Source organism: Trachurus trachurus, assembly GCF_905171665.1.
Source record: "Trachurus trachurus genome assembly, chromosome: 13".
In the NCBI taxonomy this organism is placed as follows: Eukaryota; Metazoa; Chordata; class Actinopteri; order Carangiformes; family Carangidae; genus Trachurus; species Trachurus trachurus.
Genome location: NC_139892.1, coordinates 14,755,200 through 14,827,288, shown reverse-complemented (window position 1 = coordinate 14,827,288; position 72,089 = coordinate 14,755,200). Strand labels below are relative to the sequence as shown.

Below are 72,089 nucleotides of genomic sequence, written 5' to 3'. Positions count from 1 at the left end.
GTGTCCACAATGCGGTGTAATCAATAAATTAGCCATCTGAATCAGTTCAACGAGCAGGTGTGTTTTCCAATGTGGTCTGAAGTTAGTTTGTTTATACAGTAGGTGGTTAAAAAGTCAGATTGACTCGTAGTGCTAATAGCTACTGTAACATATAGCCAATACATAATCCCACCTTTCAATGTTGTCTCATAGCACCAATGAAGTAAATAACAGCACAGATCAGAGTTTTGCAGTATTTTAGTCTGAAGTACAGGCAGATGTACAAGTACAGATGACCCACACAGAGGGAGCCTGTGAGTGCATTAGTTCTTGTAAGTGTGAGCAAGAAGCTGCTTCCCCCACTGGTAGCATTTGAAACTTCTAGGACAGAAAGTAACCCAGCAATCCTTAGTTATAGTAGTTTTTTTTATTTCTCATGAGAACTGAAATTCAGTATACATGGGAAGCTTTAAGGACTGAAAGTATACAGGAGCTACACAACCACTCAAGGCGAGTATATGTACAGCTTTTTACAAATTTGTAAGGGTTTGTATTACTAAACAGTCTCAGCAGCATGCTTTCCCCTAAGGTAAGCCCCTAGGGCTATAGAGAAAAAGATGCTGGTACTCCAAGCAGGCTAAAATTTATCACACAGAATTCAGGTGAGTTTGTTACTTTTTTAACACTATTTAAGGATGTAGCCTAATGCTTTCATTTATGTCGCTGCAAATTAGATTAGTAGTAGATAAAAGTTGTGTAGGCGGGAAAAGATGAAAGCTTTTTTTCAGTGTCAAACTTAGAGTGCAGGCATACATCTATTTCCTGGGGGCAGTACGTACCAACGTAAACTCATTTCTATTGAACTCAGTGAAATGCAAGTAGAAAAGCTTGGTTTGTTCATTTTTGGGCCTGCACTAGCTACAGCTGTGGTTTGGCTCATGTTCAGCAGTGTATTGATGTGCCTGTATCCTCCCATGAAGTCTCACAATCTGTTTTCTTACTTGTTCAGGCAATTCCTTACCATGTGGAGCCATGCTGTATGAGACACAAACATGGTTGTCCTGTTTTAATGAATTCTGAATAAAACACATTTGTCTTTCATTTACGTCCTCCCTGTGGAGCAAATTTTCCGAGTCATCTCTATTAATCTATTGACACGCATATGGAGTTAAACTCATCTGATGACATCTCATCACGATTAAAAACAAACTGCTGTAAGTATTTACAATCGCTCACACAGGTTCAGACCCAGCTGTACAATCTCCACACTCTCTTAAACACCAAGGTCCCTCTTTAACAACTGCTATCAACACATTGATTATTATTCCTCACTCTTTTGTAAACACGGACTAGTGGCTGTGATGAATGCATTTCGTGCATATTTCTTCCTGTAAATGTTTTTCTAATTATATTTAACAAGGTATGAAATATGCAACAGCGCGAGAACAGTGTTATGTCAGTTAATCGAAACGCCCAAGAGGCTTTTGAATTTTCCTTTCGAGCAATGCTTTTTATTCTCACCACCTGCTCCTCTCTCTCTCTCTCGCTCTCTCTCTCTCTGCATGTACATTATGCACTCATATGCATGCAGTGCAGGTGAAATTCAAGCTAACTAGAGGTAATTGTGCACCAAGCAGGTCTGGTCTTGACATTTTGTCAAATTTGGCTTACCCTGTTTGTCGGTTAGGAGGTTTATATGAATTTAGTTTCTGCTGTATCTGAGGAGAGACTGGTCCAAGCCTATTGCTTCGGTCAATGGACAGGAGGAGAGGGGGGTCAGGTAACCCTAAGATAGCTTTGCTGCTGATAAGGCTGCATTCAGGAATCAGAAACATTGGAAATGTTTAATAAACTCTGCAGTTTCACTGTAAGGACAGGACTTCTGGTGTCCTGCCTGCAGGTGGGGCTGAGCTAGCTGATATGTTATTGTCAATAAATACCTCCAAATCATTTAGATCAGTTTCTTTTTTAAATCTGGCCTGAATTTTTTCATGTTAACTACTACCGCAGCACATATAGTACTACTGCACTTAACTTCTATGGGGCTGTACAGCAACAACACACATGTAATGCCTTGGTTGCTAATACACATAATTCATTGTAGAGTGAATTGCACTCTTTGATGTGTACCCCTTAAAAAACACAAACAAAAAAACACCCATTCCCTAAACCCTGAGAACAGATTGCAAACCCTGTCTCCTTAAAATCAGGTTTGTATACTATTAATTGACTTCACCCATTTACTTGAACTCAATCATACAGGCTCCCTCTAGCCATAGTGTTCTTTCAAGGAATGCTGTCTGGCATTGGCCTACAAACAAGAAAGTCTGAGCTTAGCCTGTTCTGGTTTGTGTGGAACAAGCTAATCAAATTCTGTCTGAGCATCTACGACTCATTTGAAGACAATTGTGACATCCCCTCCTGACCTAACACCTCTGACACCCTAACATACCAAATTCACACTTCTTCCTGTATGCACTTCTTTACCTGACCTCCTTTGTCTTATTGAACAGACTTCAGTACTTTAAGTTCCATTCGTGTACATTACTCATACTGTATGTACTTTGCTTTGAATGCTAAAATAATCTACTGTAACTTTAATTGTGTGTTTAGCACTTTATCCATGACAACAAGGGACCTTTAAACTTAAGATCTTAAATACTAAGTATAACCCAAACCACAAGTAAGTAAGCAAGTATTTTGTGCCTAAAACTAAACCGCTAAAAGCTTATGCACACCTCCAAAGGCAGATAGGTGTGTGTCGAAAATAATATGCAAGTTAAGACAGTGTGCAGGAGCCTCCTTTGATTCAGTGCCTAAACCTAAACAAACTATATCCAGTCTATAACCTTCCCTGTGAGCTATGTACAGTAGATGTGTAAAGCTGAATTTTATGGTTATATGATTGTATTGGCTGGGGGGAGAGAAATAAACCAAGGAACCAAAATGTTCACCTTACCATAGTGAAAGTGCTTCAGTAACCTAAAACCTCATCATGTGTGGGGTGGAGGACCCAAAACCAACTCCAGCCCTCTACTTTGTCCACCCACCACTCTGACCACCTTCTCACGACCTCTGCGCCTTCTGTAAAGGAACATAATAACTTGTGGAAATAGAGGACAAGTTTCCAGTGTAGATAATCCAATTTAATAATCAAATTTGGAAATCCAAGTTATTACTATATGAACATAATTTCTTGGAAACCAAGTTTCTAGAGAAAATGTGACATGAGGGTGTAGAGAGCTGGAGTACATGGTGCGCTTATATAAGTGTAAAGAGTTATAAATAATTGGATTTTAAAGTAACTTACCCACCATGCTTGTCTACCATGATAATCAAAGTCATCATACAAGTACTCATAAATATCAGTGGGATTCCTTAAACTCAATAGCTCAGAGTAGCTGCCATTATTGTTGTTGAGGCGCCTGTCGGTATGAGCCAGTCTGTTTTTGGCAGGGAGGAGATGATTGTGTTGGAACATTATGTTTATACAAGCAGTGTACCATGCTCTTGAACTTACAGTTAATGAATATGCAGCTCTTTGAACTTTCATACTGCCAAATAACAAGAATTTTGATAAACGTCTGACCAAATTAGTACAAAAAGAAAAAGAAAAGAGGGAGAGAGAGACAGAGAGAGAGAGAGTTAACTGAAGTGGGCCAAAAGGCAGCGGTTGTGTTTTGAGATGATACTACTCCTTGGTAAATGACAGTGCGTAACAGGCAGTGGTGGTAAGTCTTTATCAGTCAGATACGTTCAATCAAAACAAAGGATGTCTTAGTTTGTGTGTGTGCTTGTGTGTGTGTGCGTAAGTGTGTGTGCGTGTCTCTTCTCTTTTTTTCTTTTGTTTTTTTTTCAGAGCAGTTGTTTTGAGGAACATTGTGGTGCAGGGCCCAATACAGAGCTGATATTTTAGTACAAGTTGGTTGAAGGCACTCAGCTCTGCGGGCGCAGCAAAAAATTACTTCTGGGGTGGAGTTTCTGATAAAGGTGGTTTCCTGTATTTGCTTCTTTTAGCGAGGCACTGTGTGTGTGAGTGTGAGTGTATCTGTGTGTGTGTGTGTGTGTGTGTGTGTGTGTGTGTGTGTGTGTGTGTGTGTGTGTGTGTGTGTGTGTGTGTGTGTGTGTGTGTGTGTATTCGAAAGAGAGAGAGAGCTGTTGAGACAAGCAGTTCCAGCTAAACAGTAAGCGTAAGGGATTGTCAAATCAGCAGAGTGTATCCTCTTGGCCATTCCAGCGTCTCAGTATGTGTGTGTGTGTGTGTGTGTGTGTGTGTGTGTGTGTGTATGTGTGATTGCATGCGTGTATGTGTGTGTATATCTGTGAATGGGGGTATGTGTGCGTGTCAATATACACATGTGACCACTTCACTTCTAATGCAGTTGTGTTTACAACTGGATAGTAAGTTGCTAATGGTTGCCTGGTCAGTGACCCTCAAAGCAGAACCGCCTCCACCCTGTCTATCTGTGCCACCGCTGCCGCCCACACTCTCATCTGCTGAGAGGGAGGGGAGACTGAGTATGCAGAAACTGAAAGTGCTGTAACAGCTTTAGTTACCTTAGACACACATTGATTTCTGCTGCATGTGTAAGACTGTGTTCTTTTTTCTCCAATAATTATTACTTTAACTTGAGTTTCAGAGGATACGACTGAGTAACTTTGAGTTATTTATATACACCACCAGGATTCACTTTGCACATTCTCTTTGGCTTTTAATGAAAACAGGAAACCACTAGCAGTAATTTATCATTCAAATTTAGAGATGTAATATAGCTACACTAAGCTTGCAAATAAACTGAGCTGACCTTTCAATTTAGACGTGATGCATGTACCTGCAGTCAGGCAGACTACACCAGTCATAATGAGGACAACTTGTAAACAGAAACGGTTTACTAAATCCCACCAGCACCAACTCTAACCACAGTTTGTTATTCGACTTTATAAACTGCTGAAAGTGTGCCGATGTGACTGTGAGTGAAAGGAAGGCCCTGCACAAATTACAAATTGTCAAACAAAGGTTCTGCTTTGTTGCCCTGTTTGTTTTCAGTCATTCAACAAATTAGCAGAAAAATATGTTGGGCTAATAAGGCTAATAAATCTTTGCTTACTTTATGAATGCATTGCTTTAAAGTGGAATTAGATCTAATTCATCAATTTATGTTAGTTTGATTCTGAAGCTTCCCACCAGTCACATCTGTGACCAAGAATAAAGACCATATTTAACCACTTGAATTAGATCAAATGCACAAGTAATTTACTGAATAACATCATATGCTCTATTGGCAAATAGGACTCATAGGTGAAATAAAACACTATAATTCATTTTTTAAACTTCCACCCACAGGACCCATAATGTATGCAGAAATGTTAGTAAGAGGTCCACATGTTGCGTGGGCACACAGAGTTGTTAATATTATGCAGTTGTCTGATGAGTCATTTCAAAAGGACAAGTACAGTTTATCTCTGTATATGGGAAGAGACAAACATCACTTTTACAACTGGAAAACACTGATGTTAATCAAATTTAGTTGCTAGCTCAACAAGATCACAATAAACATTTTATTTCAGGTTCAAGAGAAGTGTCACTCTGGTCCGCCTTGTGTCACCTGACAGTGAGTCCCCATTCACCACACATCAGCTGTCCTCTGACTCACTGGGCTGGCTCCCTGACCACACATTTGCTTTTAGTGTTTTCTCTCCTCTCCATCCATCCATCTCTCTCTCTCTCTCTCTCTCTCTCTCACACACACACACACACACACACACACACACACACACAGTCTCGCTCTCTCTGCCGGGGTAGTGACTACAGGGGGAGATGGTGAGAACAGCGGGCCATAGCCTTTCCCAGCCACAGCCCAGAAGATTGCTGTGGAGCAAGGAGCCCACCTCTTGCCTCAGCCCCCTACCGCCCTCCCCCTCGAGCCCCCAGTGATGTGGGAAAAGCCTGGGAGGGTGTCCCACTGAGCGCGCTCAGGCAGTTGTCCCAGGCTCCAAACCTATCACTGCAGGCCTCTCAGTGGCAGCACCAGTCATCCCAGGCCGAGCTTGTTAAAGGCAGCTTGCTTCATGAGTGTTTTCTTTGCCATGTTGTTTCACCTTGCCTCAGACCAAACAGAAAGTGCCACACAAGTTGCAGTGGGAGTCAGTGAGGTTTAGTTGCGCCAGTGAGTCGTGACTTCTTGTTACCACTTTAAAAGATTTGTATAAACATCTGTTTGGCTTGCCTGAAAGAGTCACGAGAAGTCTATTGATTGACATAGTTTTAACAGTTGTTTTTCCAGCCGTAACTCTCTGCTTTCTTCTGTTATTTCTTTCAGCTTTTTTCAATTTTTTATTTTATTTTATTATTTTTCTTTTATGTTGTTGTTGCATCAAGTAACTGTTAAAATCATTACTGCAATGAAGTTAACGTGTAATGACTCTCATCCAGTCGCATGGCCAAAATCTGAGAATTACACAACATCCATGTGGAACGAGAGTGATTGCCGGGTGGCTCGGTGAGTAATCTCTGGCTAGTTTCAGTGCGTTAAACTGATAAAGAGCAGGAGGATCTGTGTTGTGTCAAATCCTATAACAAGCCAAACACACACACACACACACACACATGCGCACACATGCATGCACCGATAAAGCAACTTTACACCAATGCAGGGGATGAGAGTGCGAAAATATGGGAAAAAGAGAGGAATAAAGAGAGATCATTGACCTTCATCTGGGTTTAGAAAGCAATATCATTTTAAGATCCTTGCATGTCTCCAGCAGAAGTCTTTGCCATGGGAATGAAGAGATTGTTCCACAGCTTACACCTCCTCCGTCATAATGTTTTCATGTGAGAGGAGGAGATCGAGCAGGACAAAACTGCTCTGAAGTCCAATGATTTTTTTTTTTTTTTTCACAAAATTTACTAAGATGCATAAATCATGACTACTATAGATTCACATGCACACTCTTTCTCTCAGCTGACAGCTACAGCCAACCTACTGCACTGATTCAGTGTCCATATGTGAGGGAGCAGATCTTTGTATGGGAAAATGTGTGACCTGAGGAGCGCCTGTTGCTCTGCAGCATGTGAACAGAACAGCCACCATCCTCCCTCTGTTTCCCCATGCTCCCCCTCCACCCCCTTCTGGATTATGTTTTTCTTTTGTCTTCTTAAGGTTTTATTGTCTCAGTGAAGCAGTGACCAGTGGGCATCCTGTGTCTGCTTTACATTAGCTCTGAGTCACTAGGAGACCCCTGTTTACACTGACTGAGACACAGACACTTGCCAGGGGGAACTTGCTCTCTCGCTCGTTTTTTTTTTTTTTCTTCTTTTTTCTTTTTTTCTCATCCTGGATCTTGAGAGATACATGCACTGTCAGAGAGACTAGCTGAGAGACTGTGTGTGTGATGGTGGGGTGGGGCAAAGGGGGAATGGTTTGGTTGTGTGCGCAATCTTGAGCTTCTTGGCCCATCATCACATGACTTTATTCTCTCTCACACAGTGAGAAAAAAAAATGGATGTGATGTGAGCACACAGGTTGTTTTATTGTGGAAAGGGATCAGAGTTGCAGAGTCACAGTAAACACAGGATTACATAGCAACCACAGAGCGTTTTTAAGCCAGTTTGTGTAAATATAGGTGAGGTGCTATTGACTCTGTGGGATTTCCAGGATATTTGCTGCTCATTTAAAAATACAGTGATGTCGTTGTACGGTGGTTGTGGGAGAAATATTCTGCTGATGCCACTTACAGCATACATGAATGGCACTTAGAACACGGACAAGTTACTTATTCTTTTCCCGAACCAATTGTAGACTCACGATAGCAATTCTATCTGAATTATGTGAGAATTGCTTCATGTGTCACTACTGTACAGTATCTACTGCAAAATGTATTTTCTGAGATGGAAAAATTCTTTGGTTTGACAGACCATCCATGCAAATAAATTTAGAGTGTTACTATTGTTGGCACACCTAAAAGTGAAAGTCAAACACAGTCACAGATTATTACTGCACTCTGGCGTTTCCAAGATAAGTTCTCCTCAAACCCTTTATAAATGTCTTTTACCCAGGATTCCCAGGAGCTCAGACTGGCTACTTTTGGCCTCCAGACCTCTCTGGGACACGTTCAGCTGCCAAGCACAAACACTTTTCTGAACAGAAAAGGCATTAACACAGGATATCCATGTGATAGCACTGAACCACATCGCTCCACTGCCTGATATAATCCAAGCCTGTAACTGTAAGGAGTTGGGGATCATGGTGGAGGGTGGAGCTGAGGGTGGAGCTGACCATGGTCCTGCACAGGTGAGTTTAGGTGACACACCTCCCAGGCTCTTAGGCTACACACCTACACTGCCCCGATTACACAACCCTCAGCTTAACAAGATTGAGGTTTCGTCAGTGTGCTTTATTGAGTTTAAGTTAAAAAAAATAATGGAGTTTCTGGAATTGTTACAAAGCAATAAATGGAAACTTGATCAGACTGCCTGCTTTGGCATCATACAAATAATTTATCACAGACATTATCAGCTTGGGAAAGTTTCTTTTCTTTTCACGGTTCAGTAAAGATTCGAATGACTAAATGTTTCTGTGACGGTTAATACAACTGCACTGGTGTCCAGAAAAAGCTTAACCAACAAACAGAGGAAAATAAGACTGAGAGTGGAGCTAGCCCCTCTGAGGCTGTTTGGCAAAGCAGTTCCTTGAGCTAAGAGCTAACATAAGAATGCTAACATGCTTGTAGTGTCATCGTCTTATATCAACACGCTGATGAGCTTACTCGCTATTTGTTAATTCATACACTAAGAATAAAGTGCAGCTGAAATTTCCTGAGCTACTTCATTATATATTCAAGTGTTGGAAAAAGCAATTTCTTCTTGGAAACTGCAAGGCATCAGCACTCACTCACATCATGAGGGGTATGTGTGCACCGAACATCATGGTAATCCACGCAATAGTCGCTGAGACATGGTGGCTCTAGAGGATGAGTCGGAGGATCGGCCTCTAGGGACCATGAATGACTGAACCTAATTTTATGATGATCCATCCAGCTGTTAAGATATTTCAGGCTGGACCAGTGCACCAAGATTGCTGTCCAAGGAGCCATTTGACTAATAGGATTATAAAACAAACTTGAAATACATGTTGCGTTTTCAAAAGTGTTTTGTGTGTACATTAACTTTTACATTATATTCCTCTGTCATCACACTGTAAAGAAACCCTGGCCTGATCTCCTCTGTGCTGAGTGCCAGGGGAGCTGCTCTCAATTCTCACTATCTTCCTGTCCATGCTATCATAACTCACAGCTCAGGACTCAGCAAATGTACTTACTGTTATTGGAACAAAAATAGTTAATTCATTTTGTATACATGTGCCTTCACACAAACCCCGGGTGTTTCTGTCCTTTCCCACAAAACTTTAACCTCTGAAGTGCCAAAGGTTGAAAACAGCTTACTTCACTCACTGTGGTCTTAGCAGAAAGGGGCTGTGCTTAAATTCCTCTTGGGGACAAAATATTTAGTCGCTCTCCAGTCTCTCTAATCATTTGTGCTGGAGTTTTACCAAACCTCTCGACTATAACTCGAAATGTTATTCTCCCGTTTCCAAGCGCTCGCTGAAACGTTCCAATTTATCTTGTAAAAATCAGTCTGAGCTCATCTGTATGGAGCAATTACTCAGCCACCTCCTCCACAAGGTAAGCCAAAACAGAGCATGTAACATGTCATGAAGCACATCATCAGCCAGTTCTCATGACTCACTGCAAACAGTGGGACAGCAGGTGCTGAGATTTGGCCCTTTCACCACCATCTCCTCCTCCGCTGTATATTTTGCTGACCATATTTTATGGTTTCTTTTTTTATTATTATTATTATTAGGGCCTGAGCTATGACAAGCATCAGCGAAGGACCTATTGTAATTGCTATGTTTTTTATTCTTCTTTTTAGCAACAACAGAACAACAAAACTTGGTTTGACTTTTCAATTTTGCCTTCCCTAGTGCCTCATGTTTTTTTTTTTTTTTTTTTCTCTTTTTTGTGTTACTAGAACTTAATTTACCTGTATTAGGCTTTTTTGTTGTTTTGCTTTATTTTCTCACCTTTTTCCATTTATTTATTTAGTGTTGTTATCATTACTACTACTATTATTTTCACTATCACCATCTTCCATTATCTTCATTTGTTTTCTTCTTATTTTATTTTGTTATTTCTCTACCTTGCACAAGGTATGTGAATATTATTTCTTTACATTGTTTAAATTATTTGTTAGGTCAAGGTGAGGTAAGCCTTTCGGGTTTCAGATCTCACCTGCACATTTCATTTCTTATCTTTCTCCCTATTAAGACAGATAAGTAGATGTTGTTCTATTTCATATGTGCAAATAAATAAAGTCTAAAAAAAAAATTAAAAAAAAATCACATATTTGGCGGCTTGAACATGGTAAAAAACGTATGATTTATGGTACGCACGTATAGGACTGGTGAAGCTACATTATGAATGCTGTGAAGCTACGAATAATGGTGTCTGTGAAGCAATGCGACAACTATCGATCCCTCGCCATGAAAATATGTTTGGCTTTTTCATGTTTTTTGTCCGATTTGCCTGAAACTTCACGTGTGATGAAGGTCCACCCCTGAACGCATCTGGCCACATCTGGTTTCGTTTGTAGCGCCACCTGGTGGATGAATTAAACATTGTGTTTCTTTTGCTCCTGCTAGGTTTTTTCTCCCTTCTCGCTTCGTGCCACAGCCCCCGCGTGCCTCAGGCCCCATCATTCTGTATTTTGTGTTTGTTATTCAGACCCCAGTGAGCAGAGTCAGAAGAAGAAGTAAGTGAATCAGCGAATTAAGCCAGACAAGTGGCAGTGAGCAGCCAACCTGCAGTGAAGAGTGTTCACAGACTGCAGGGATAAGAGCGCAAGGCCGATGAAGTGAAGCTTAGACTGCACCAGAGGAAAAAGGACTTACCTCAATCAAGGGAAACTTACTATATGATCGGTGCAAAACTAACAAATCCAAAACCAAAGTAGCATTACAATTACTACATGTCTTTGCTTGAACAACTCCTAAGAGCCTGGAGTCAATCACTCCCAGACTCATAAATTCCTTTTAATCTATTTTTCCTCCATCATCAATGGCTTCAATCTTTCTGCATTCACTTTTTTCATGTGAGATACAGTCCCATAGACTGAGAAAGATATAAAGGCTGAGTAGTGAAAGTATGTGTGATTGGTATGATTATCTGCTATTCTATAGAGCAAGCAGTCAACTGACATATAATAAATCTCCTCTTTTACAGTGTCATTAGCTTTGATTGCCATGATTCTTTTTTTTTCTTCTTTTTTTATTGATCATGATCAAAAAAAAAGGAGATACAGGAAAGTTTCAAAATCAGGCCAGTACATGTTATAACTTTATCTTCTTGAGAAGCCACAGTTGTTTCATTAGCACTGGTTGTGCAGTGTGGTTTCTGACTGATGAGTAATTATAGTAGAAGGTATAACAGCAGTTATGGGTATTGTGCAATTGAACATTTCCTGGAAGCTCACTGACGCTAAATTATACAGCCGAGATTGCTCGTTATTTTTCCCTTATTGCTTTCTGTGTAAAATGTTTACATTTTCAGAGGGCTACCCTGTACAGCGCGGTGCAGCTGGTGTACAGACCTCTTTGTAATAACTTCCAAATTTCACTTGACCAACCTCATAACCTCGAAGTTATTTCTCCCATGATTATTTAGCCGTGGGGGTCAAAGCCTATTAAGCAGTGTACTGGCAAAAACAACACAATCAGCCTCACTGGTGATAGCAAGCTGCTGCTAAGAACTGGAATAAGCGCTGCTTACACTCTTTGTTTCTCTTCGCTACAGTGAATCACCGTGCTTATTGCTGAATATCTGTGGAAAGTACTGTACCTGCTATAATAAGCAAGGTTTTCTGCAGTTTGTTGACTTGTTGTAGTTGAAAGTCATGCAATAAGAACAACAATGGCCACACAGGAGAGCTGAGCTGTGAATGAAAGACAGAGCATAGGGAAGTAAGAAAGAAAAAAAGAATAGCAAAAACTGACACTTGTGGTGAGGGAAGTTGACCTGTAGCACTACTTTCTCATGGAGAGGGTGGGATGAAGTGCTGAGGGCAGCAGTTACTGGAATATTTACTGTGCGTTTGAATGTGTGCTTGTGAAAATATTTTTCTCTTTACCAATTTCTGCCCTTTTTGCTCCCATTCTGTAAAGTCGGATCTGATTCATGAGCAGATTTGTGAATAATGATGTATCACTCTGTGCAGTCAAATGACTGTCACTTTATACATGTTGAGTCACTCACTTATAAAATGCAACATCTGTTGGATAAACTTGATGCTGCAATATACGTAATACACTTTCAATGTTGCTCAAAACGTAAAACAATACGACAGAACAAGAAGGCTGTTGGAAAGAAGTTGCCTGGTGTAAGTGTGTGTGTGTGTGTGTGCGATTGTGTGTGTGTGTAAAACCCAGACAGCGGGGAGAAAGAGAAGCGGTCTTTTCACTAACATTGATTGGAAGCAGATGTTGGCAAAAGCCAAGACAGAGAAGAAAATGTTTCGGAAAATTCTCAGGGCTCAGCCTTCCCTTTCTGGGCCCTGGCCCGGGCAGCCAATCACTGCACAGAACCCACTGGGCTTAGGGGTGAAAGAAGTGGTCCTATTGGATGGAGATTCGAACGTGGGCGTCGGGAGCAGATGTCCTGGGAAAGTTGCTGAATCCCAGTTGACTCACAGTAAAAGAAGAGTGAAAACATTTGCTTGTTCAACTGGACAGTGACCAAAACCTGTTTTAATCCAGCTAAACTCTCCCCCTCTCTTTCTTTCTCTCTCGTAGTGCTTGTACAAACATTATAACAATGTCTCTGAATACCCCCAGCTCTGTGACTTATAAATTTCAAATAGCATGGCTTTCAAATAGGTATTCAATTGGCTCACAAAATGAAACCTAAGAATAATCTTTTGTGAGAAAAGAAAGCTGACTAAACGGCTGTCTTCTCTCATCTGGTTTCGGAGACAACGTTTGAAATGAACGTGATTGAGAGCTTCCACACCTTTGCCATCATCCCACCACTCATCTCTCCATGTTTAAACCCTCTGCTCCTCTGTTTTTTTCACCCCCTAACCTTCACTTTCCCATATTCAACCTTCCATTCCATCTCTCATCTCCCTCTGTCTCCATCCCCAAACCCCTTCTCCTCTCCTTTCACCTCTCCTCTCCCCCCATCATCAGCACCCTGATTCAGTCACACTCTAGTTCACACACAGCCTCACCTGCACACAAAGCCCCCATCTCCCTCTTTTATTGTGCCAGTCTATTGCCTATTCACAGCAACAGCACAGCACAAATCAATCATCTTTCCTAATGGAAAGTCCACATTAACATGAGAGGACGCTCCATTTCCGTCCCAGAATGCCAGGTCGACTGGTACCTGAGCCTCAGCCAGTGCAGATCCGGGGGCCAGCAGGCACTCTCATTTCAGGTGGGATAGCAAGGTGATGGCGTTAGGTGCAGGGGTGGCTCTGGGAGTCAATGGTGTATTAACTGAGGATGCGACAGTGGCAATAAAAATGCAAATTACCAGCCAAAGCAGGGGATGGCCTGGATCTGCCCTCCACATGCCTGGATAATACAGTCGCCACACCTGCCAGGCTCTGTGGTTCAACAAATCTCAGACACAACAATACAATGAATGTGGGGGGGGGGGGACCAGCAGAGGTTCAGAGTGTGTAACAAACCTCGAGCCCATTGGTGCTTTAGCTAAGGAATGAACCTTTTTATCCATGTCAGTTATTGTTGCTTTGTCAAACAGCCTCTATTATTTCATGTTAATGTATGCTATTGAAGAGAGTGGATCGTACACATCATTTGCCACTTTTTAAAGTTCATACAAAAGTGGCTTTGAGGTCTAGGAAGGGGGGATTGCTGGTGAATGGGAGCAAGGATCAGATTCTCAATCCTGTGCAACACCAGTGTTTCTCAGTCACTTGTGGATTTTAGGCTGCCAGACTATTGGCTGGTTGGATAACTGCATGAATAAGCACATGCACAGATTGTTAATAACGTGTATAGTGCAATTAATTTATGATTGACTGTTTTTCATTCCACATCTTTACAATTTATTGCTTTTTTGAAAACATCTGGTGGCTAAGTTTATCTTATGTGACATTGACATATGTTGGACATGAACAGGGCATGAACAGGGTCCAAATTTCAAGAGCCCACTGCATTGGTTTCCAAAAACCTTTATTTATGGCAGTAAACCAGATCAGCAGAGGATAATTCCATGAGAAGGGTCATATCTGAGGAGACATGGTACTTCTGTCTCTGCTTATGGTAGTCCCTGGACACCACTGAAGTCCATACTGGCCCAAGTCAGGCCAACCATGAAGTACAATAGGACATGACTATATCCACATGCAACTGTGTCTTTACTCAGGCCATCGGGGGCCTCCAGGGACACATTGGTTATATTTCACAACTTCCCTGCGTAATGGAACCACTGAGTTGGCCTCTTGTGCGTCACAGGGATTCTCCTTCTATGAAGAGGACATGAGGATGGATATAGTTCATCCTTATCATAGCAGAGAGTCCATTATGTCCTAAATCTGAAAATTGTAGACTTATACAGCTGAAGTTTGACGCTGATAGAGCTTTATAACATGTGGAATGAATGATATTCTCTGCAATTCTAAAACACACACATTTCTGTGCGAGCCAAATGGTGGTCAGACTTTAATTCAACCACCAGCTTCTGCATTGATTTTTACAATTCATTTAGATGACATACATACAGTATGCACTGTAACATTCTCATAGGAGATTTATGTAACGAGCGCTGATGATTTATAACATGCATACACTCTCGCTTCACCACATACACTGTTTCCTCTGTTAGTATTCACCACCCCTGTGATTGGTTTAAGAGGTACAAGGACAGATTCTCTAAATCTATTGCAAACTACTGTCAGGACCACAAAACTGTGAGCTACAACGTGTTTTCAATTCAGTATCTAGTATTTGCTCAGATGGATTCTGTAATTTGGCCCAGCCACAGGCTGTCTTTTATTCCATTTGGATGCTATGCTGCTAATTAAGACTCGATCCAAGGGACACGGACGTGTTGGAAAGCAACAGAGTGCAACAGAAAGCTCTGCTACTGAGCTAGTGTTTAATAGTGTTGAATACTGCTGTCAGCTTGATAAAAGGGTTAGTAATTGAATTAAAAAATTCTAATAACTGGTGCCTCTGCGAGACCTTCAATCATAGACGCCATTTGCTCGACTATGGCGGTCAATCATCATTTATGAGCCAGTTTCCATTCTTCCTGTACTTCCACATAGAAATGCCCTAACGTGCATTGCTGGATCACAAAATTCTGTTCAAAAATCTTTTGCTTTACAATACAGACAAGAGCTATTTAGCGATGTAGCATTTCAGTAAAGCACCTCTGTGATTTTTTATTTTTTGCCTTCCAAGCATTGGACTCAATAAGGAATGGGGTTTTCAAATTAGCTTAAGCCAGAGGGAGAATTAAAAAAAGACTAAACACTCAGTCGTATCATCTGTTTTTATTGCAACAACATGGCCAATATTTCCCAGCTTTCATGGTTACACTAGCTCATCATTTAATCTCCCTGTCTGTCTTTCTTGGTCATGTTAAGACTACACGCAGGAGACAGATGTAGCTTGGTAAGACCCTTTAGATAAATATTTATGTTTGAAATGTGACAAACGAGCCGCACTCCAGTGTCAAGAGAGCTGTAAGCTGCTGACGACAGGAGGTGATACTTTTTTGTCAGGAGAGGCAGAAATCATCAAACATCTTTCAGCGTTCAGCGACTGCAGGTGTGACAGTTCTCACTTTCTGCACAGGCTTCCTCTTCTCTTCATGTCTCTCTCAGCTGTCTTTCACTCTTAAACACAGCTTTAAATCAATGGAGAGTTTGTTTTATATATTTTTTATTTTATTTTCTCTTGAATAAGGCACAAAGAGGGGGAAATTTGGCAAAGCGTATCTGCATGAGCCAGCTTTGTGTCTGGTTTTGGATGTGGAATAAGCAGATATGAGTGGTATCATAATGGTTTGGATTTTGTTCCAGGTCTGTTGGGAACATGCACTGCATGGGCAAGTGTTTAAAAAACGTGCAGAGCCATCATGTCTGGTCTGGATCATCAGTTCAGTCAGAGCTAAGAGGGAGGTGGAACAGGAGAAGAACCACCTGGGTAACCTCAGCCTGCCCTCTGCCAAGAACACCACCGACAGGCCCATAGCAGAGGAACATGGGTTTGATTTTGACAGAAGACAGCTCTATCATGTTTGCTTTGGGGTTACATGTGAAATATGCGATATCAGTCATGTGTGTATATTCTGTGATTTTTGCAGTATGTGTGTCTGGTGTGATCAGCATCACTGTCATTTTTACAGAGCTCTTTCTAGCCTACATTGTTCATGTAAATCTGCCTAAAACTAAATACACACTTGAAGAATTGTGTACAGACGGTGGTTCTCAAACTGAGAGCCATGAAGCCACTGCAGGGGGGCCTGCATGACTAATGGAAAAATATGGAGTCAAAGTAAATTGTATTAATATGATTTATGTTGGGAAAATAAACAAACAGGAGTTTGCCAATGCTGTCACACAGACCTTTATTACATCAAATGTTCAACTCAGATCCTTTTTTTATCAGCTGTTTCACCAATTGTTGTAAATAGTTGATAAAAGCCGTGAGGTGGGGAAGGAGGGTGTGAACTGTTTTTTGGCTTCTGAACGGACACATGGCAGCGAAAGCTTGAGAACCACTGATTTCCAGTGTTTTCATGTTGTTTCATTTTTTGTTTCTACATTCAAACTGACATTTTCTTAAACTGAAAAACAGCTTGATCTGCTGGACCTGTGTGTTTGGCCGCCTTGCTAGACTTGCTGCTGCAGGACCAAACAGCTGTGCAGTTTAGGGCAGCAGGCCATCGCCCTGTATGTTTTCTATCTGCAGTGGAATTTATATGAGCCCGGGGTTACAAGCACATGAATGGGCCCCAGTGTGCTGGTTCTGTTTTGACGTCACCTCATCAGTGCACATGGACTACACTCATCAAAACTGGGACACATCATAACCCGTGTGTATTTCAAAGGCAACCCAGGGCCCATTTAAAGCACTAGTGCGTTGATTGGAACAGTTGACTATCCATCTACCTCACAAAGAAAACAAACTCAATCAATAATTTTCTGCATTTGTTACTGGCACCTGCTCTGCTAATGTCTCTGATGACTCTTAATACTGAGCTATGTCATGCAATGTGTTTAAGGAACTTCGAGCCTGATGACTCAAAGTCACATCTCAAACCACAGGGATTCCGGTATAAAATAACACCATGTTTTCACATAGCCAATCTAGTCTAGTTTATTAGTATATGGGATGATCAAGCTATTCTAATAATGATATAGTAATAGATGTTGTTTTGTTATGTTGTATGCTCAAGAATCAGAACAATAACACCACACACAATTTTGAAATCTATGTTCACATATATTTTATAACATTTTGAAGTACATTAAGTACATTTTAGAAATAGAAGCTACAGTTTATAAAACCTTTCCAGCAGAAATCATTGATGGGCCAGCATCAGCCTTTTTTTCTCTAGCAGACAGGTCTATTTTTCTATATAAAAAAAGGATTAAAAAAACAAAACAAACGGACAAAAAACAACAAAAAATAAAATAAAATCGCTACATTATTTTGTCCTGCGCTACCTTTAAATTCCCATGAAAGCACCAGCTGTCTGCATCTCTTGTCTTTTATAAAATATAAATTATTGAAAAATATTCAAATGTTTGTGAACTAAATACAATAAAAATGATCTCATAAAAAAAATACGGCGACACTATAAAATATACAAAAAAACAAAAAAAACAACATCAAAAAACAAAAGAAAAAAATGTTTTTTTTCCTTCTGAATCCACTCTGAGATATGCATATGCCACAATCTATTGGTGTGTATACACTTGCCTGACTAAGGATCATTAATACATAAGACCTGCAGTAATGTCTGACAGTTAAAAACGGATGTTTTCCTGACAAAATCATTTTCAAAATAAGAACATTTTAAGTAACAGAGGGTTTTCTTTGAGCACACTGATCTCATGAAGTCAAACATACAAACATTATGACCTTGTGTTGGGGCATCAGCAACCGTTAGAAATATATTCAAAAATCTGTAAAGCTCTCTTTAACATAAAACACTGACAACTGAAAAAAACAAACAAACAAAAAAGACTGAACAAAACAGAAAACAGTGTTTTGAAACCTTGACACCAACATGCAGAACAGAACGGAATGATGGTACAGTGAAGCTTATTACTAATTAATTTGTTGAATTTCTCGGTGTGGGTTGGGTGAAGGTTTGTGAGTCAGTGCTTGACGATAGCGGATGAGCTTGTTACCAATGAAACATGATGAACAAAATACAGCATGTCTTTTCTGCATTCAGTGGGAAACCCAGGTCAGCGAAGGCGTTTCTCTTTGTCCTGAAGCTGTGTGCTTTCCAACATGTTAACAAAAGATAAAAGAAAAGTCAACACTTTCCACACACACACACAAAAAAAAAAAAAATGCGAGAGATTTCTGGTCCCTGTCTTCCAACACTGTGGACGATACACGAAGCACCGTGGCCAAAGACCTCACATGGGTTTTGGTTATTATTCCTGCTTTGTCTCTTGCTTATTTGTGTAATCTGGGTCTCAATAAAGCATTATGAAATACAATCTGTACAAATAGACATCTCAAAAGCTATTTTCATCCATATGGGTAACATTCAGCCACTGTAAACAATAACATTATATTCTAAGATGATTTTTGACTTTGGCATTTCCCATAAGGCCAGTGTACAGCCACTGTTCCCACTGTTGGAAGGAAACTGCTGCCAATTTGCTCAAATGTAACCAGTGAATGTCTATGCCTGTATTTTGAGCAAACTACACAAATATGGGTGGAATCACACACGAGTTACTCACTATGAACAGATCGTTATTTTGTCCATAGAGTAAAGTAAAACGCAAAGCTATAAATCAAATACAAAAGTCTGTCACTCATCTTACACGTCTCTTCTTTGCATTCAGGCATGATGGCAGCAAATACTCAGCCCACGTAATGCAAACCCACAAAGCAGTGCCAACTTGCATCGTCTCTATCAGTCCTCGTCCTCCTAACAAATGATTACTATCAGTGGGATCCCCACTTTTCTTTCAGTCACCTTCATCTTCATCTGTCCCATACAACCTCTAATTCTTTCTAGTCCGCATCTTTTTTTTCTATTGCCTTTCCCTTTTTCCTACACTGTACCTTCACACTATACAGCAGCCACTTCCCTATGGCCAAAATGTACTGCATAACAACAGAAATGATAATCTGACATTCTTAGGATTTTGTGAAATCACTCCCTCAACTACTTCACCTGTGATTTTATTATACAGACAGCAACAAAGACTACTCAAACACTTCTAAAGCAACGCTAACATGGACAGTGAACTGACAAACTATGCATCTAATCTGCACATTATCAACGCTTCTTACCAAAGACTCCTGATTTTCCCCACACAGATTGTCTACAGTTTGCTAATACTGGTGGTATATGCAAAAAATGCATAAGTTTCAGTCACAATATGCGTCTCAAACAAGATGGCAAATATGTACGTAAAGGTGAAAGCGTCAGTTTCAAACGCAACGGCTACTTTCAGTTGTCTTGTCTATCAGACGATCTTGCTATGAATCATCACCACGGGTCCTCACACCCTATAAGAGCACAGGGCCAGTGTCTATAGTGTTGTCTGATAACGAATCAGCACATTTTCAGTTAAAGGCTCCTAGAGAAGAGAACAGTTAAACTGATGGCATCTAATATTTGGTTCCACTGTGATACCTTCATTGACAACGTAAAAAAAAATAAAAAATCTTCCAATATATGCCTGCTAGGTAGGTTTACATTGGGTGTTCTCAACATCAATAATACAATACTGGCACAAGCATCTGCTCCTTAAACAACAAATTATAAACAACACTTTTTGGTCCAAGCTGAAAACTCTCTCCTTGCCAAAGAGAAACAGTGAACATAATATCTCAAAGAAAATGACATTAAACTTTCCTCAGTTCGTTTTTTTTTTTTATATTTTGGCAACCGTTTTTCTTAGCGGGAACTTTCCGCCCCGCTGTGCTCGTCTCCCCGCTGTGCTACTTAGGCAAAATGGAACCTGAACTCTACCCAATAGCTCTCCATCTGCCTTGAGCTGCTAAATAATACCGGTATATATCACACATACGCCGCTCACACACACATGCGCGCACACACATCTCAAATGCAACAGAGTATGAATACAGGCTTTTGGGTTGTGCCTTCTTTTGAAAACATGGTCTGAGAGACAGGAGCTGGAAGTTGACAAAGACCACAGTTAGCTGTTAAAAACATTTTGGTCCCCAAGAAAAAATGGTTTACCGATGCTATCAAACAGTTAAGACCACTTAATGAGCCCCAGTCCATGTGGCTCCTTAACGTTTGTCCTCACTTCCCGTTTCAGCTACGCTTTCACTCGTCCGTATCAGGCTTTACGTCCAACATTGCGTGCAGCTCTTCGGGAGTGTACCCCAGCAGGCTTTTTAAGTCACAGACAAAGCGGTAGACGTAGCGTTTCCCCGATGTCTTGTGGATGATATTCTTATCATAATAGTAGCGCAGGCCACGGCTCAGCTTCTCATAGTTCATTTTGGGCTTGTTTTTCCTCTTGCCCCACCTCCGGGCAACCTGAAGCAACACAGGGAACAAGCGGGTTAAGATGGGGAAAATCATACAGTTTCATATCAATTAAGAAAACAATTATGATAATAAAATCTTGTACATGTCAGTAAATGTAATCATCTACATTTACATACAAAGGCAGTACTTTGGTTTACGTCAATGTGGTCTGAATCACTTATGATGTGAAACCTGTACAGTTCACTATGAATGGGGCCGAATTAGGCATGCAAAATGTTCTGCAAACGTAAGAAGATATCTTGTTCATCTGCTTAACTACTGAGGACCTCCCAGCGCGTGTGCCGGTGACCAGTGGTGTCGCGACCTCTCACCTCATCTGGGTCAGAGAGCTTGAACTCCCAGCCGTCGCCTGTCCAGCTGATGAAGGACTGGCAAGACTTGTCGGTCAGCAGCTCCAGAAGAAACTGCCACAGCTGGATGGGTCCGCTGCCTGCAGAACAGATGTGGGGGGACGGGGAGGGAGAGGGGAGGTGTGCATTTAGAGAAGAGCTGTTTACACTGAGAGGACACATTGTTGTTGGTTGCTGTGGGGGTTTAAGTAGCAGAGTGTGAGCTCAGGGCAAAGATATCAAGATCCAAATGCAGAGTGTATTAACAATCTGTAGTCCAGTATTATAAACTACTGGATTACATTAAAGCAGTATGCAGTAAATAGCATTTACTATACAGCACGTTAATGCTAAATGAAGCAAAAGACATAAAACAGACTGAAAGGTATAAGAGAAAAGTGAAAGAGAAGTAAGTGCAATGAAGGTAAAAAAAAAAAAAAGAAGTGTTGAATATTCATGCCAATTATTCACTTGTGTCTGAAGAGGGGCAAAGTAAACCTTCTAATGTGGGTCAGGCTGAAGTACAGCAATGGAACCAAATGTCCTCCTAAATACAACAGTCCCATTCATCATGTATTCCCTTGTCTGCCAGTTGCCCTGTGCACTATGTGAATCTAGAGTCTGAGTTCCACACTGATGAAATCACTAGTTTAAAATAAGAGAGGCTGCCTTCGGCAACACATCTCTGAGACTTGAATACAGACTGTGTGTGTCTGTGTGTGTGTGTGTGAGAGAGAGAGACAGACACACAGAGAGAGAGAGAGAGAGAGAGAGAGAGAGAGAGAGAGAGAGAGAGAGAGAGAGAGACAGACAGAGAGAAAGAGTGCAGCGCTTAAGTCATAATGTTACAGTGGAATGCATTTTTCATGAATGAAGAGTAATATAATAACCTGCTAAAACAGTGTTATATCTCATGGAAAAAAGGAGGGAAAGCAGAACACAGATAAACCAAAAAAAAAAAAAGGTTGGGTTTGTATCTGAACTAGATTCTGAAGTACACTTTGATCTTGTGGTTTTTCATATACACTAACCCACCCACTTTTGAGACTCGCATGTTGAAATCACACCTGCCGATGCAGCACACCGCCTCAGCAAAAGTGAGGCTAGGCAAAAGTTAGCTCTCTCGGGCGCCTCAGAAAACCAAATATACCCTCATACAACACAAACAAAAGCTTTCAGGGAAACAGACGTGTGGGTTGAACGCTCGAAATGGCGCCTCAGAGCCCTCTTTAGTCCTGATAGGATTGGAGAAGGTGCATGACAACAGCCACCCCAACTCTGGAAAATAAGTGGCTCCGCAACAGTGAGTCTCTTTCAGACTGGAGCGCTGACTCGCATTCCAAAAGTCTGCTACTGTAACAGCGAGCCCTCATAAGGGTAATACAGTGCCCGTTTACCAGCCCCCTGTGCTCTCACGCCAGAATGTTGGCGACCCTTTGACAAAAAAAAAGTTTCCAAAAATATGTTTCAAGTCTCCATGCACAATGGGCCTCATTGAAATAGCATACAGTGTGGCAAAAAGGGTGGTTAGGGTGGGGGCAGTGTTAAGTATTCGACCCACGGCACGCTAAGTTTTGAACATATGCAGCTATAAGCAGAAGACAGGATTCATTTATGCATTATTTGTACTCACAAGTCTCAAAATCATGATACGCATATTAGAAAATAAGGAACCATGGTGTATTAACTTGCAGAAAGACGTGGAGCCCGCACACCAAAACTCAGTTCCAGACTTTTTATTAATTTAAACAAAACAACGTTTCGACCACCAGCGTGATCTTCTTCAGGTTTAATAAAAAGTCCGAAACAGAGTTTTGGTGTGTGGGCTCTACGTCTTTCTGCACTACTAAAGGTTAAACCCAGCACCCACGGCCGATGTGCGTATAACCAAACTCAACTTTTGATGTATTAACTTGCTACATAAAAAAAAAATAATAATATTAATCATTTATCGATATTACCTTTTTTCACTTCTACACTAGATATCGTGGAAAGTTCCTCTTTGTATGCGTTTTGACTTGTGAGACAGAGAGAAAGAGGAGAGAGACACCAAAGTATCATGATACAGACAGTTTACCATGTTCTGAGGCAGCGTGACATTAGCGTAGACAGAGGTGTAAATGGTGAATTGTCACAGGAAACCACCGAGATGACAAGTGCAGCTTCACTTATCTCTCTGTAGCCTTATCAGGCTCCCTGTCCTCGCTACAAGTGTCACCTGTCACCCCGTGACTGAGACAGGAAGTCGAGCAGAGCAAGCTGTCATAAACATCAATTTGAGATTTTTACAAAGGCCTGTTACTTTATTTTGAGATTGATTTTCCTTTTTTTTTCAGGGCGGTGGGGGGGGGGTTCGAGGTTTCTCTCTCCCGCTTGCTCACCTCACCATTTCTTCATCCACCCACACATATGCAAACGGTCACGCACACATATATGTACTCTCAAAAAAATGCTTCCATCTGTCAAGGTACTACACTCTTCGTACTTACGCTGCTCCAAATGGCAGCTATGACCAGAGCAGGCTGCATGATGTTTTTTACTTTTCCAGGGATATTAGGGGGTTTCAGCATGATTTATTTTCATCTTTCCCTCTCCGCAATGTGTAAAAGCTCTGATTTTCACATCCTCAATGAGAATACATTGATGTGCATTAGGCCGGAGACGCTCTTTGCTCTTTGGTGTCATGGTCTGTGCCCCCTCACTCTCAACAACTGATGCATGTCAGATGTCACAACGTTAGCGGCAAATGGAGTCAAAGTGTTGAGAGATGTACATTTGCGAAGGTGGTGGAGGAAGATTTCTCCTCATTTTGACAGATCACAGATTTCTAGCTGATCAAATAAAAGCTTTTGGTCAAAGCTTGTTTAAAAAATTTGGTGTTAGAACCTCTGCACTAAACACTGAATAATATGTCCGGCCATGAGTCTTATTGCATCGAACTATATCAGCCTATGCATTTATTCTTATAGGTTTTTATTCTCTTGGTTATGTGAAGTGCATTCCCAGCGTGTCTTACTCATTATTCGATTATATGTGCATTACCACATCTTTCCCACATCATGAATGACTCATTGTTCTATAAGCGGCGTTTGAAATGATAACCATGGAGATGACCAATTAACTTGTACATACCAATTTTGGGACAGTCTATTGCGATGTGATATATGCATTGTTGGTGACGTTTGAGATTTGCTCGGAGTTCCCCTTTTTGCAACACTGGCAACCTCGTAGCCTTGTGACTATAATTTAAACACGGCTGAGAAAGTCCCCAGACGCTTCAGCGTTAAGAGTCGATTCAGTGTCTTCAGTGGAACCGTTCAACTCTCCTTACAATTCAATTTTTTAACAGTAATTTGTGTCATAATTTGACTCAACCTGAACTAAAACCCTCCACAGAGAATTTATATTTAATTTCTGATGCAACACATGATTTGAAAGGCTTGCTCGTTGTGTGTTAATGCAATATTTAACACGTCACATTAAAGCCTTGATGTTATTTATAACAGTTCAGATAATTATAGGAGCAGCCCAGTGTGAACATGCACATCCTGCTAAACTGGTAAAAAGAGTGACAGGAGGAGGTTTTTTTTTTCTTTTTGTGTTTGTTTTTTGGTTGTTTTTTTCATGCACATTTTCAAACCAAAAACCATGACAGATGTTAATATAGTGCATTTGCTTTAGAGGTGTTTGCAAATATCTCCACATCTTACAGAAGCTGGAGAACATGCTTTACATAAACCGGTTCCTTGAGCGTGTACGAGTAAGAAGATGCGCCATGAGATGAAGAGATAATTTTTTTTCTCTTTTAGCGTTATGTGCAAGGGCAGGCATGATTTCTATGTTTCACCAGCGTTGCTAGGACGACCCAGAAAAGGTTGCGATGCGGGCTGCAGATAACAAGGAGGTAGATGATAAGTGACGACAGAACAAAAGAGAGAGTGAGTGAGAGAGAGAGAGAGAAGAAGAAGAAGAAGAAGAAGAAGGAGAAGAAGGTGTGAGCGGAATATGTTTTGTTTCCTGTAATGTGCATGACTCTGGCTGCCTTGGTAAAAGGTGTTTTTTTTTTTTTTTTTTTCTAAAAGCAGTGCATTAAGGCACCCCCACAACAGGAGCTTTTGCAGAGCATCAACGAGTGTGTTACAGCTGCATAGAATGTTGCCTCATAAAATTGGTAGAGAACAAAAGTCCTGCATAATAGTTTGGGCCTAAGTGTCTCTGATTTTGAAATATTCACTGCTGAGATTTATGCAATACATTCTACAACCTGACCTTTTAATTGAGCTTTTGTACCTTTGTGCTCTCAGATGAATGATCTAGCCTAGGCAAAGTTCAAGCGTATGACATTCTTCTGTTTTTTTCATTGCGCACAAGAGTGAATGTCAATGAATGGAATCTTTTCAAGTGAATTCAGATGGCATGTTATAATCATGTAAAAGTAAACGTTAGCAGCTACTGTTGTACACTACCGTTTCCCAGTACCAATCTCAGAGTACCACTGTGCATGCTGGCTGATTTACGTAAATGCACACATATATGGAACAGAGTTTTGAGTTACTGCCTGCTATGATAGTTTAAAAAGAAATGTCTGCTGTAAAAGGTGCCATAAAATGCTGCAGCACTTTTCGAGGCTCTGATGTAAAAACTCTCGACCTCTACATGTCTTACCTGTGTATCCTGCCAGTGCTGCTGCTGGGATGACGGGTTTATCCTTGCTGAGGTCTGAACGCTCCCTCACATAGTCTTTGAAGGTGCCCTTGGGCTTGTGGCCGTGCAGGGCGGTGGGGTAGTCTTCTGAGTCGAAGCTGTCATATGAAGGTACCCGCTGCAGGCTGCTGAATGAAGACTGGCTGCTCCATGACTGGGTCAATCGGTCACAGCTCTCAAAGCTCTCAATGCTCTCAAAGGAGTCCTGGCCACCAAGCTTACCTGAGAGCACACAGAAAAAAAGGGTTCAAGTTTTTGAATAAATCAATTATAAAACTGTAAAATATTTTGTTGTAACATATTCTTAAAAAGCAGCAATATTTCTTCAAAAGATGCCTGTATATCCATGCGAGTATAAACAGTTTTCTCGCCTTTGATAAAGGAGCAATGTGTGTGAAAGTGACACATACAACACCTGTGGCAGTAAATTACATTCCTGCTCACTAAGCTATAGTTTTCTGTACAGTGCCACATCTCTCCCCATTTCACACCTCATTTCACTTGCACAACCACCATTCAAGTTTGATTTTAAATGGGAGACAATCACACAAATTGCCATGCTATTTTTGGCCTTGGGAAAGATAAGAGGAGCCTTTCAATGGTGAGTCATTAACAAATGACAGATAATGCAGCGCCTCGATTGATGCCGAAATCTTCCAACTGCTGAAATTGAAGCCACATGTGGATATCAGTTGTGCTGCAAAAAAAAAAAAAAAAAAAACTTTCCCACGTTGGGGGAGCACAATGTAACACTCAAGAGCTTGGTATGTGTGATGCATGAGGACTCGACCTCATACGTTGCAGGCAAATGCTTAAAGCGCCATAAGGGGCCTTGTATAGTGCACTTGGCACATGCTATTCATTTATACAGCTGGGGATTTGTGAGAAGAAAATCCTAGCTTTGTGACTATAAATGTAAACCATGCCGCTAATTCCTCTGTAAACTATCACTGGGAGAGAAAACAAGCCCATGCATTCACAAAAGCAAACAGTTTCATGAGAAAACCCCACGCTCGCTAACTGAGGATGACACCTCTATCTCCTTACCCAGAACCTTGAAGTTGAGTCAAGGAAAAGAGGCCAACAGAAACAAGAAAAGAAAAAAAATCTTGAAGGTTACACCACTTGAACTGCTTTACATAAAGGACGGGCGGCAAGAAGAGAACACGTTGTGGCTTTGGTTCGTGTATCACTCTGACAAAAACAATAGTTTTCTTTTTTTTTTCCCCAACCCAGTCTAAAGTGTATGAGGCGCGTTTGCTTGAACCACAAACCAACCAGAGGGCCTGCTTTTCTTCTCCTCTAATACACACACATTGATGTGGCACGACAAGATTCTGGTGGCTTCAGCACAATAACATGCACGCATGCACCCCACAGAAACACTTAACATTTACATGTACTCACATAAACACATGCACGCACATGTGGACACGTTTATCAAGCAATCAATCCATGCAAAGTGTTGAGAGCAACAGTCATGCAACGCAGCACATTCTTCGATGCAATGCTTCTGCAGGCTAGCCCCTATATTCTTTTCTTTATGAGCCCTCACCTCTGCTGAGGCGTCCCACACACATGTTGTCAGGGGACACCACCTCCTGCTTGACAGAGAAGTAGTCCCCCTGCAGCGGGTTGAGGGGCGTGTCCCGTAGGATGACAGAGGGATATTCACTCTCATACTTCAGCGTCAGCAATTCTTCTGAGCTGATGGGATGAAGCGTCTGGTAGGACTCTGTGATGAAGCCGGGCTCTGAGTATTCAGAAGGAGGGACACACTGAGCATGCTCAACACCATAGCCTGGAGACGTGAAGGAAAACAAGTGTAGATAGAAAGCAAAGGAGCAAAACAGAGGAGGAAAAGATCAATCTTAGGAGAGTGGAGTCATTATCCCTCCTGTGCTGTGCTGCTGCTGTCCAAAAGCTCAGTGTGTGAACCGTCTATAGCAAATCACAGCCTTGAGTGTTTGAGAAGAATGTTGTACATTTTTAGGCAAAATTATGGATCAGACCAAACCTCAGCAGAGACAGCAGAACACTACACTACACTACACTAAATACTGATCCTCCTTTATTCTGAACAATGGGCCTTCTTCTTCTTATTCCATTCACATTCTTATTCTAGGCGTACATCTCATGCTATTACACGAACTGATTAACAATATAATGAGTGTAATGAGTACTTACTGACAAAGTAGTCTGAGGTATAACGGGATTCCTGGAAGTTGGAGGTCAGTCCATTGATGGGATAATGCTTTGTATCCTCTTCATGAAAAATAGATAGAGAGCGTCAGTGACCTCCTCATTGATTTCATGTATCGTGTAACTGCATCCAGCATTATCAAAAATTAATGACCTGAGCAAAACTGTGTCTTCCATTTGACTCATGTTTAGCAAATGCCTACAGCGTATCACCCTCTTATGTGCAAGTGACTTTTTTTCTCCACTTAGAGTGGGTGAGATAACAACGTGCTCAGCTATCTTGAAACAGCCTTACTGTATAAAGCCACAAAATAAAAGCCAAAAACAATCAGAAAAATCAGTCTGAAGATGCATATGACCTCACCTTTTTGAAGCATTTCTAAATGTTCCCAAAGGATGTCACCCACAAAGTCGGGTGCTAAGTCCAGGAATCGCTCTTTCCCCATCGCACACAGGCTGGCTCCGTTGATGCAGAATTTTTCAAATTTAACGTCCTTCAGACTGAACTCGTTCACTGTCCACGTTAGCCACTCAGCCACGTGGTTTTCTGTCCACTGTCTGGGATCTGAGGGATCAAAATGTACAATTGTGTCACGGTTATTTCTGCTGTTATGCCATTTTAGTAACATCCAGTATCATTGGAACATTAATGTTGTGCTGACTAAGGTGCACATACATATTTACACATTTGTCACACACATATGACCTATGACGAAATGTAGGCTTTTCCTGTTCGTGCATGATGTGCTGCAACACTTCACAAACCATATTAAATTCAGTTTTTAGCACGTGAAAACTCAAGACCTCTGGTTGAGCTGCAAACTTTCACACTGCTTCTCTGATAAATATATCTACCAATAGCAAATCAATCAGCAGTAAGCAGGGAGGCAGCAGTGGATGTAAATAGCAGTGGTAATGACAAGCCAAAAGCATAGTTTGCGGATATAGCATCATTACACAGATAAGCTACTGAAAGCCCTGCTGTTTCCCAACAGCATGAAGAGGCTCTGTGCTCACCCTGAATTTAGGAAGCTAACTCATTATTTTACTGTCTCTCCCTGAGTCTAGTTTATCTGAATGTTGAAATGTCAGTCGGTCTGCCTGGACTGAAACATTTTTTCATGTAATGCCGGTTCTGGAATAACTGGGTTTATCCTGCCTTTCTAAGAGACGCCCTCACTGTATGATCTGTGGCAGGCGGCTACGTGAAAGGACCTAATGAATGGGTGTCTTTGACATGTGACGCTTTGAGGTGGTTTAGGAGGGGCTCATGCTTTACTGATAAGATTTTATTTCCTACTGCAAATGTTAATATGGACTAATGAGAGTACAGGCAGCTCACAGTCTTACCTTTGGGAATACCCAGCCGCTGCTGTTCCTTTGTGAAGCCACTGAAGGTGGCCTTCAGAGCCTGGGACATCATCTCTTTACTTCCTGGAGTTAGCAGGGGGACATCACCGCACTCCGGATCTGCCAATCATAAATTACAAACGACATTGATTAAGATATTATTTTGAGTAATATCCATGTCTAATTCATTTGGCTATGGATGATAATGTTGTATACAGCTTTAATTTATTATTGACAACCCAATCTAATATAATGTATCCTGTATTTTACTTCATGCCAGTGAAGATTACTGAATGGAAATTTGTCTCGAGCCAGAAACAGAGAAACAGAGAGAGAGAGAGAGGGTGGGAAAGGGAGACTCGTGAATGTGGTTGAATTAGCTGTTTACACAGACACACACGCACAAACACACACACCAACACACACACAAACAAAGTCTACACAATTGCCTCTCTCCGTGATCAACAACATTGTACGACAATTACCTCCCGTCTAGACAGACACTGTCGCCATATCAGTTCCAATTTATTTAAACAAGCTGTCACACCATCAGGTCTGATCGCTTTAAAAAATTGAGGAAACACAGCGTGTGTGCTCTGTTTCTGTGGGCGATACACATGTGCATGAGTCAGGAGGCTGAGCAGCAGATCGTGGAAATCAGTGCGGTTTATAAACAGAATTTAGTGTGTGCAAGTTGGAGCAGTTGACATGCAAGTGTCTTTCCAACTGTTTACACTTTCTGGGAAATTTGGGGCAAGTTGCTTTACAAATACTACAAGCATCGATTTCTCTCCTCCCAGCACATCCTGGGTGGGACTGCAGCGCCTGGTGCCCATCAGTGACACCATGACCCCTGCTAGCCCTCCTACCGTGTTGCCCCCACACAGTAGGCCTACTGTCACTAGGCTGAGCATGGGGTCAGACATTCTGGGAGGTCAAGGGTCAAGGGACGAGGTGATGATGTCACTGTGGCTGCTGGCGGGTGGCTTGGAGATGATGGGGGGGTGGGCTGTCTCAAGGGTCTCAATCACACACTGGGCTTTCTGTTCCCTGCTCACAGCCAGTGGGCACCCAGTGGGGAACAGAGCTCCCTTTGATGGCTTTAAACAGTGCCTGATGACTCACACTCATCTAATTAGATTTACCAGGCTGCAGAAGTGTGGGATAAGGGGGCAGAACTGAAGATGATGAGGGGAGAAGGGGGAAAGACCCTCAGGACACTATCACTGGAAAAAGACAGTTAAAACTAATCGCGCCTTCAACTTGTGCGTTTTTCTCGTTAACTCTTCTTTCTTATTTGTTTCGACTGCACATTGATTAAAATTGTTAAAAACCACATCGCAAACCGCTCGGATCGAAGCCAAACTAGTACCATGAGGAAAAGTTGTGTCACTCCTCTGACTGCAACGCCATTCGCTGAACCCAGATGTTCTGGCATCTCCACTGGCTGGTGGTTTTTATCTGCCAGCAGTACACTGGGGCAACATACAGTTCATTCTTGTTTTCACCACTCGCTGACGTCTCGACCTCGTCTGGAATGCACAGCAGCTGTCCCTCCTTTGCCCATGTAACCAATGTCTGTCTGGCTGTTTGTAAAATTAGGTCTCCCACTTTCTTTTTTCTGCCTTTTGCTCTTTTTCCCCCCCTTCATTTTCTCTCTAAAGAAAGAATCCTTGCAACTGACCAGAGACGGACAAGAGCTCTTTGCTACTTCATGTGATTCAATTAGGCCTGTAATAATATATTGCTGTCTGTTAGACTGGTGAACAAGCAGAAAGTTATTCGTTGGAGTAAGGAGTGTAAGCAAAGACGAAGAGCTGAAGATAAACACTGTTTTACAGTCTCACATAAGAGCTGAACTACTCTGTTGTCAGACGCAGCTCACACATCAAAATAAATGATTGTTTCACATTTAAAATAAGACCGGCCTGAGTTGTCTTTATGCAAAAGGTGTAACACCAAAGTTTTCTGAGCCTCTACTGAGCTCATTTTGCTTTTGAGTAGTGTTGGTGGTAGAGCAAAAAACGTACATGTTGCAAACGGCTGCAAACTGCGATGCGACTAGGGGCTCAGACAGTCTTCGCTTTGATCTGAAGGCAAAGGCAAAATGTGGCAGTTTATTTAAGCTGGATCGAGTGGAGTTTGTCTGCATTTTCCAACCATTTACGCCCCTCCCTTCTTCCCTCCCTCCCCATCGCTTTTATCAACCAAGCCCCAGTCTGTACTTGCCCACACAGACTTGATTCCACTTTAGCACTAAATCCTCCATCAAAGACACTCAACACCATCTTGCATGAGAACTACCATTAGGCACTCTAAAAGAGAGAAATATGTGAGCCATGATTATAGAGCAAATTAGAATGTGAACTGCAATTTGTGTTGTTTGTTTTTTGTTTGTTTTTTTGCTTTTGTTTTGAATTTCTTGTTCCCCTGATTAAGATGATTTTAAAGTGGGGTTTTTGTTTATTCTCTTCAAAGCACAATACATGTCACAGCCTTTATGTATGTATGTTACTTTTACTTTATTGTTTTATTGTACGTGGACAGTCCCAATTAATCAACTGCATTAAATACAGTAAAAAGGGCAGCTTTAGCCAGCATGGCTAATATCCTGCTGTAGTCCCCGGCCAGATGACAATGGGCATCCTAAAAAAACAACAACAACAATAATACAACACAATGATTAAAAAGAATCAATAGGGAAAGGATAGAACAGGTAGGCATCAGTACAATCATGCAAGGACAGCACATAGAAACATACAAGAGCAGCACATGCAATATACCAGTAATCAAACACAATAGGCTACATCAGCACATACTGTACTACACATTCTGGGATGCAGACAGACAGGGGTGTATGCAGACATCACATAGACAGATAAAACACAGACAGGCAGCATGATCATGACGCAAATAGCACAATATCTTAGTGGGTACAGGTGTAATTATGAGCGAGCCATGTTTTTAGTTTGGATGTAAAAGTACAGTATGTATGTATTTCTTTAATATGGGTGGGAAGTGAGTTCCAGTTTTGTAATGCTTTAACAGAAAATGATAGCTGGCCAAATGTACTTTTCCTGAATGGGACTGTTAAGTCACCACGAGTGGCGCTTCTAGTGATCTGACTAGTGTTACTGCGTTGGTTTATGAATGAGTTCAATGGTGGAGGAGCTAAACCATGCAGGATTTTAAAGACCAGACAGATGTTCCTATATGTTACGTATGTTATGTATTGCTTTGTTTTACTTTTATGATTTGATATTCAATCTTAAAAAGATGACGAAGAGGTCAGAGTGACTCTGAAAGGCAAACATAAGTCTTAGAAGTGCAATGATAATAGAGCAGTCTCCATGGTGAATGATCCATATGAAAGTTATCTGCGGCAGCACTAATGTACAGTGTGCATCCATTAGTGAGAGAGGCGAGCTTGGATCTAGACGATCTCTAGTAAATGGTGAAGTCCTGATAGGATTTCAATGCCTGTGAGTCCCATTAGATACAGAATGGTCAGTACGCACTGAGAGTTAGAGCATCCACAAGTCATCACTTTCCACATTAGTCCCATCCACTTAGCTCACGAAATGCGGGAGAGGGTGTAAATCACAGGCAGCGTTACGACATTCACTATTTCACTAACAAGACTCAGAGTAAAACCAGTGAAAAGCCTGAAATGGTACCAATTTGTTGTAATGATGTAGTGAGAAAAAAAAAAATCCATCTATTCTAAGAAACACTGATCAAGTGAGGCTGATGTTGTGTCTGGATGTAAATGTACAGTAAAAGGTATTGATTAGCCACTCCCATCTTGCCATGATACAGTATGATTAATGGATAGTCAGCTGAGTGCAAGGGCGATATGGCTCCCAGGGATTCTCAATGACAGACTGTACACTTTCACTGTCGAGCCGTAGCTGGTCACCAAGCCCCAACCCAACCTTAGGTGGAGGTTTCTGTTTGGCACCCTAGGCTGTTAAGCTGACACACACATATAAACACACATACACACATGAGCTAAATTAGCAGCCGTCTTCGCCTGTGCGCCAGAGCGTGGGCGTGAAATTGGGAATTTTTGCGGCTGGGGCCAAAGTCTATGGGGCTGGAACACGCAGGGCTGGGCAGGGCAGGACAGGGACGGGGGAAGATAACAAGGGAGTGTCTTGGGTGGGTGAGGGGTGAATGGTGAATGAGCAGGCTGGGTTGGGGTAGGGCTGGGGGGGGGGGGCGACCAACCTGTAATATGAGCCCATCACAGGACAAGAGAAGAAGGGTGGGCACAGAGAGAATGGGAGAGAGAGATACAGATGAATGGGAGGTCTCACAAAGCTCCCTCTCTTCTCCTTGTCTCTGGAGTGACATCACAGTGGGATCGGTGCCATCTCCCAGCCTCTGGCGGAGACTCAGTTCATTCATAAAGCCTGGACTGCTGCCTCCACTCAGAATGATGCAATGATACAAGCAGAGCAGGCAACCAGACCCAACAAATAAGGGACAATATGCTTTCTATCATGTGATTGAGCTATAAATAACCCTATAGAGCTTATCTAATGAGTGGGTGTCTGTTGGTGAAAAAAAAAGAAAGAAAGAGGATGACATCTGAAAGCCTATCCGAAGCTGAGTGAAACACATTAGGGTCAAATTGTCATTTATTTATATCATTATTGGAGCATGTGGTAGCTTACGTTTCGCTCTACCCCCCGTAGTATAGTGTATGGTGAGCTTTTTTTAAAGATGTGAATGAGTCCATTTCCTGTGGCTAAGTTGCCACTTCCTGTGGGAAGTGGGGTGAGTTGTGGGTTCAGGTGAGGGTCAAACATTTCAGATCTGCCACTGAGGTCTCATACTCTTCCAGAGTATCCTTAACATACACACAGGTACATGTGAGCAAGGTCACGACCAGGCGCAGGAAAAAATGAGGGGAGGTCTTGGCGACTCGCTGAGGACATATAATCAGCTCTTTAAGTGAGACCAGTCAACCCGGAGCAGACCAGGGGTGACAGTGGTATCTGAGAGAGCCTTTGATGGAGATCTGTATCTGGACCCTTGGTCTGAGAACGCGGGGTCATAAACCCAACCAACATGAAGGGGGCCCATTGAACGCCACGGGGTGATAAAGTGGTGGCTGAGGGCTGCAGCGGAGTGAGAGGAGGAGGATGGGGTGGCAGTCTGGATTTGAGAGGGCTGCTTGTTCAGCCAGCTGCTCCGCTGTTTAGATTTCCATCTCAATGCCAAGGACCAGGAATAGATGTGTAGGCTTGGCTCAAGCCAATGTGAACGGGCCAGACCAGAGCTAAACCCAAGCCTGCTCCAATACGGACAGTGTTAACCTAAAGAGATCCAGCTCGCTAACCAGGAGCATCCCACCATCACTGACAGCAGTGCTGAAACGCTACTTTTATTCTTAGGCCTTCACCACTGGCTTCTGGCTGCACTCGTGAAGCGCAAACCTGTGGTGGTGTAAAGCAGCTGTACAGGACAAGGCCACAACTGCTGACATCTGTCTTTGGCCATGAAACTGGAGTTGTCTGGGATGATCACCGCCACAGACACGCCGGCTACTGGAGCAGACTAATACCCCATAGCTGCCTTGCTTGTCTTTTTTTTTTCTTCCTTCCACTCCCTCTATTCCTGAAATCATATTAGCTTATGATGTGAAAGTGCATTAAGTCTACTGTTTATGCCAAAGTCTCAGCCCTTGATAGGACATTACCTCTGAGTTTGAAGTGATCCGCACCGTCGCCAACAGACGCTAAACATATTTCTGCTAGAAGCTTGATGGAAATTATTTTCTTTTCCAGAAGAACGAGGGGAAAGAAAGGGGCAAGGCGGAGTTTGGCTCCTTGTTGCTTATTTAACTGCCTAAGTTTTGTTGCTCTGTTATCTTGAACAGTGTGAAACAGCCCGGGTTCTAGGTATGCCTGTATTTAGTATTAAAGGTTGAGCAACACTAATGTACTTCTCACAACGGTCCATTGCACAACCTTCAAGTTCTCTGTTACTTTGAGAAGGCAGATGAATAATATTGAAGAAAATGCTAAACCCTAGTATGCACTAGAGTGCTACACAAACAGTAGATATCTGACAAATCTCACTCAACTTGAGGGTTTTTCCATGACCTCCATATATGTTAAATATTTATAATGAAAGCACTTCTTAGTCCAAAAGGATCTGACTGTCTTTTTTTATCCATCAATGCTCGGCATAGTGGCGAGGAGAAGTGAACTGACAGGCAAGCACTGTAATTGTGTGTGTGTGTGTGCATGAGTGCAGGTGGTGCTAGCCTAGCTGCGTCCAAGCTAGCTGCCCTCCCAGGCTCCGTCCTCTGTTGTAAACAGACGGGGGATGCTCTGGGGGAACTGTTTAGCCGTTAAACCAAACACACGACACATCTGACAAACAGTTTACTCTCCGTGTTGCATTTTTTCCACAAAACATGGTGACTGCCCCTTTTTCAGTCCAAACTGATGCATTCCACAACCAGTGCTCCTGATATGAAGTGTGAATTACGTGGGACAGTGCACAGCCACACATCCATCAACCAGCTTTTCATATGCATGGACTACCTATTGACTGGGTCTAATTATATAGCATACATACATAAGAGTGTGTTGCTTGTTTGAAGGCAAGCTATGGTCGGCAGATGGATACTTGATAAATAACCCCCCCCGCCCCCGACCACAGTGTTTTCATGTTGCATGCCTAGCATTCCACCTCTGTTTTACAATCGCTAATGTGCTTCTCACAGCTTTCTTGTTTTCCTCTAATGTGACCAAAAATGACTTGTGGTCTTAAGTGGCAAAATGTTTTCAGCCCTTGATGACGAATAACCCATCTATTTTAAGCTTAGTGTCTTAAGCTAATCACTAATCGCTTCATCTTATTTAAGATAGCCTATGTTATTTTTCATGACGGCACGAAAACACCTTAGGTCGAGTGTGAAAACCACAGTTTGATAACTGGAAAATTACAACATGGTGTTTTGCAATAAAAGATGGAGGTAATTTCTAAAACCCCTGCATATCATCACAGTTGTGCAAACTCCTGTTCTCCTTGTCTTCACTATCTATCTACCGTACCTCGCTCTCTTTCTCTCTTAGTCTCACTTCGACACACACACACACACACGCGCGCGAGCACAGACAGGCTGTGACTCATTTCATCAAAGAATGACTGGACTTCAGAGGGTATCGTGCTGCTTCATTCGACAGTGTGACTGGTCATGATAAAAGCGATGACCATATCTTGTAAAATTCCTCCTCAATGACTCAGTCACCTTGTAACTATGTGACATACGCAATGTTTCAGGCAGAGGGCAGACAATCTCTGTGAGATAATGTTCCAGGAACACAATGGCTCTTCTATCAAAGTCAAGTTCTCATGTTTTGGATAGTTTGGCCTTACGACTGATGTAGTCAATAAAATGCAACTTTTTCTAACATGTAGAAAACAATGGCACAAGGGAGGTTAGGCTAGGCAGACAAAGCTGAGGAATCCAGCTGCTTTTACTTTCAAAGCCACAACCCCAACAGCAGATTTCCTCAACCCCCTCAATGGCTGCCAGAGAACATATGCCTCCTGTCTGACTGCCACAGTCACACCTACGCCGAGAGAGAACACCACCCACACACACACACCCAATTCTGTACCAGGTCTTTGCTTCGGCACGCCACGCAATCAATACAGCTGATGCTGTACTGTAGGTCTGACTGACATAAAGTCTGTATAACTGTTGCCCCACTTGTTCACCTGATTATAAAAGCAGCACACACACTGCACACTGACTCCAAAAACAGGTGGTGTGCAGCAAAACGCAGACAAAAGAGAAAACAAGGGAAGAAAATGTGGAACATAAACTGAACAGAAATGAGTGACATGGCCTGGTTGTGGACAGCTGAACATCTGTGGTGAAACAAACCTGCTGCCTTTCAGGACTGTGGACCGCTTCTTAAAAGCAGGCTAAACTATAGCCCAGTTTCCATTCCAATATCGGAAACACAGGGCCTAAATGTAGAACCATAAAATAGAAACAGAAACAGAGCAACAGGACAACGCGTGGGTGTTTGTGGAGCCATTTTGGGGCAGAGTCAGGCCACTTGGGGTTCATATTCAGGCTGGTAATGTGGGTAAGGGAGAGGCCTGTGGTGGACAAAACCAGTAAGCAAGCCAAGCAGACACGCAGTCGGACAGTCAGTGGCGTGCGGTGCATGCAGCAGGCGTCTAGTGCCATGACTCAGGGATTACAAGCAAGAAATGAGTGGGGATGGGACCGAGTGCACTTCCCAGGAATTCACTCTATCCCACATCAAGGTGTCGTGAGAGAAACTCTTGTGGCCAGCAGAAAGACACTGAAACAGAGGAAAGGGAAAGGAGGAGGGGGTGGGTGGGGGGATTGCTGGAGGAGGAACTGTGTGAGTGGGTGGGTGAATGATTGAAAAGAGTTGTCTGTTACAAAACAAGCTTGTTAATGCTTTATATCCCCAGCCAAGGAACATATTTTCCTTTGTTTTGGTTGTTAGCTTTGTGTGGAATGTGAGTAAAACGAGAAGCTGTTGAAGACTGATTGCTGGGAGAGGCACTCTCATCATTTTTGATTTCTAATTACTATCTTTTTTGATTTTTCCTTAGCATAGCGAGGAAATATTTACCACCAACTTATCAACCACACATCGGAGGAACCATCTCTCTCCATCCCACAAACACCCCCACCCTCTGTTTTTATTTCTTACCATATGCTTGCTATTTAGCCGACTGCTGTATCTAGTGCTAACATGCCTCACTGTATGACTAAGCTTTATAAGCAAAGATTAAGGCGTGTATTCAGCAGGGAGGCGTCAAAATAGAACCCACGCAGTTTAATTGTTTTATGTTTATATGGGCAACACAGCAGATGACAGGCTGAGAGAACAATGAATGAAACATGGGCTGAATGGGGGGGGGGGGGGGGGTTACCCATTTGATGCAATATAGTGGCATCACAGAGCAGCGGCAATAGAGAGAGACAAGGTCATCATGGAAACTCACACACATCACTAGTATCCACCCAGTCTGTTGACAAGTATGACTGACAACAGGGAGGTCCATTGAACAAGCTGGTATCTGTTGCACCTGAGTGCAAACATGGCCTGGTCAAACACTACCTAATGACATATGTGTGATACACTGAACACTAGACTGACTCATCAAGTTCTGATTTGGCAAAAAAAACATATCGCCCTCAGTTTGACACAGCGAGCATCAGATGAAAAACTGACCTGTTTGCTCCGTTTGGCCCGATTCATTGACAGACCACATCAAGAGAAGCCCGGATCACCCAAACAGTGTTTGCACAGCTGCCAGCCAGCCACGCACACTCAAACATTGGCATATATTACACTGCACTACTGAAGGAGTGCTGACACAAACAAAGCGGAGCAAGAGAGAGAGAGAGAGAGAGAGAGAGAGAGAGAAAAGAAAACTGAAGCTTATGTAACTCCCCCTGTTCTGGCACAACCTAACCCTCTCCACACTGTACCAACACACAGGAGGCACCTTGGAAAAGACAGCCAGTGAAGCCTTTGTAAGAGTCATTTGTATGCTATGGCCTGTGTGTGCCTGTGTGCATACTGTTCGCGGCGGGCGTGGAAGGGGATGCCTTATAAGGGCTCTCGGCAGAGGCACCAGGCATGCCAGTTATAACAAACAGCATCACTTTGATCAGATAAAAAAAAAAAAAGTGAGCCTCCCCCTTGAGCTCCTTCGATGCCTCCATGCATGCCACCCAGCAGGCATGCTCACAAACATTCCTGTCACTCACTGAACCCTGACCTGACGAACACAGAAGGAAAGCCAAAGAGAGATGTCTCCTTCATCTCTAACAGACAGTACTGTAAATGATTGACAGCTCTTTTGAGAATTAAATCCATACTTGACCAAAGAACGATGTTCTATGAATATGCTCTACCACTCAATAAGCAAGTCAGCCATGCAAGCGGGGAGAAAAAAAAAAGAAAAAGAAAGAGGAGGCCCTTGACCCTCTTCATTTAACAATAGAAACACCTTCACTGTTGAGGAAAGCTCAACTCTGTCGAGCTGTCAGCTTTGTTATGGCTACATGATGCTGTCAATTATAACCTACCATGATCTGGGTTACATTCAAGTAAATGTGCTGTGTCAGGAACTGACTGCTACAAATAGAGGAATAAAAGCTTGGTGGAACGTTAGAACCCTTGTTTGGGTGCAACTCTGACCCTGGCAGTGTGTGAGCACTTTGAAGGGAATTACCTCTTCTGGTGAGCATTAGAGAGACAGAGAGAGAGAGAGAGGGGGGGGGGGGGGGGGGGGGGGGCTTTGGTTAAGCTGACACTGGCTGCACTTCCGTCGCAAAGGAAAACAAACAATATAGTAAGGTGGGCTGGAATTGAAACCACTTATGCCTGCTAGTGGGGTATGCACGTATACACGGTGTGTGGATGCAGGTGTCTGCAGAAAATGGTCTGTAGTTCCCACAATTCTATAGCTCTCTGTTTGCAAAGAGCCAAGCAGGGGGGCAACTACTTTCACAATCTGACAAATGCATTATGTCTTTGTACAAAACACTTATCTCGCCCAGTCAGTTGTAAACAAATGGCCTGTCACAGTGCTTTACATGCATACACTGCAGAAGGACATGTATGTCTTACTTGAGTCAACAGCTACATTTGTCATGCAAGCATGGTAATAGCAAGAAATGCACATAAATGCAAGTCCCGCATGTTTGTATGTGTGTGAGAGGTGGAAAAATTGTGTGTTTGTGTGAAGTTGTGAACTGCTCCTTGGCAGCCTCAACTTGACCCGAGTGCACCCAAGTGAGTGTAAGCAGGAGCAAGCATTGCGAAATGGTTTTGCAAGATAGCACTACGCTTTGGCAACTTAACTGCAACTGTCAGCAACTTTTTTTTTCTATGAGTTTGTGAGACGACGCATATATGAGAATCTATGCTCTGCAGGTATTGACAGTGAGGAGAAGCTGGTTAATGTGGTGAGTCACAGTCCCTTAGTGGGTCGACACTAGCAATTAGTATCAAATTTCCATGATGCATCAATGCTGTTTTACTGATCATTTACTGACAGACCCCATGCCACCTGAGCTGCCAAAGCACAGGGGGATTAGTAAATGTATAAAAAAAAATGCAAATCATCCCTATGTACCACAATGTGAAACATGTGCCTGCGTAAAAACGAGAAGTGAAACCACACATAAGTTTTAAAACCCAACACAAACAAAGCTCACAGTTGCAGGCTTCCCCGACTGTGCCCTGGACAACCCCTGGAGCAAGCCAAGTCTTCCAGGCAGCAGGGTCACAGAGGCAAGCCTCAGCACTGCAGATTCATCACCTCAGTCCGTCTCTCCTTCCCTCTGGAAAGTCAGTTTCAACCACTAAGGAGGAGGACGAGGTGGAGAAGAAGGGAGGGATGGAGGCAGAGGGAGACAGTGGGGTTGGTGGGGAGGGGGGTAATTAGGCACCCTTGCTCATCTTCCATGCCGGCTGGGCAGAATGCCCTGGCTGTCTCACTATGGCACAGAGTATATGGGTCAGAGGTGGATGCTTAGATGAGATATATATATATAGAGAGAGAGAGAGGAGATGGTGATAGATCCCCAGTGAGATCAAAGCAGGTTAAAAGAGAGGGTGGGGGGTATCATTTGTACAACAAACCTACAAAGCCTATATCAATAGCCAATTTGAACCAGAAACAGAATGTGACAAAACTGAACTTACATAAGGAGACATGGAGGAGCTGATGTGAAGAACTAATTAGCTGTAATTGGAGCATGATGTGTTCAAAACATGCAGTGTTTGAGAAGCTGTCAGTTACATGAAACAATATTAAAACAAACAAAATGTCACAAGTTGATTAAACAATGTTGTTGTTATATTGTGTGACATTTCATGTTGCCTTCATAATATCATCAAGTCTAGTGTGATGAATAACAATAAATAAATACATTTAAAAAACTGGAGTCTTACAACTTTTTTTCATATACAGGCACCTTGCCCTTAATGCTTCATGATAATTGCTTTAAGCAGAGAGAGTCTGGCTCACAGTAATAACAAAACTAAACGCACACACTCCAGACACACACACACACAGCTGAAGGAGAGTCTATTGCATGACTGTGGACCCTCAGGCGTGTATTTTTCCTCTCATAAGTGTTGCGTGTTGTCCGATATTAAGCAACCAGCAGCGTGTTCACACTGAAATGCCAGGACGTCATGTCCCTCTCATCGCATCCATGTACCGAGAATTAACCCTGAGGCTCCCATGAACACCAGCGAGCCAGCAGCCGGCTCTCATACATGAAGAACATCTAGGAGTATTGTTAGTCTCGTGTTAACTGTCAAAGCTCTTACAGAAGAGTTGTATTACTCACCGTCCATTTTTTCAGCCTTTATGATTGTTAACGTCGGTTTCATATCGACAGCTGCCGTCATGATCATCAGATCAGTGTCTTAATAACGCCGTGTCCCTCCTTTTCTTTTATTCTAACAGCTCCAAAAACACAATATAAGGGAAAATCTTCTCTTCCTTTGCGCGCCGGTCAATTCTACAAGCCGATGTTTCTTTTTTCCTTTCTTTCTTTTTTTCTTAAGCTTTTCCCTCACACCAAAAATCGTTTCTATAACTCCTAACTTATCTCTCTCTCTCTTTCTCTCTCTCTTCTTTCCCTCTCTCCCTCTCCGGCTACATGTACACACACTCCCTCTTTTCCTCGTTCTTTCTTACTCACTCACACACTCACTCCTTCCTCTCTATCTCTGGCTATGGGCGTTGCATAGCAAAGAGCCGGAGCGCGTCGACAGCTGAAAGGGGCGTGTTTAAGGGGACTGACTTGCCAGTTGATTCACAATTCAATTACAATGCCCCCCCACCACCACCCCACCCATCCAAACACACACAGACACACGCACACACGCACTCACGCACGCACTCACTACTACCTCTACTCCTCTGTACCTCTGAGGACCCACTTGTACCAAGACCCGTTCACGTCATCAGGAGTTTACACGTTCCCGCAAATTACTCGCGTTTCACAGGGATGAAGCTGCTCTGTGGAGGCGTGCGAGCTGCTGAGAACTGTAGTAATCCTTAACCACATCACTGAGGGATAGTATACAAGGATGACAGCAAATGCCTCATTCACGAACTGCATCACAGCATCGTCCAAGCCAAGAAATACAACCACGTGTAAAAATTTAAAAAAAAAATACCCAGTCTTACAGGAATTATACTGAAATGTTCCAGGGATAGTAAAAAAAAAAAAAAAAAAGACAAAATAAATAAATAAAGAGGGAGAGACTAGAGTAGCCTATCTACCACAATTGAGCCACTATAGGAGCAGTATAGATACAGTATCTATAGATTATCAAAATATTTGAGAGTAAGATAATGGTCTATGTTTGGAGGTGGTTTTAGATCTGTGGCTTAGATGTAGTTTGTGTGAAGAACCATCACCCATGTCAGCTAAAAGAAGAGCCTGTGGGACTGTGTCTGCCCCATATTCTGCAGAACCAGGCTTCCTCATAACTTGTAACTCACCCTCATAAACACCTCAGAGTATTTCCTGTTCACCTTGTCTTGATCAATAAAAACTTTCATGTCTTTTTTTTTCTTTACACAGCAGCATCAGCTATTAGCAAAGTTGTTGTTAAAGATCCTAGGTACAAAGATAGTTTAGTTGGACAGATAGTAACATCAATCAAACTGTGTGTCATCAAAAGCGGCAACAATAAGACGGTTTTGCCTGTTCCAATTCCCTGGTACCGTTGCTTTTATATTTATTTTTTATAGTGCTTTCTTTTCACAATAATCAGGCCCAGTGACCATGCCTTGGTGAAAATTGAATCAAGAATTTGTTCTGCCACTGGAAAAGAACAAAGAACTCAGCAAGATTGGGCTTTTCAGCCACAGTGAGGCTCCACTCTGAGCAAACCACATCCATTAGGGAACACCTCCCATGGCAACAGAAATAGTAATGACAGATTATAATAGTAATTCTCACACAAGTTCCACTGGAATCTACTGCACTGAAAAGAAAAGAAAAGAAAAAAAGTCGGAAAATAGAGCTCCAGCTAGGAGAGGTATAGACCTAAGCTAACACAAATTCTATATTAATTTATATATTTATAATTATATTAGCTTTTATTCATTAACGACACAATTAAACCCATGGTTGTTTCCTTCAAAGCATCAACCATCTCTTTTTCCATATATCCGACCTCGACTCGAGCAACCTTGTTAGGGTGAGTCATATGGCGCAACCTATGATGCACATCAATATGATACTTCTGCATGTACTGTACTCATGTATTTCTAAATGGGATGATCTGGATGGAGGCTGGGGAGCCAGGGATATTGATCACACATGGATTTTTAAACCGGTGGTACTTCACTGGCTCCATTAGCAGCCCTGGATCAGGTTTCATTGGCCTGATAGGAGCCTCGTCTGGGAAGAGTGCTGGTGGGTTCTGCGGTGAGAGGAGCTGCCTCACCCGGGGCAAAGTAGTGGGGGTGATGGAGGAGAAGAACAGAGGGAGGGGGGCAGTACCTCTCACTTCATCTCAGTCAGTCAGTCTCTCACTCTCTCTGACTGGACCTCTTTGTTTTCTGTTAATGAACTCCCTCGTATCTGTTCTTAAAAGGCCAGCCCGGGTCCTTTTGTGCCTAAGGGCAGCCATTAGGGGTTTAATGGTGTTGCTGACTAATATCTGAGCTGGCGTCACTGTAACCCATTTCAACTTGGTTTTTCTTCTTTCTGTCTTCTCGACTTTACATCAGAAATGTCTCCGTCCTACACTGTCAGAAAGCATATCTCATGTTAAAACAAAACTGCATCTTTAGACTGTACTTGGAAAATCTGCAATGTAATGCAAACAAGCAGCAACAAAGTTATTACAAAACACATTGTTGCTTTAAATTCCTGTTGCCAGGGAACATCTGAGTACATCTCTGTGTCTCAGCATAGTACAGCATGTTACTTATTCGTCTCTCAGAGCAATGACCATTTCAATTGCCCTCAGACAGCCTGGTGTACAGTGACCCTGAAGACAAACACGTTTTATGAACAGCAAGCTCAAATAGTTCCCATGAAACAGAAGAAGAAAAAAGAAATGTTAACTACTAAACATTCAGTTTATCTTGAGAGAGATCTCTGTGTCAACTGCTGTGTCAAAGTTTTGCACAATACAAACCCAAAAAAAGAACTATTGTTGAAACAAATTGTGTCATTTTCCTCTGAGAGGGCGGGATTGTTAATTGTCTCACTCTCATAAAACAACCAGCCGACATACATGAACCAGTACGCTCGAAGACACATGTCTCAGATCAAACAAGTTTTGGTTTCAGTGTCTCTTTTTTTCTTCACCTGGCAAATGCTGTTGCCATGGTTTTGACAGTTAGCTGGCTTCACTCATTTGCGTTTCAGTCTAGCACCCCTAGCTAAAGCAGCTCTCTCACTCTCTCTCTCCTTGCTGCTCTCTCGTGCTCGCTGTCTGTCTCTCGCTGGCACATCTGTGCTGTCTGCTTGTCTATAATCCTCAGATGTAACCGTCACACCTGCTACTTTTCACAGAGTTAACTGAAAGGTTATTCGATTCAGAGCAATCCATACAGCTGTCAAGAGATATTTTGTCTTTGATGTCGGTGCCCTCGCAGAGTCACAGGAGTTTTGGTTGGCTTTAAGTATTTAGATTTCGACACATTATTTTTTACATTTACAAACATTCAATCTGAGATGATCAAAGCCTAAAACATCTCAGACAATGGATAAGGCCCTGAAGGCTCGGTATGTCGTGTGAATAGACAGCGTTTAGCATGTAATCAATCAGTCACTCATTTACAGGCACTCAAGCAGACACACAGATGGGTGACGGACACGCACACACTTCCACACATACACAGAGAAAGAGAGAGAGAGCAGACAGTGAAACAGTAAAACAGTAGGGTCCTTGTGGCCTCTGTCTAGTAGCTCAGTCTCAGCTCTATCTGTGGTGGATGCTGTCTGAAGGTGCCACAGGCTGGATGCACTCCTGCTGAGATCAGAGGGTTAGCTGGGACATGAGCGGTCTATCCCTGAGTGTGTGTGTGTGTGTATCTGTGTGTGTGTGTGTTCATGCACATGTACATGTCTCTCTGGCACCTCACATTCCAAAGAGTGTATTTGTGTGTGTGAAAGTGCGTGTGTCTCTGTATGTGTATGTGTGTGCGCACACGCTCTACTAAATTGTGTGCTTATAAGTGCACTGGGAAAGTAGCAGGGCCTCCCTGAACAAAGGCTCAGCTCTTTTCTGAACAATTAGCTTCGCTAAAAAGGACATCTCTTCCTCCATTAGCGGCACCACGTGCCCCCCATCACTCCATTGTGCAGATAATTCAATTATCCCCACCCCCCTCCGAGTCTCTTTGCCTCCCAGACCTCCCTCTCCTCGTCTTGCCCTCCCTCCTCTCTGTTACCACCACGGTCTCAGATAAAGCTCCACTAGCCCTCACAGCAGAAGAGCGAATACATCAGTCTGTGGATTTAATTTATTTCTCATTCAATAAATGAAGGTTGTACATTGTAGTAAGTAGCAGCAGTCAAAGGAATGGTATTCTCTGAAAAGATAGTGATCCGTGCTATGAAAATAGAGTTGCTGTTTTGTGGCAAATGATATATAAACACTCTTTATATGGAGTGAATATAGGAAAGAATTGAACTTTAACTACTACACGATTACAACTTGAGTCGACTATGAGGCAGTATTGCCACACAGTGGGAGGTATTCACTCTTATTGTTACCGGTGTACACTCATTATAGTTAACAGTCTGTGAATATTGCTAAATTCACAATATAAACATAAAAACAATGGGTGGTCTCTCTCAGGATTCATTAAAGCACCACCTTTCCTGATGAGTTGGCATCTGTTGCATCATGCGCCGTCAGTGATTGCATGTGTTTCAAGAACTGCGTGTTCTCCAACTGAAGAGGTTTGTAATTAGTCACTGCGCTATCAAGAGGAACTTAGCACACTCCTACTTCCTAGAAATAAAACTTGTAGAGAGATGGGAAAGGGATCTTTAAAAAGAAACATATTTGAAAATGCCAACAGGAAGTAAAAGTGGTCATTCTTCAAGAGGGGAAATAGTCAGTTGCTTTTAGTAAAGGAAAAATACTGAGACATGTCTTAAGGTCAACAGAATCTATTTGGAAAAATACTCACATAAAAGGCTTATCAAAGGGATATTACAGACACAATAAATGATTCTTTGAGATGGATTCTTCTGAGTTCAGCAAAGCACGACACTGAGTTATGGGCCAGAAATTCCAGAGGGACTCCACTGTGAACTGATTTCATTGAATAATGCAACCAGTTCAGTTTAGTGGAAACTCACTAAAATGTTTCTACATTTCTGAAAAGTTTCTAAAAATACTTAAGGACTAGAAATAAACAGTGTGATAGTAACACATTATCTCTTTCCTCTGTTTACTGGCCAACACCTCTGTCCTCAGAGCTATCATCACACCATGCAGTTCAACCCAAGGGCCATGGCAGCAGCGTAGCCCATTCCTCCACAGTTGTCTGTTGCTTTTCCGTGTTTCCACTCTTGTTCTGTTTTATTGTTGGAGGGGGAAGTGTGCGCCGGCCTGATTAGCATCACTGTTTCCTCCTTTCCCATAACCCCCCAGACCCCCGCAGGCTGCCTGTTTACTTTTAGAAATAAAAAATGGGCCTGCGCCCGTGAGGACGTGCCCCTCATCAGAGACGAAGTCCCCCCACCCCTCCGCCCAATACTCCAAATCTCAGATCCTCCTCCCCCTCCCCTCGTCTCCTCTCCTCCCATCAACGCCAGTCCCAGCTCTGTGACTTATCCCTCTCCTTATCCGTCCTCTCTCCTCAAACTGTATTCCGCCCACTCTCCTCTGCTTTCCACCCCGTTCCCCTCCTCTTCCAACTGTCCAGCTGTCAAATCACATCAAATAAAACACAGGCCAATGGTCCCTGAGTGCCAGATCACAGCTGTGTCTGTGTGTACTAAATGGGAGTGCATGTTTAAATGTACAGTGAACCCACGAGTGCCTGGGAGTGGATGTGCATGTGTGTGTGTGTGTGTGTGTGTGTGTGTGTGTGTGTAGGTGTGTGTGTGTGTGTGTGTGTGCTTTACTGAATGGGAGGATGCTGTAATACAATACACACCAGAGTGCAGGGTGTGAATTTAATGAATGAATATGCGGAGTGTGCATCACTGCAGGATGTTGGTGGAGTGTGTATGCATGTATTTGATACTGTATCTGTGCCTGGATTTCCATGAGATCACACAGAAATACACACTCACTCCATTTCTTTCTCACGCACACACACACATACACACAGACACATAGTGAATTTCCACAATGGGAGTTTACAACCAGCCCTGTGGTTCGAGTGTTGGATAGTGAAGAGTAGAGCTGGGTTAGTGTAAACACCACCATGGCATGGCTGTTGTCAGGAAGCAGTGTGTGTGACATTGGGCTCTGGGCCAAACATGCAATGGTCCCGTTACATCCAACATCCCCACCTCACATCTGCTCTGTGCTCTTTCTTTCTCACACTAGTACATTTCATTTTAACAACAACCAATCCATTCTCAAAGAAAAAAGTGACTTTGGCTGTAAAATCCTCTGTAATGTATAACCACTTTAAAAGTTAAATAAATATATCATTGTATATATCTGAGACAGTGGGTGTATAGTAGATTGTGAGATTGTCAGGGATGCTGTCAACGTAGGACTTACCTGTGGTGCTTCAAAAAGTCCCTGATATATTTTACCTTGTAACTGTAACTTAGTGTATCTTCATCATAGTGAAGGTTGAGGTTGATTAAATAAATAAAACATTACTTTACCGTTGGTGAGAAAAAAACAAAACCAAAAAAAAAAAAAAGATCATAATTAAACACTGGTGAAACCTCAGCGGGTCAAAAACCTGACTGTAACTTTTAAAGTCAAGATCTCCACGGTGACTACACAGCAGGAGGATGATACCGACATAGTCTGTATTTCCATTTCTAATTATATACTAATTGAATATGAGTGGACTGAAATCTCGAGTGTAAAATATTCAAGGGACGACGGTGTTGCAGTTGGAGAGAAATGAGTCAAAGCAACGGCTGCAGAGCGTAGAGAATGTGTCAGAGGTTATTGGGCTGCTTTTGAGGTTAGCAAAGACTCATAACACCATATGCTGGTAGCACAAATCCTTGTATTTATCACACAACGAACAGGAGCTGAATGACTTTAACAACATCTCCAGGTGGCTCAGATGCTCTTAGACCTGTGGTCTGCATCGTGTAGGATTTAGGGGGGGAGAAAAAAAGAGGAAAAAAAAAAAAAGAAAGGTCAATGCTCGGTCATTTTTTTCCACTCTGCAATGTTTATGTCAACGGTTTAGCGTTGGGAGCAATGAAGTGAGGGGTCCGAAGGAGTGTGTCTCTGGCAACAAACATCAGCAAATCCCATCAAATCCTAACTCCCTCTCCCTCTCTCTCTCTCTCACACACACACACACATACATATGCACACTCAGACCCCTCCACCTCTCTAGAGACCAAACCAGAGGCTTGGGAAAAAGATGGCCGCCCTTTGGCCCCCTGTCTTGCCCCCTGCATCCAGCTCAGGGAGGTGACGGAAGAAAGCCTGTGCCCCTCAGCACCCCTACCCTACTCCCGTGGCGTGCGTCCCAGTCCACCAGCATCAATCACTTTTGAGGACAAGAAGAGGCCAGAGTCAAGCACAGGCAAATGCACTGAAAGGAATTTTCCAGATTAGAATAAAACTTCTATTTGAAAAAACAAGGAGTGAAAAAAAAATAGAAGAAAAGGTTTAGAAGGAGAAAAACGCAGGGCATTTGGTTGTCCCCAGAAGTGGAGTGGAGTGGAGAAAAGAAAACGAGAGGGAGGTGTCTGGTAAAGGCATTGCCCTCGGGGTCAGCATCACCAACATCCCTTGTGCAGCACACTCAGAGCAACAGGCCAAGCTGAGACTCCATGTGTGTGTGTGTATGTGTGTGTGTGTGTGTGTGTGTGTGTTCATAAACAACTAAATAAGGGAGTTTGAACGTGTGTGTCAAGATTGCAGCCATGAACGCTAGAGTGTGACTGATTGACCATTGAGCATTCCTGACTCTTTTGTTTGCTCTAAGTTGTTAGTCCACAATGACACAGCAACTATTTTTGTCCATTGTACATTGAACCTTATATAGTAAAACTGAAAGGAGAAGGTTTGTTTTACAGAAGGAGCTATTTCATAGGAATAATAGAAACATTTGAATTAGAAAAAAGAATTACATTGCAAAATATTATCAAATCAACTACAGGTCTTAATCAAACACCAATAAATACAGGTTACATAGCTCAATATGGCTTTTGCCACTTCTGTCACTCCCTCATACCAGGTCCATTTTCTTACCAGTAGGGCACATGTCGTGTCCGTTGGGCACCTCCTGCAGGGGTATATCCTGGGGGTAAAGGGGCTGTGATGGGTAGTACTGCTGCTGGGGGTGAACCACACCTGGTAGCTGGGACTGAGGGCCCAATGCAACCCCTCCACTCTGCCTCTGGAGATAAATGACACACAGTATATGGTTTAGCCAGAAATGAAGTGAGCATGATTTTCCTGTGGTTTGCTTTTATTTAGATGTGAAACAAACACAACTTAGCTCAGAAACTGAAACAAATAAATACATAAATACTCGGATGGCATTCTGTTATTTTATAAACATTTTGTAAATCCCTTGCCCGTGTTTTCAGTGGAATTTAAGCAGTGTTGAATTCCAAATAAAAAAAAATCGCCATGAAACATGAATTTATGAATTACTGGAGGGATAGTGCAACTTGTCACTGATTTACTGTTCTCAAACGAAATCAACGTGTGTTTTCATGTAACTTATAACTTTGGCCAAACTTTTATTTCTTAACTAATGAAAAACACTTATTTGTCTGCCTGGGGATGTAGTGAAGGATTAAGCTGAAAACAGCTGATCAAACTATCCAGTGGCTTTGGCCGACAGTGCAACCTTGGATTCTGAAAACAATTTTTTTTTTCATTGTTTTCCCTCACAGATAACCCCTCGCGGCTAAATTTGACTCATTCAGTTTATCTTTGCAGTGTTGTTTTATCCTGCTTATCACAGCGCTGTTCACGTAAGAGGTTGCACCGAGGGGGGGAAGTCTGAAGTCAGCACTTGACAGGGGAGCCAGAGGAGATATGAAATTCTATGTGGATACATGAGATAGTCGGGGAGAAGATAGCCACTTGGCCATTTATAGCATATCAAAATCTTCATTTCACAACAAACAGAGACCTCAATAGATATTGTTGGGTGTTTCAGTTTGAAGCTGATGTGAACGAGGGACTGACATTTTTCTCACACGACCTTGCCTAACCACACACAGTTGGCTCTCTTCAACATGCCACGAGCTTACAAAGCATGTCTACATTATTTTGAATATGAATTTGAGGTGTTGGAGCAATGCGTTCTCCCTATTCAGCACATAATCTGCCGTCAGAGTTATGCTTATTTCACAAAAGTCTCTCAGTCATGTGTCAATCAACGTGCTGGGGACAAAAAGCAATGCTGTAGTTCGTCTTGCCAATGCAGTCACCACAGAGAGGTACTGTCCTATATGTTATACGTTTGTCGTTTCTGTAACTGTCAGACTGGCTGACAGAGTGACTGCCGATCTGATAAGCTGCCCCCGTTTAAGCACAGCAGCATTTATCAGCACCCGGCCAGCTTTATAGATGGCTAACGTGACCGGAGGATCAGGGAGGCCAGTTTATGAGGCTCTTTAGAGCTCATGCGTGGGACGCTGCCGTCTCCTATCAGGCCGGTCAGCGAGGGAGGGAAAGTTAGATAGCCATGGAAGGAGTCACATCAGTCAGGGTGATTTATGGATTAGACAGGTAGACTGACATAGATAAGCGCAGAGATAACATCCACACCATAATATTCTTTGATCAGTTCACATATAGAATAACTTTGAATGCAGAGGTCAGGCTGTGAATCAGAAAGTGAAGTCTTGTTTGTCTTTTACCAGTTGAACACTATACATACACTTCCCGTGCTGTACTCTTTCATGTGTATCTTGATATTTGCAGTATAAGTTGTCCTACAGTACATTTTTGTCATACCAGAGGAAAAAAAGAAAAAGAACAACACAGACACCAACATAACCATGGTCTGAATCATGGCTACAGCTATATTATAATACATACAGAATATAGAGAATGGACTACATCACTATATACATTGATATTTGCAGTAGTAAGTCAACATCTGGATGGAACAAACCCAGCAGGAGTTTTTCACTCCGGTGAGGTCTGACTAAACTGGCACATGACTGCTCATAATCCACAGCACTTTCATGCAAATTCAAAGATCTGACAGATTCAAATGGAGAATGGGCCAAAGCATTTTCTACTGTTTCGATATACTATTAAGTAGGTCAGTGCATTTGATGCTGTACCTCCTGTCTAAAACATTTACAGCCTGTATTAAAACTCCTGCTGTCAAAGTGGATGCATGCTCATTAACATTTTTGCCACCTTCCCGTTAACCCACAGAGTAACTATATATAGAAAGGAACATATTTTTGAAATCAGTGTGTTTTGCAATATGAGAACATGAAACTCACATGGGGGGGGGGAGAAAAAACGCCTGAAATTTCCCAGTGTTGTAAGGAACCATTTTGATTCAACATTAGTGCTCTACTTTTCTTATTCAGGTTATTCTTACCTCATGGTTATGTACGCACACATTTGTGCGTTAATTCATTCATTGTCTTGTCTATCTGCCCCCTAGTGGTTCATGGGGGGAACTGGTCTGCTTTTAGTGTGCCTGGCTGTTGTGCAAGATGGCAAGACACCTCAAAACGATTTACTTTAGCAATGACAAGTTTAGATATCTTATAAAACTACTGCCATTTACTGTGTAGTGCACCACTGCAGATACCTTCTGCAATTCTAGTTGACAGTCCAAATACCCCCCCCCCCTCCTCCATCAAAAAAAAAAAAAAACTTAAAATTGATACTGAGAAAACTTCTTCTGCTATCAATCCAATGATGCAATACGGTGCATTTTATAGATGCAAAAGTTACATCCGTGAGCTTCTACATCTGTCAGAGATGATGCAACAGGGCGGCGATTCAGAAAATTGATTCAAGCGATTCCAAAGCCGCATAAGGAGAAGTGGAGAGTTTCCTCCATATGTTACATGTACTACAGCAGAGAAGCCTCACATTGCTCTCCAGTTTCTTTTTCTGTTTTTAGGGAAATTGAGATCACCTGTGCAGTAAGGGAGGAACTTATGGAGTTTTAAAGCAAGTTATCTGCTCGGGACCTCAAAACCAGTGGAGTCTCAACTGCCCTGGTTTCTCTCCTCTCTTCATGGGCTCGCTGTAAAGCATTAAGGACAATGACTGAGGTGTAAACATAAGAAATAAAACACAACAGGCCCATTGCTTTTTTTTGCTGGTAATTCATGTAAATGCAAGAGAATAGACCCACCGAGGTGACCCGGGTTCACCCTTTGACCAAGTCTGTCCTAGTATACAGTTGTCTCAATTTCAAAGGCAAGCCCCACCACCTGAGCCAATTAGGACACAGGGAGCTGTATTCTTCTATGTTTTCTATCAGGCCAGGGTGGGGTTGCCATTTGCATATAACCTCAGTCTCTTATCCTAATGTGCCAGCGCTCTGCATACAAATGGAGGCATTTATTTTGCCGCTCCTTGGCCTTCACCCTTCAAATGCTCTCCTGACAGGAATCCCAATGTTCCCAACTACCGCTGTCTCTGACTCTGTATTCAGCGCTTTCATTTGGAGAGCATTTAGAAACCTTGGTGTTCTTGCAAACAGACCGCTGCAAAGCGCTGTGCAGGTGGCCCTTCGCCGAGAACACTGTTATTCGGTCGTTATAGTCTGACACCGTTTGATTGGTTTTGTGGCAAAGCTGGACGTCTCCAGGTCGCAATATTTACAATTTTACTTGCTAAAGAGAAGTGCGTTTTGGCGGTAACTGGTTGTGCAAGAGAAAGAGGATCATACTGTAAGGGCGATTTCACAGTCTTGTAGAAAATCATCTTGTTCAACAGTTCTGTTTCCCAACTTTTGACGAAATCACGACGAACACCATGTACAGATGGAGAGACACTGCAGCTAAACAGGAAAAATGTTCAGATATAGTGTGTTCCTGTGGGGTGATGGAATCCAGAGTTGTGAACACACACACACACACACACACACACACACACAGGAGCACACCATTCATATTCTCCTGCACACATTCCTACACTGCCATGTGCCTGAGCAGCTACACACACACACAAATGCTCATTCCCTCACACTCCTGTGGCTGTGTGGTAGGTAGCTGAGGCAGCCTTAACACGGAGGTAATTTACGAGGGAGGTCTTACCATTGCGCCCAGACGGTCACAGGGGTGAAGGGCCGGGTAGGAAGAAACTGGATCCATGTAGTAACTCATCATGGACGCTGTGGACAGGAGAAGCAGGGCCTGCTGGAGGGATCAACACACAAACAGATGAGGTGGGGCGGAGCGACCTATCTATCACACACTGTTTACACATAGTGTGCTGCAAGTGTGTGGCATATGCTACGTGTGTGTGTAGGCGTATGCATTTCTGTGTGTTTATGTAGGTGCGTGAGAGAGGTGGAAGAGATGGTGGGAGAGGGAAGGGGGTCAAAAAAAAGGAGTGAGAAATTTGAGCCCTGCTTCAATAACCTGCAACATCAGCTGCCTAGTTTTAGAGGGAAAAAAGTGGTGCCCTGTTTAAGAAAAAACATTTTCAAAAATGTTTGTTATCCCAGCCAACTTTTGTCTGGTTTAAGTTTTTTGATGTATTTCTACACTAAAGATTTACAGTGTAAAAAGATAAAGCAAATCCATTCATCCAGAAGCTTGCCAACCTCACATTTCCATCACTTCTCCCTCACCGTCTCCCTCCCTTCTCCACATGCAATACTGCCTCCTCCTCCTCTCATCTGCCTCACCTCTTCTTCTTCCTCCTCCTCCTCTTCTTCTCCTTCCTCTTCCTCTCCTTCCTCCCCTCCTACACACTTTGCTTATCACTTAACATTGTTTACTCGGAGCAGCATCAACAAAAAGGAGACTTGAAACTGAGCTGAAGCATTGCATTAGAGGAGGAGTGGTGTAGCTATATGGGCAGTGGCAGGTCCCATCTTCCTCACATTCATATGTTAAGCGATTTGGAATAACTAGTCTGTGGCAGCTGCTGATAGACTGAGGGGAAGATGTGCAAAGTGTTCAATGCTTGCAGATGTTCACCAAAAAAGACTCACATGCTCTTCTCTGAGGGAAAAAAAAGTGCCCATACACAAACTGAATAACATGCAAATCAGTTCAATCATTCAAATCATACACTATACCTTTAGGTTTTGGTGGCATAACAAACAATAAATCAATTCTAAATAAAAATGAGCAAAATCATTCGTATAGCCCTTATTATGCATTTTGTGATTGATAGATATGATAAATACATCCTCTTTTTGCATGGTATACTTTGAGTGAGGAGGTTTAAAGCCCACACAGTGGTGAAAACTGAACTATCTTGATATAAAGTTCGTTTTCAAAACAGACAAATATGTGCATGCAACTTTTTTTCTCGTTTAAACCCTTTGAACGCTGCTTTAAGGTCGGAAAAATGAACAAAAACAAACCAGATCGAAAATAGCGCATCTCTCTCTTTTTTTTTTCTTTTTTTTTTTTTTTCAAAAAAAGGCGCTGCGAGAATTCCTGACGGGGAAAAAACAGAAACTTTAAAGCCAGCACTTTCTCCCCCCTCTGTGCATCAAAGGAACACCGACACCAGCACACAATCTCTCAATCGATCATTGATTTTGTAGTTGTTGTTTTTTAAAATAGAAAAATATATATGATAAACTTTGCACTTACCGATTTGCCGCGGTGTGAGAAGTTTCCTGTGTAGTGGAAGCGCTGGGCAGCTGAGTGTGACAGCTGAGCGGTGGACTCTGCAGAGATGCTGTACCTGCTCACAGCGAGTCCCACAGAGAGGAAGGAATATTATGCACACTCCTAGTCCCTCCCTCAATCGCACGGTGATCCTCTCCAAATCCTATTTTTCCTCCGCATGTAGTCTTTGGACTTCACATGCAGCTGTGGTTCACATGCAGCCGCAGCACAGGTGTGAACTTGCAGAGTCTGTGGTGGTCAGTAATGGATTTGGTTGGACACAACTTTCCCTGTATACTTACATTTTACATTACTGAAATACTCAAAAAAAAAAAAAAAAAAACATACATATTGAAGGTCAAGTATATTTATCCAATGGAAATTCAGCTATTAAGTTTCAATGTAAACCATGAAGCCATTAAGGCAACAACTGATGTGTCATTTGTGATTAGATCACCCTTCTTAAAATAATCCTGAGCCATTTTATCTCATTACTTTGTATAATGCTTTGTTAAAATTATCTATTTAAGCTAAATTGGTTGAAGTTTGTTTATTTGTAAGTTTGTTTTCCTTCAGACAAAGTCTGAGTGGGGAAAAAATAACAGGAAAAGGGGAGGAAAACATCACATGGAGACGGTTGTGATGACAATGACAATAGCCGATCTTCCTGTGATGTTGTCATCTGGAAAAAGAAAAAAATAAGTGTGTCTGTACGTGTGTCAGATCAGGCAGAGGTTTATTTAAAGCACCACTATGTGAAAACCAAAAAAACAGATACATTTCAATCAAAGCTTAGTGTTTAAAATGACTTGTAGGTCTATGTATTGTATGCTATCTGCTTCTTGCATTGTCCTGCGTGGTGAAGCCCCTGAAGTTGAACCATTTCAGGAACTGTAGCTGTCAAATCAATTTGTCTCAGGAGTTGCCAGAATGCACCTGAGCAGCATCTGCCTCCTGAGAATTTATTCACTGTACATCACTGACTATCATATCACCCCCCCACCCCCCACCCCCCACCACCACCACCACCACCTCCTGCCCCCTAACCCCAACCAACAGAGCCAGTGCATGTGGGACACTGATTAAAGCTGTGACAGAAACGATGACCACTCTTCTGCGAAATGAGAAGTTTCCTCTGAGTACGACGCAAGATCTACATCCAGCCGCTCTGATAGGGTTTAGTGATAACCAGGTAAGAGTGTCAAGGTTTATCTGTTTGCTTATTTATCGCTTTATTTGTTTATTTATTTCCACGGTGCAAAGCTCGCAAGCTTTCTGCTGCATTGCTACCTAACAGCATAGAGCTCTCTCTCTCTCTCTCCCTCTCTCTCTATCAGCTTAACACTCAACACTTGCGAGTCATCTGAAACACCTTGTGGCTCCATGATAATTCCCTGACCCCAGTGCAGCATTTGTTTGAATTAGAAAGTGCACGGTTCAAACCTCCTGACAGCCACTGCTCTTAACAGTAAATCTTAAAAGTCTTGTGGTAAGGAGGTGCGTGTGTATGTGTGTGTGTGTGAAGAGCTGAGGCAAGGGGAGGGGGGGAGGGGGGGAGGGGAGGGGCGGGGGTCAAGTCCAAGGTGAGAGGCGTGAAGAAGTACCATAAGGGGCTCAGTGGCAGGCAGCCTGTATTTTCTCAAGACCTCGTCTGAATCCCTCTGCGATCCCTGGGCCTCAGCGCCCCGGGCCCCCGGGGGACACAGATGGGCAACACGTCGAGGGCAAAAGGCGGGGGTATGACTTATTGCCATGTGGAGAGAAAAGCACGGGACGTGCCCCTGTGATGAGACATAATTGAATAAAAGCGAGGATGAATGCGATCCAGATCTTGGATGCTGTTTCAATTAGCCGGCTCACCAGTTCAAAGGCGAGGCCCTTGATTCACTTCTGGTCCGCATGAAGCCACTATCATCACGTTGCCCCCTTGCCTTTCACCTCCACATTATGGTGCCACCTTTTTCCGTTCAGAGCCTCCTCCTATACGCTGGCTGTGCTCATGTTTTACATTAAACAGATAGTGAACGCCTTGCCATCACCACCAGTAAAAGCCATCAGTCAAAAAGATCCTGCACTGGTTTATGGCCTTCACCATCACTCTCCTTGTAAACTCCTACAGTGTTCTTGCGTCTGCATCAGCTCTGAATTAATTCTCCCAGAATATCTGAAATGTTTAAAATATGTTTCCATATATCATCCTCCATCTTTTCATATTTTACAACAACATGCTCCACCTAAAACCACCAGGGGTTTAAAATCTTGGCAATAGTTTATAATGTAATCCCTGAAACAAGGTTCTCTTGACAGACATGACATCATCTGCCGTGACAGATACAATACCTGGGGTCACGTAGGGGTCTTTCTTTTTTACCACTATCGGTTTAGATAAATGACAATGCCACCTGAACCAGCTGAGTTCAAATGGCAGGTATTAATTTTATTGAACCACGCCTAAGACAACACTCAAAAGGATAAATAATCTAGAGTGACAGTTTGCTTTAATGTGTGAGCACACACCATGTTTTGAGACACATATTCCATAAACTTAATATTTCAGCTAAGAAAACCAAATGTTTTGTAGATGACAGCCACATATTTTATAACTCATAAAATATGGGACTGTTCTGAAGCTTTCATGTTGTCTTCATCTTGGGACACCAATGGATCTCTGTCAACCCAATACTCTTTTTTTTACACCAAACCATACTGGTGGTATCTATCCCTCCTCTGGTGCCCTGTGTCTCAGTGAGAAGCTCCAGACTGTGAATCCTTTTGTCTCATTTTCTCATTTTGGATCTTCCAAAGATAGCGCTGACAGGTGATATTAATGGTCTTTTATTAGCATCGTCCTGATTGCCACAGATTTTTTGGAAGCAAGAGATAGAGGGAAGGAGCGAGAGAGAGAAAGAAGAAAAAAAAGAGAGGGAGAGAGAATATGGAAGTCCTCCGCCCACTGCTTCTCACAGGAGATCGCCTCTCTCTTTGATAGCCTGCCCGAATCTGTTCCCCCCATAGAAACTGCCCTGCAGATGTTGTTGCTGAATGCCGACTACAAAGAAGGAGCCCTTTATGAGAAGAACATCTATTTTGGGCCTCAGTGTTTCCGAGCTGTGGCGCTCAGTGAGAGGAGTACAGGCCTAATCTTTCTGCCGCTGAAAACTCTGTTTTATTCCCTGCCCATGATATTTTTAGATTAAAGCCCAATTCTAATGAATAAAGTGAGGATGTAATATTTTATGACAGTATCAATATGCCATCACCGCGGTAGGCTCGGGCCTAAAAAAGCCTGCGTTGCTATTGGCATCAGCAGAGAGAAAGTGGGGGAATAGTGCAGTTACCTCAAGGAACATGGATAAGCCTTTGTGTCAGGCCTGAATAGATTCATTTAGAAGTGTTTGTGGTTAATATTCTCACCCTCACCCACAGAACCATGACTTTGTTGCACTGTTGACTGTGAGGCAAAGGTCTTGGGGGCAATATTAGCTCTTGATATTATCTTTAATTAAAGCACCAATCCCTCAGCCAAGTTGTCCAAACACTCCTAAATAGGCTCTGTAAATCAGACAAACATCCTCAATATTTGATGGGTCGAGAGTGTGCACTATAGCCTCCAGATGGTTTGTGTTTCTTAAGCGTTTCACGAGGGATGGTACGGGACAGCGATCTTCTGTTCGAGTGTGCCTCTTGACAGAGCGAGTTCCTCCACATCACATGCTGAGTGGTTGGATTTCTGCCTAGGTCGCTCTCTCCCCCCTTTTTTTGTGTCCTGTCTCCTCTGTGTGTGGGTTTATCTGTAGGCTATGTGTGTGTGTGTGTGTGTGTGTGTGTGTGTGTATGTGTGAACTGCAGCATTTATTGTAGGTCAGTGTTGTGCTTAATTAATGACATCCCCTAAACCACCTGATTCTACAGGCCAAACTAACACTGTCGATTTAATGGTTGTGCAAAATGCAAGTGCAGCACATGGACACAGATCACGGATTTGCATGTATTTTACATCATACTTCAAAGGCTCCGAGAGCAAGTGTCCTTTTCAAAGCTTATACCAGATTTAATTAAGTAAAAAGTTAATGTTATTTGACCAAAAAATATAAAAATAATAATAATAATAATGCCTTTATGCTGATCTTTTGCAATTTAAAAATAAGTGTATAGATGAAAGGAAAAAGCAAGCTGAGGAGGGAGGGTGAGAATGAGATACTGAGTCCAACATGCCCTGGATGGTAAGCTGCTGGCCTGGTGCCAGAATACCCCCCTCCCTCCTCAATACACATGCATGCATACAAACATATACATACACACAAACACCCCACCCAGTGGCCAGCTTGACCCCACTGCACCACACGCACGCACACCACCACCACCACCGCCACCGCTCCAGTGGCGTCTGCAGCTCACTATTCCTCTTCATTAGTGTCCCAGAACGAGATGCTTGTCATGTAATTAGCAGAGGAGGTTTTCTGAATGCCTGTGTAACTTACACTCTCATTAGAGATGTGAGAGAAGGCTGGAGCGAGAGAGGAGAGGTGGAGAGACAGGCCTGGGAGGCACGTAGAGGGAGAGCAATCAGCGAGACGGATTGGAGGGTGGTGGGGGGGGACAGAAGGACAGGGAGAACATGCCAGGAAAAAAAGAAAAAAGTGTGGAGCACAACACGAAAAACAGAACACGACGAGTCGAGGAGACAGATTTCTGTCTTTCTGTCTTCGCCAACGAGGGGTGTGAGTGGCAGCTACTTTGTCTGGACAAAATGATGACGACTTACCTCGGTCGACTGGTATTCTCGTTATATTCATAAACTCTGCAACAGGCATTTAGGCCAACCTTTCTGTGGTTTTCTTGAGGTGTCATCAGATTTAAATGTGATGATCAACAAGTCAAGTGAAGATAGATATTTAAGAGGATAAATGAAGTTAACACTCCAACATTTTTAAAGATTTGCACTCCCTGTAAACCCTCTACATCGTGTGCTCTCTCCACACACTTCTGAAGTGGCTGTTTCATCTAAAGAGTTTCAGATGATGTCCTCCTTTATCTCTCTTCACTTTTCGCCTATCGACACGACTCTTACGCACAGCCTAGGATTATTACCGTTTGCTAATCAGGCACAATCCTGTGTGTGTGAGGCATTTTAGGACCTAGGTGGGTCTGACAGCAACCCTGAAGATTTCCTCGGTCACTTGTTGTGAGAAAACGGTATCATTAGCTCCACTACATCCCTGTTGTGTTCGCACTGATAACAACATCAGTGCCACTGGCAGACCTGTCGGCTTCATTCAGTTCATCCAGTCTGTGATGAGGTGCGGTTCAGGCTGCAGAGGAGGGCTTATCAGGGTGATGAGAGGGAAGAAGGAGCCGCTTGTCAGTGGCTGGTTTCAATGGAGTCTGTGTTGTGTCCCGAGAAGCAGGAGTTGAAGTACATAAGACAGTCTTACGGTATACTCTTCAGCTCCAGCTTCTCTCCTCCACCACACCACAATGGCAGAGGAGAGAATCTGAAAATGTCTTGTTTTATAACCCACGCATGTGGCAGGTGGGTAGCAATAAGTTGGCATACTAACTTAGTACAATACTCTGTATTGCACAGCTTGCTTTATATTGTTCTGATGCAATAAACCCAACCAGCCTGGAGCACCAATGGTGAAACACATGTTGCAAGATTGATCTGTTTGACTCAACTCTATCTGTTACCAGTATCTGTGTCAATCATCTAGAGAAATTTCAAAAACATATCTTGCACGGTCTTTCATGACTTGCGATATCATTAAGCACGCACTTGTTGGCAATTTATCTAACCAGAATCTAACTTGTTTTATTTTAAGGAAGCCATTTGTTGGTTTTTGCTATCGCTAGCCAAGATTAATAAGTTGTTTACTAACATAGTAATAGTGCATATGCAAGCTCTGAGCAGCACTACTTCCTCGGGACTGACACAATAGGCTAGCCAAGCTAAGGCTAGCTGGTTAGCATACTAACTTTAGTTGAGAAGTCGTTACAGAAATAGAACCAAAACAGAAGGTTGCTTTCCACCTCTGGAGACGGCTTTCAAGCAAATCCGGTTTGAAGCTAAATGTGTGGAGCTACCTCTACACTGATAGGATAACAGCCGGCCTGTTGGCTCGACTGTCCTTACAGTATAGCCTATGCACTGTAAAACATAATAGTCACCAAGACTTAGAAAAAATGAGTAACCTTTACTAATTTGATATAATACTAGGTTTAATCAAGTAACCTTTACTGAAAAACACAATTTACTTATTGTTTTGAGTAAAGATATATTTTTTTACTTGTCCAGAGCGAGTAACATTTAATTACACTATGATTAGTATGATTTACCTATTTATTTGTATTCACGGTTACTTGCCTAGAGCGACTAACCTTTAATTACATTGTGATTAGTATAATTTACTTTTATTTGTATTTAAGGTTACTTTCCCAGAGCGAGTAACCCCTAATTGCACTGTGGTTATAGTAACATTTACTTTTATTTGTATTTATGGTTACTTGGCCAGAGCGAGTAACCTCTGATTGCACAGTGGTTATAGTAACATTTACTTTTATTTGTATTTAAGGTTACTTTCCCAGAGCGAGTAATCTCTAATTTCACTGTGGTTATAGTAATATTTACTTTTATTTGTATTTAGGGTTACTTAGCCAGAGCAAGTAACCTTTAATTGCACTGTGGTTATAGTAACATTTACTTTTATTTACAAGTAAGCTTTACTTGAGCAACCGGGCTTGGCTTGGCTTGACACAGCAGCAGAGTCACTACGACAGAAGGAAACAGCGCGTTTTTAAATCTTTTTTCATATCCTGGACTCATTTCATCAGGAAGGTAAGTTTTATAAGTTATACGTTTTATGTATTAAATGTGTTTATCTGGCCGCTGCCGTTATTGGACTAAGAATGGTGGGGGCTGTGTAACCGGGGTTTGGCGAGAGCCATGGAAAGTTAAAATTAACGTTAGTTCGCCACACCGTGTTAAAAGTCCATGTCTTCACATTAAAATGTATTTAAACCACCCGGTATTTGTTTCAAAGAGTGTTGTAATGGATGGAAGTTACAGACACACTTTTCGCCGGTCAAATTCGCCGTTTTGAAACCAAAATAAGTTACCTGAATCGTGAAGATGGAGGTGCGTTCAGTGAACAATGTGTGCTTGCGCCTGAGAGACAGCTGGAGGGGGAGAGGGGGAGAGGGGGAGCGGAGTAAAAATTAGCATTGGGCCGCTCACTGTCACTATGAAAACAGCGGTGGAACCGAGACGTTCCGCAGCGCTGCCAGGTGGAAATTGGGGGTGAGTAGTGAGCAACTTGCATCTTGGTAGAGCACGGCCGCTGTAGCCTGGGTTGAAGGGGGGTCTTCCGGCGTAAATTTATGTTCCAACGCACCGTGATACCGACCCCCCCTCCCGTTGTAGTAGAACCGCGCCAACACCAAGGCTATTTCTCCACGTACAAACCGCGACCAAACAGCCACTTACAGCCACAAATAATACATCAACAGCACCAAACATCATCAACAGTACAAACAGGGTCCCATCTCATAATACGAGGCATCAATATCTGTTAGCTTAGCCTGGTTTCTATGGAAATGAGACGAAAACTACTCGCCCACTCTTTCCGTGTCCAGCATAGAGTCCAGGCACTGACATTACATAGCCTACCTCCGTGGCCGACTGGACTCCCCCAGGTCCAGCATTTAGACTCCACCGGCTCTATCCCTCTGTCACTTTTAGCTTCCATTTCCAGCACACAACCACCACCGCAGCTGCCCCTCTTTTACTTTTCTCCTCCATTTCCTTCAGCTTATCATCAGTAAACTCGGTCTCAAACTGATAGGGGCGCCCATCGAAATGAAACCAGTCGTCGTTGTTTTCGTTGGTCTTATTTTTTAATCTTAATCATCGCAACAACGAAGTTCAAAGTTCAGTGTTTTCAACCCTGTTCAACTCGACCGCAGCAGGACTAGTGCGTTTGATTTTAACTCCGGGCCGAGCCGTAAGATGACGTTGATGCGCGGCTTGTCTCATGCTGCTCACGGAGGGTGCAGCTACTGTGAAGCGGGTTCAGTGGGTCAGCATGGTTATGTTATCCTAAAATCGACTTCTCAAATCTTGCCTGGATTATCCTACAGAGGCTAAATATTAATTCAGACACAGTTTCTGATTTGTGAAACCTTTATTCTATTTGTGAAAATGTAATAAAGGCAGATTTCACCATTTTCTCATCATATAGGCTAGACCACATTAGACCTAGAGGAAAGGTTTCACAAATCAGAAACTGTGTCTGAATTAATCTTCAGGGCCTGTAGATTCATCTAGGCCAGATTGTAGAAGTCTAGGCATAGTGGTTTTTGACCTGGACCAGGTCTAATGTGGTCTATATTCTGAAAAAACAGTGAAATCTGCCTTTATAGGATTTTCACAAATAGAATAAAGGTTTCACAGATCAGAAACTGCGTTATAATGAATGTTTAGCCTCTGTAGGATAATTCAGGCCAGATTTTAGAAGTCTAGGCATAGTGGTTTTTGATCAGGACCAGGTCTAGTGGTCTATATGATGAGAAAACAGTGAAATGTGCCTTTATTGCATTTTCACAAATAAAATAAATGTTTCACAGATCAGAAACTGTGTCTGAATTAATCTTCAGGGCCTGTAGATTAATCTAGGCCAGATTGGAGAAGTCTAGGCATAGCGGTTTTTGATCTGGACCTGGTCTAATGAGGTCTGCAGGTATCAAACAAAAACGGTGAAATCTCCCCTTTAGCGTTTTCACAAATAAAATAAACATTTCACAAATACAATAGCGGGTGTCAGGCACAATTAATGTCTTACCTAACATGTCTAAAATGTTTTTACAGCAGGAAGTGTCCTGGCTCCATCTGACCATTGTGAAGCAGCCCTCACTGCCACGTACTCCTCTACGCAGCTCTAGTCCCATCGTTGATGAGGTACAGACATGTTTTTTTATCCAGAGCACCTTACTACCGTACATGCAAGGTAATCACATGCACATAGATTGGTCAGTCGTCGTGACTGTTTTCAGTTATTTGCACACTTACAGACTAACATGAACTGGGCTCGATGATTACCCAGCATCCATTCTGGTGGTGTCTATCTGAGTTGACCAGGCTGTGTCCTTTCTCTAGGGTGCAGATGTACAGAGCTCCTCCTGGCTCCATCTGACCATTGTGAAGCAGCCCTCACTGCCACGTACTCCTCTACGCAAATTGATGGAAATTTCCAGGTGTATGTTCATGTGTGAAAGAATGTATTCTCAAACTGCCATCAAAAGAAATGAATTTGTATTAACATTTATATTCATATTTTTATATTTTATTGGTTTTACATAGTGCTTGGTATGGATTGTTGGACGTTATTAATTAACCGTTTGTACAATAAATCTTTGAGAATGTAAAATGCACACTTGCCAGTGTATGACTTTATTGTCAGACTGTTGGTTTGTTAAACAGCAAGTTGAAAGTTGGTACAGCGTTTTCAGTTTAGAGTTTGTTAATTTGTTATAATAAAGGCCACAATATTATTTGTTTCTGAATTAAATTATATGTTTATTTTATTAACTTGATGTTCCTTAATGTAATCATTAATTAGAGCTCAAGTAAATTATTTAGTAAGTTTTACTAAATAAATGATAGAGTAAACTTTACTAAAGGATCGGGTAAACTTTACTTAAGGATCGAGTAAACCTTACTAAATAAATGATAGAGTAAACTTTACTAAAGGATCGAGTAAACCTTACTAAATAAATTATTAAGTAAACCTTACTAAGTAAGTGATCAAGTAAACCTTACTAAGTAAGTGATCAAGTAAACCTTACTAAGTAAATAATCAAGTAAGCCTTACTAAGTAAATGATCAAGTAAACCTTACTCAGTAAATACTATAGTAAACCTTAATAGCTGGAACGAGTTTCCATGCTTTTTTCTAGTAAGGTTTACTAATTGCGTCTTACAGTGTGTGTACTCCATTTAACATGCTGTGACTTACTGAAATGTCTTCAGAGTTGATGAAAAATCATTTTACAGCGCTAAAGCGTCCATATTACATGAAATGGTGCACTCAGGAAACAAGCTATTTAGCCGCCGTGCTGGAATACCCTGTTGATCTTAGATCCATGGTGGATCTGTGCTGTGGCGAGCCGACTGTGACTGACTATTATATATTTTTTCTTGATATCCAGTTACATATGTTCATGCTATTGGGTTTATAATATAATTTCTACAGTGAAACTTTATGAGATATTTGTCATAACCAGTTAAGTGTATTAGTGAGACATTATGTCCATTCTCCTCCATATGCACACAAGACAGCAGCAGCAGAGAAACAGACGAAGGCCCCACGACCATCACTCATCCATCATCCACCCAACTCAAAGCACAATGCAGCTGCATGAGGCTGCATGCAAGATACTTCATACATGAAATGCCTGATGCACGGCAGAATTTTAAGGTTCTCGTGAGATATGCAGGTGTCAACGAAATGCCTTGGATTAAGTGAGATGTTACTATACGCAAACTGGAGCAAATCCTTTGCACTTCATAAGACAGTCAACTGGAGAACACCACTGAATATGTCCAGCCCACCTGCTGCATTTGATTCAGCGTTCAAGACAAAAGGACTCTTTCCAAAGTGAAAGTGCTATGATAAGTGAGCATGTGGGGGCTTGATCGAGGTTTGTCTCTCTTCCACTTTGACTCTCTGACTCCCACACTTTCTATTTCTCTCCATCTTTGCGTCTCTTGCACACGCACATGCAGCCAACCCCATCTCTCATCACCGCTGTCTGGCAGGGCGGTCTCTCTTTCTTTGTTTCTCTCCAACTTTTCACTCCCAGTCTCAAGCTCCGTATCCCATTTCCAACCGCCAGCCGACCCCACTCACCCACACCTCACTCACCCGTACTCCCACTCCACTCCCACCTCTTACTGTGCAGAAATGGGGGTTATTTTTAGAGCTCTGTTGATGGTTTAAGGATGTTAAGTCCACACTGTGCCATGGATTTTCAGTGAGGAAACAGGCTGTTTCTCTTCTTGCCCCCTCACTTCCATTTCATTTTCTACTCTGCATCCTCTCTTTCCTTTTCAAAAGCCCTTTCTCCACAACACCCCCTCATCAGCACACTTTCTCTTTCTCCCCTAGCTTTCCCTCTCTCTAACTGCCCAATTGTCAACACACGTTCTCACCTCCCTCCTCACACCTACACAATTCTCTCATTTTCTCATTCTCTCTTTCTCGTCTTCGTTCTCTGTCTTCCTAGCAGAGAGCTTTTTTTCTTTTCTTCCCCTACATGCAATCTGGGCCTGTCATCATTCAAACTGCTCACCCACTCTGCAGTCTGTGTGTGGATGCTTTCAGAGGGGCACCTCACAGCATCGTGTCACAAGGCCTCATTCATGTTTGTGTCGCACTGAAGATCCAAACAAGTGAATACGCACAACTGCACAACTTTGTATAAAGTCCTGAGACAGCAGCGCTTTAATTTCCAAGGCTTTGAATCTCATTCAGATTTTGAAGGCCACACATTTGCATGGACTGATTTCTGTCGAGTTGAAGAGAAAATACAAACCAGATAGCACAGTTTAAGAGCTCAATACTAGTTGACCTAGAAAACCTATGTAATAAAAATTATGAAAAGTACACCTCTGGCTGAAGATGCATAATCTAATGTAGTAGTGTCAATAATGAAATATTGATTTTGAATATGCATGTATTTTGCATTGGTTGTACTCAAGACTGTGTTTCTCTTTGAGAACAGTCATGCACAACTCAACAGAGGACACTGACGCTGTCACTCTTGTTTCACAGCTCAACTCTGCCCTCTATCTCTGGTTTACTGAAATGCAGATACAGCGTGTTCAACTGTCATTTTCAGCAGGAGTGTGATACTGAAAACAACTGTGTGTGTTTGATGTTGAATAAAACAATTTTTGGGGGTGAATTTTATGGACCCTTTTATCAGTTTCCCTCATTCTGACAAACCATGGCAGAATCTCTACAGCATCTTTTTTTTTTTTTTTTTTTTTAATCTGCGCACTACCTGATGTGACATCTGAGCTGGTGCACTCTGCTGTCAGAACACAGTCAGAGAGCTGGCACGGCCACCTACTGGCTTCTGTGCCGTCTCAAATAGCCCTCACCATATGTTAACACTTTACTCCCCAAATACTCATGATGACAGCGTCGTTCTGTCTCTTTAAGACCCGGCGTGGAATGCTGTGGTTTGCCTAGGCGTTTGGGGTAGTGCCCTCATCCACACATAAACACAACCCTAAAAGTGACTGTGAGTCACTCCTTGCTGTCTCTCTGTCCTCTTAGTCCCTTCCCTGGCCTGGTCCACACAAGTGAGGATGTCTCTTTGTGTTGTTCTGCGGCTTGTACGTTCGTTCTGTATTTCACTCCAGTGAAGAAAAACAATATCCTGACCTCATCTGGCTGGCACTGTGTCAGTGCATGTCTGTGTGTGTTTCCTGTTTCACATGCTTGTTTGTGCCACAGGTGAAAAGGGGGGGGGGGGGGGGGGGGGTTAAGTGTTGTCTTTGGCCCCAACAAACATCTTATCTTGCACATGTGAAGCTGTTGAGGAAGTATTTGTATACAGTATGCTGTCTTCAGATAGGTCACAGGTACATACAATTACCAATTTCTCAATGTGGTCTCAGTACATGACTGCAAGTTGCTTTTTTAAAAAAAACAAAAAAAAACACCATTAACAAGAGAAGAGATTAAATGTTTTTATAACTTAATAATGAATATGAGCTAATTTCCTCAAAAAACTTCACCACTGCTTCTTAATAATGTCTCCTTGTCTGAACAAAAGGGTAGTGAAGTCCCCAAAGAGCAACCGCTAGCTTGAGCCAGAGAGCCCTCCAGTGGCGAGAGCTGGCACTACCACTCCCTATGAATAGGATCAATAGGCAAGCTCCCTTTATTAGATCCAGATTTGACCGTCTGAAGGCACAGATGAATGATTTTTGTAGTCTGGTGAGCAGCCCACATCGAGTTCAGCCTGTCAGACATGTCTGGGGGGACGTGGGGGAGGAAAGAGAGACGCGGGCCTCAAAGTAAAAGCCTTGAGAATGCGGGACAGGGGTAAACCCTAAACCTGAGAGCTCAGACCGGGCTAGCAGCCTTCCAGGGAACAACACTTTTCTTATTGAGCCAGCAGGCCAGACCCAAACGAGAGGTGACAGCATATTCATTTCACTCAGTGTTTTTCTTTAAGGGCTTTTTAAAATGCTGCTGAATGATGAGCGGTCAGTGGATTTATAGTTCAGGGGATGATTAAGGCTTTCTAAATGGCACTCCTTTCCTCCTGCTCCTGCTCACCCTGCGTTTTTCCACAAGAGCAGTCATTTTCAGGGGCTTTATTTCAGCCTCATGTTGCTCATGTAGGGATGACTCCCCCTTGGCAACCTAGATTGATTTAAAATGTAAAGTGAGCACCTTGGTTTCCCATGCCCAGTCTGGACTAGAGGCAGGGTGTGTCCACACTTTACAGCTGAGCTGACATGAGATAAGTTGTCTGGGAAATCCTTATACATACCCAGAGAGAAGAGTGTTTTGTGGTGTGTTGAAGGGTAATTATATGGGCACAAAACCAGAGCCATGAAGCACAGACGCACACATAGACACAGACCAAGGCACACCTCTCTTTTCCTTTGATAACCTGCATACCAGAATATATTGTATATAATGACAACATGCATTTTGTCTCGACACCATATGTCCGTCCCCAAACATCCAGTCTCCTAAGCTCTCATCTCAGCATTACCCCCGGAGGCAAGAATACCAAGACTGAACAGATAAGGTCATATAGTGGACATATCAGCGGTGGCTCTGACCTGATGAGTGGCAACACACAAGAGGCACTGGGAGGTCGTAAATTTATAGGGATGCTATTACCTTCATAAATGCTTGCCTCATAAAATGACTGCCTTGCTTTAATTTAATACTTCCCCTTGCTAATTATCACCACACACACAAGTGGGCTGCTGTCTACACTCGGCATTGTGTGAGCGATTTTAAATATGGAGACAGGGCGACAAGTTCTGATGGGTGTTGGTACGTCTTCCAAGTTGTGTCTTGACATTAGACTGACGCTTTCTTAACATTTTCTAAGTCACAGCAAATGAAGCCTATAAGCTTTGACGTTGCTGCAGCTTGTAATGTGAATGTTCATGGGATGAGAATTTCAAACAAGAGCAACAGTTACAATGATTTAACCATAAACACCAGGAAATACATGCCCTGTTTCTCCATTAAGCCTATCATAAATAATTAACGCTCTAATTCAATACAACAGAGATGTTAAAGAACTATTAAGGGAGAGAAAGAGAGAGCTCCACTGTTTTGAACTTGTGTTGTTGTTGCTGTTACCTCACTAACTGTTCCATGTCTGGACCACAACTGCCTTGAAGCTTGCGTGAAAAGATTCAATATTCTGCCCTGCCTTCCCTGGTGCCACACTGCCATTTTCCTCTCTCCCTGAGGAGTGAAAACGGGGGGAAAAAAGAAAAAGAAAGAGGCTGGAATGAGACCGATCTCCATCTCCAGATCATCTCTCAGTAGCCCCTTCAACTAAATAAATAACTCATTACAGTTCAGAGTAAGGAGCTTCATTTACTCTAGGCGATGTAATCACAGATGTCTGTAGGTTGCCCACATCATCTCAAATACAAGTGCTTTTGGTGGAATCCCAAGAGAAGGAGCTCAGAAATGTTAACATACCAGTGAGGAAAGACTGGCAGTGGACTGCATATGGGAAACTGTTGATGGTAGATTGTTTGGCCAAAGTGCAGTAGTGGGATTGAGTCTGCTTAATAAAGCACAAGGGGAGATTCTGTTTTGCAACCTTATGCTAAATCAACATGAACGACAATCGAGACTGTCAAGAGTCCTGTTGGAGCTCTCCACAAGAGGTACGATCACCTCACAGCTACGTTTAATGTCATTACCATGGCAAAAAAAGTACAAAAAACAAGAAGTCCTTGATGGTGCAAGACTTGATGAAACAACCAGACTGAGGTCTCAAAGGATTTGCACATAATATATTCAGTTTTTTTTTTTTTTACCTCCTTCAAAAACACATGAGAGGGTGTCGCCACATTGGACAAAGCAATCAGTGTCAAAAGGGTTTAGACAATTACAGCAGGCCTATTCAGCAACCGCTGATATCCGACACAGTGCTGTCGTGGCATTGTGTGATTAAACTTTGTGTTATTATAACAGCATTAGAAAACAGTAGTACTGTATGGCAGGGAGCACAAAGAACTATGGATGCCATTTGCAAACAGTTTTCTGCAGTGCAAATAATAATAAATCACAACTTATTTTTCCTTTCAAGATAAACTCAATCAACTGAAATGAGATTTAACTTAGCATGTGTTTATTAATATGATAAAACATATTTAGGGTTTTTATCCCCTGCTGGTTTGACACATTGACCAGGTACTGACAGCTGGATGCTTCCGCCTTTATTAATACTTCCATCAACAGTAGAACAAAATACCATATGTTTTTTATTCTTCATATTTCGCTCTTTGAGAATTAAATAGTTGCTGTTCAAATGTGCTAGAAAACTTCTTCTACTGTATCCTCAGGAAGGCAACACAGCAGCCCCATGAATGCCATTTTTCAGTGAAACGGATGTTGGGATTTCCGTCCATTGTTTCGTGCTGGGAACACCATTATCAATGTTGTTGTTCTTAATCATTGCATTAGGAAACGGTGCAACAAACAGAAGGTCTAGCCGGTGATGAAAGACGACCTTTTTACCAGATGACCCCCCCACCCCCACCCCTAAATACTGTTAATCAGTGAAGCCAGTCCTAATAGGCCTAATATGTGGCGTTTAAGGGTTGCATTGTAAAGATTTTACGTAACAAAGTGTCGTTATTGAAATTCCTCGCCAAAGAGATCAACCTGTTTTATGTTAAAGTTTTCATTCATGACTTTTCTTATATGCTTGCATCACTATTTGACAGCAAATAGGCTGCCTTGTACAATAGGTCTCGCGCTCATCTCATATAGGCTCTGCAATGCAACAAAAAAAAAAGAAGAAGAAAGAAAAAGAAAAGTTACAGGCGACTTCTCTGTTTCACTTTGGTTGCTCTGCGTGAAATAGCGACCTTGATGAGGCTATAAAATGCTATGGTTGGGCGACTTTCCTCACCGTGAATTGCCCCACATCCTTTGGTGGGACTCTGGTCGAAGCTGAGGGCAGCAAAGTAAAGGAAATGAAGTTAGTGAACTGAGTGGGGTCAACTGTGCAGGAAAAGACAAACCCGCTGCGGAGGAACTCGTGTTGCTGTTGTATTCCTACGGGAACTGTCACCACGAGGACATGCAGGAGGGTGAATGAGCGTCTGCGTATAGACCATTCAAAATAAAATAGCCTCCACTGTTTTTTTTTTTTTTTTTTTGCTTGTTTGTTTCTTTTTCTTAATAAGAGCTCATAGCTTGAACCGAAGGGAATGGAGATCCTTCTTTCCAGAAATGAAAGAATCCAGGGACTGACCATTTCTCCAGAAATACATTTTGAATTAGTCTAGTTATGAATCTTTTATTTATTTATTTATTTATGTTTTCATATTAAAAACGTGTCTTTGGTCCGAATGAGTCTGAATATGTGAAAACACGTTGCCCATCACTTAATGTGCGGGTGGGTAAGGTTTGCAGGTGAGAGTATCTCTGGGCTACAATCACATTT

The 72,089-nt window shown here is 42.4% G+C and overlaps 1 protein-coding gene across 3 annotated transcripts; it reads right to left on the bottom strand.

The window, feature by feature from the left end:
* Nucleotides 1-17,524: 17,524 nt before the first annotated feature.
* Nucleotides 17,525-49,907, bottom strand: ets1 (v-ets avian erythroblastosis virus E26 oncogene homolog 1). 3 transcript variants are annotated; one of them, XM_083985887.1, is made up of 8 exons: nucleotides 49,817-49,907; nucleotides 29,379-29,498; nucleotides 28,393-28,593; nucleotides 28,014-28,091; nucleotides 27,382-27,627; nucleotides 25,788-26,048; nucleotides 21,105-21,223; nucleotides 17,525-20,781 (listed from the first exon to the last, which is right to left on the bottom strand). In XM_083985887.1, exons 1-8 carry the CDS (start codon nucleotides 49,827-49,829, stop codon nucleotides 20,566-20,568), a joined length of 1,254 nt encoding a protein of 417 aa, XP_083842013.1. In that variant the 5' UTR covers nucleotides 49,830-49,907; the 3' UTR covers nucleotides 17,525-20,565. The 3 variants fall into 3 exon arrangements, with proteins under 3 accessions (XP_083842013.1, XP_083842011.1, XP_083842012.1); XM_083985885.1 differs by lacking the exon at nucleotides 49,817-49,907 and adding an exon at nucleotides 41,767-42,102; XM_083985886.1 differs by lacking the exon at nucleotides 49,817-49,907 and adding an exon at nucleotides 41,767-42,102 and having other exon boundaries at nucleotides 27,382-27,579.
* Between the last annotated feature and the right edge of the window lie 22,182 nt (nucleotides 49,908-72,089).

Bases quoted from the DNA above. Each gene is read 5' to 3' on its own strand.
- ets1 (XM_083985885.1), bottom strand. From the start codon at position 41,833: ATGATCATGACGGCAGCTGTCGATATGAAACCGACGTTAACAATCATA. The intron at 28,594-29,378 runs GTAAGACTGTGA...TTGATCCCTCAG, and splicing joins GCGGCTGGGTATTCCCAAAG to ATCCCAGACAGTGGACAGAA. The intron at 20,782-21,104 runs GTGAGAGGTCGC...GTGTTGCTTCAG, and splicing joins AGCTCTCTGACCCAGATGAG to GTTGCCCGGAGGTGGGGCAA.